The 71168-nt window shown below is 32.7% G+C and overlaps 9 protein-coding genes and 1 pseudogene across 11 annotated transcripts in view; 4 read left to right on the top strand and 6 right to left on the bottom strand.

Annotated features, from left to right (window-relative positions):
• Positions 1-2967, bottom strand: part of LOC120119924 (caffeoylshikimate esterase-like) — a 4478-nt gene extending 1511 nt beyond the window's left edge. The window contains exons 1-6 of one of the 3 annotated variants that reach the window (XM_039139715.1): positions 2879-2967; positions 2621-2802; positions 2146-2175; positions 1626-1752; positions 1388-1534; positions 1-39 (exon numbers count right to left, since the gene is read on the bottom strand). The exon at positions 1-39 is cut by the window's left edge and continues 92 nt beyond it. In XM_039139715.1, the coding sequence (XP_038995646.1) occupies positions 1-39; positions 1388-1534; positions 1626-1752; positions 2146-2175; positions 2621-2802; positions 2879-2951 (598 nt within the window). In that variant the 5' untranslated portion in view covers positions 2952-2967. The remainder of the gene's footprint in view (positions 40-1387; positions 1535-1625; positions 1753-2145; positions 2176-2620; positions 2803-2878) is intronic. The other 2 variants (XM_039139716.1, XM_039139718.1) reach the window with 2 other exon arrangements.
• A 4555-nt stretch (positions 2968-7522) lies between these two features.
• LOC120119975 (LOB domain-containing protein 41-like) lies at positions 7523-8731 on the bottom strand. Its single transcript, XM_039139752.1, has 2 exons — positions 8472-8731; positions 7523-8379 (listed from the first exon to the last, which is right to left on the bottom strand). The coding sequence occupies exons 1-2, from the start codon at positions 8659-8661 to the stop codon at positions 7709-7711; spliced, it is 861 nt and encodes a 286-aa protein (XP_038995683.1). The 5' UTR covers positions 8662-8731; the 3' UTR covers positions 7523-7708.
• Positions 8732-13994: 5263 nt separating this feature from the next.
• LOC120120098 lies at positions 13995-16641 on the bottom strand (annotated as a pseudogene).
• Positions 16642-26163: 9522 nt separating this feature from the next.
• On the bottom strand, positions 26164-26859 carry LOC120119959. The gene has a single exon (XM_039139740.1). The coding sequence runs from the start codon at positions 26823-26825 to the stop codon at positions 26250-26252; it is 576 nt and encodes a 191-aa protein (XP_038995671.1). The 5' UTR covers positions 26826-26859; the 3' UTR covers positions 26164-26249.
• Positions 26860-42919: 16060 nt separating this feature from the next.
• On the bottom strand, positions 42920-45614 carry LOC120119966 (probable galacturonosyltransferase 9). Its single transcript, XM_039139746.1, has 3 exons — positions 45402-45614; positions 43823-45058; positions 42920-43474 (listed from the first exon to the last, which is right to left on the bottom strand). Exons 1-3 carry the CDS (start codon positions 45570-45572, stop codon positions 43199-43201), a joined length of 1683 nt encoding a protein of 560 aa, XP_038995677.1. The 5' UTR covers positions 45573-45614; the 3' UTR covers positions 42920-43198.
• Positions 45615-49815: 4201 nt separating this feature from the next.
• LOC120119877 (amino acid transporter AVT6A-like) lies at positions 49816-51685 on the top strand. Its single transcript, XM_039139673.1, has 4 exons — positions 49816-50298; positions 50402-50554; positions 50668-50871; positions 50964-51685. The coding sequence occupies exons 1-4, from the start codon at positions 49869-49871 to the stop codon at positions 51548-51550; spliced, it is 1374 nt and encodes a 457-aa protein (XP_038995604.1). The 5' UTR covers positions 49816-49868; the 3' UTR covers positions 51551-51685.
• Positions 51686-53473: 1788 nt separating this feature from the next.
• On the top strand, positions 53474-54757 carry LOC120119273 (biogenesis of lysosome-related organelles complex 1 subunit 2-like). Its single transcript, XM_039139105.1, has 2 exons — positions 53474-53612; positions 53739-54757. Exons 1-2 carry the CDS (start codon positions 53517-53519, stop codon positions 54003-54005), a joined length of 363 nt encoding a protein of 120 aa, XP_038995036.1. The 5' UTR covers positions 53474-53516; the 3' UTR covers positions 54006-54757.
• A 2289-nt stretch (positions 54758-57046) lies between these two features.
• On the top strand, positions 57047-58687 carry LOC120119725 (cytochrome P450 81Q32-like). Its single transcript, XM_039139542.1, has 2 exons — positions 57047-57939; positions 58021-58687. Exons 1-2 carry the CDS (start codon positions 57055-57057, stop codon positions 58636-58638), a joined length of 1503 nt encoding a protein of 500 aa, XP_038995473.1. The 5' UTR covers positions 57047-57054; the 3' UTR covers positions 58639-58687.
• A 6585-nt stretch (positions 58688-65272) lies between these two features.
• Positions 65273-66267, top strand: LOC120119724 (protein C2-DOMAIN ABA-RELATED 1-like). Its single transcript, XM_039139541.1, has 3 exons — positions 65273-65462; positions 65592-65687; positions 65768-66267. Exons 1-3 carry the CDS (start codon positions 65352-65354, stop codon positions 66056-66058), a joined length of 498 nt encoding a protein of 165 aa, XP_038995472.1. The 5' UTR covers positions 65273-65351; the 3' UTR covers positions 66059-66267.
• Positions 66268-67509: 1242 nt separating this feature from the next.
• On the bottom strand, positions 67510-70427 carry LOC120119723 (probable serine/threonine-protein kinase PBL7). The gene is made up of 6 exons (XM_039139540.1): positions 69626-70427; positions 69268-69525; positions 69005-69180; positions 68829-68908; positions 68570-68717; positions 67510-68084 (listed from the first exon to the last, which is right to left on the bottom strand). Exons 1-6 carry the CDS (start codon positions 70164-70166, stop codon positions 67740-67742), a joined length of 1548 nt encoding a protein of 515 aa, XP_038995471.1. The 5' UTR covers positions 70167-70427; the 3' UTR covers positions 67510-67739.
• Positions 70428-71168: the final 741 nt, after the last annotated feature.

Below are 71168 nucleotides of genomic sequence, written 5' to 3'. Positions count from 1 at the left end.
CAAAGAGGAAGCATGGAAGAGTCCGAAAATCAGGATTCTCTGAAATTGAATTAACCAAAAGTAAACATAAAAAGTAGAGCAATAATCAAGTACAAAAAAGTAAGAAAGTCTTCCGTCAAATAAAATTATGAGCGGAACATTCATCTTTGATGAATAATTTATATCAGAAAAATGAACTTGTAAAAGAAATAGAAAAGCTAAACCTTCTTAAGTAAGAGTAACACAACAAGAGAACTGAAAGAAAATGAATCATCCTAGTTCGATGTTACCGATGTTATGGCAAATATTGATGATAATAATAATAATAACAACGTTTGCAAAGATAAAATAGCAATCTTTCAATTCAACTTTTGACGGAAGGGCGAAAGTCCAATGATCTTCTACTTGATAGAGTAAAAAGGACGGCATGGTGCTTGAAATTAATCTCTCTACCAGCTTGCTCACAAACTCCGAATGGCCTCTTCTTTTGAGAAAAAGATTCAACTAGATTCTTGCTTGCACAATTAAAGTCAAATGGGAAGACGGAAAGGAAAAGATTGAAAAATAAGAAGGTGGAAGTGCAATTTCTTCTACTCAATACGAAAGAGTAGAGAAGTGAGACTACAAATATGTGAGTGTGATTTTCATCTGAATATAAATTTTGATCACGCAGCTTATACCGACTACATATAGGAAAATGTGAGAGAACATGAAAGTTTAAGAACATTTTAGGAATAACTTCACTTACAAATCCAATAACAAAGCACGAACGAAAAATCAAATATCTATCATCCTTTTTTAAGTTTTTATTGTTTTCTTGTTTGAGTTGAGAAGTTTGTTTTCCGTACTCAGCAAAGCATTACGGTGCTCTGCCATAATCTATGACTGCCATTTCAGTTTCTTCTGCATCTTCATTTTATATCATAATCAAACTCTAACCCATGGAGTGCTGAACTCACGAGTTTCAGGGGGGAAATAATGTGATTGTTTCTTCCAGGTCATTTTATTACTAGGGTGCTGGGAAATGACTGACGTATCTAACCAACTTTACACAACTGAAGAGGATGGAAGAGCAACATTTGTCAAATACAGAAGGTCGGTACACATCTTTTGGACATAACTTTTAATTGAGAAACCATGCATACAACATGATTTCATCTTTTTCCAAGTCCTAGGAGTAATAATTATGATTAGGTGACCCAAATATTAACGGCAATATAGAACCAAAATCATAAAGGATCGCATATTGCCAAGAACTCAAACAACTAAACTAAATCTCTTTATCAATTATCAAGTTACTTTACTTCATTGAACAAGGTTATCTAAGAAAAAATTTGTAGCAAACCAAGAAGTTCTACAAAAAGAGGCAAAAATAATATCATTAGGGCTTAGGGTGGAAAAACCACACCTTTAATTTTGGTGTATTGCTCCATCACATCATCCACTAGCCTGTCAAAGTTATCAATATAGCAATGAAGACCTTCAGACAGGCCGAATCCAGGGTAATCCATTGCAAAAACTCCATATCCACATGATGCCAATTTCCTGGCAATTCCTGCTAACGATGTCAAACAAATAATAAGGTTCCGTTACAACATAAGCAAAACTACAAAAAGTTCATTAGTTATTAGTTCTGAACTACATGCCTTCAGCAAAAAAAGTGCAAGTATCCCCATAACCATGACAAAAGAATACCATTGCCTTGGGATGGGAGGCCTCTGGAAGCCAACTTTTCGAGAAAATTTCCAATCCCCTAGAATTCACCTCATATGACTATACCACAAAATTTCAAAATATTAAGGGATTATGAATTGGACTATAGCCACTGCAATGAATTAAACATGAGGAAATAAAACATTTAGTCGGCGTGATAGACAACAACTTAGGTATGAGCTCCATCAACTGAGTCCAAGAAGGAAAAGAAAAGCATATGAATAATTAACATCCTGGATGTTTACAGCGGAGAAATCTTTTAGAAAGAAAAAAGCTTTCCAGTTGCTGAAGGTAATTCTTTCTTAAGGATAATCTGGTGGCCTTTCACTTGATATTAACACCACTAAGCTAAAATTTTAGGAAGATTGCTACACAAAAAATCATTCGAATTTGGAAGCTATTACCCATTGAAAATGAGATACTAAATCGAAAAGTATAGTCCAAAGCTTTTACCTCCTTCATCTTCAGTCTATTTGAAGGTGTCTGTCAAAACAAAGTAGTCCAAGCAACATTTACTTAACAACCACTCAAATATAAAAAAATATCTACCGAGCATGGATATGAAAATTGTGTTCTAACATTCACAATTTTTTTACTCATTTTAATAATTACCCAATTTTCTTCAATTCATTTTTTTTTTCACTCGAACTAATCAACTTAATGCTTTTACCTATAACTAAAAACCATCAAACAATAAAATGAAATAGTGGCCACAAACAATCCTACAAATAGCTTATTCATTTTCTATACTCGAATGTTGAGCAATTTCCAGTTCATTCTATACCAACTCAACCAAATCCTCTAGACAGCATAAAGAAAAAACTCAAATGAAAGGAAAAAAAACTCCAATGAATGACCTTGAACAAAAAAGAAGAGAACTTTATATATATATATATATATTAGGAGAATGAAGTTGAAAAGCATTGACCTTGAACAAAATATGATCAATTCCAAGTTGAATATGCTTAAAGGCTTCCCTGGCTCTCCTTCTAGCAAGTGCTTCATCCATATTAGCATCCAAAAGCTTTTGCAGCTCATCATCAACCCCTTGAAGCTTCAAGGGCTTAGCCATTACTATGCCTTTTTGTCTTCTCCACTTCAACAAAAACCCTGCCACCCACCAAAATTTTATCTCTTTTTAGATACCCATTTTTTGTTCTAATAGGAAGTGAAAAAAAAGTCTTACTTTTTTGGCTTTGGTTTCTAGAATTACCGTCAAAAGGATGGCTCCCGAATAAGTTTGAAGATTTCAAAGCCATATGGATTGTTCTTTTGGAAAAGTAAATAGGAATACAAAATTATATAGATTAAACACCGAAAAATGAGCAAAAGAAATGACGACGAAATATCAGCAAGCAAAACAACAAAAGTGAAGTGGACCCAGATTCTTTGCGGTTTAGTTAAGTTTCTTAGTTTACATTTCAAAATTTTGTTTTAAATAGAAAGGAGATTCAAATATTAATGAGCGGTTGGTAAGGGATAACCACTTGTATCCAAATTATTAATTAATTAATTCAGATTTGACATGATAAGGTGAGTATAATAATCTCAGTTTAGTTTATTTTATTCGTAATCGTTAAGATTCAAACTCTTAACTTTAATTAAGAGATTTAATGCACCATCCTACTAAACTAAGCGGTTATTAGTAGGGTTGTTCTCTTATTAACTATTATTATTATAATCATTTTTTGTTATCTTTCCCATTTCATGTTTTTATCATGATTAATTCAAATCAACTCATATCATACATCTAATTTTAATGGATGAATTCTTTTATAAAATTTTTCTATACACGTGATTTTAAACTCAAGACTTTATATAAACAATATCAAATTATTTATCGTTTGAATTAACCAATTAATGTTTTATCAGCATTATTAGTTTAGTAAACATTACTTATATCCTTGCAGTTCATTTCAAATGACGGCATTTTCACTCCGAATAACTAAACAACTTATGAAAACTATAATTAAAAGACATTTTTATTAACATGCAAGTAAAATGAAGTTCTGTAATCCAAGTTCCGATGCATTTAATACACATTCCAAAGTTATTATATTATATATTTTTCATTCATATTTCATTAAAATACTTGCCGCAACACAGTCCAACACAATTCAACATAGAATATTATTAATTTAATCATTTAAACAAATAATTAAATGTTAGAATATTAAAAAAAATGAAAATTCAAAACAATTCAGAAAGAAAAAAAAGTCAGAGAAAAATATGTAAAAAATGATGTGCATTGCAATAGCTGATAGCCATTAAGAACCCAGATTTCTTGGGCTAAGATTAGGTCTAAGTTTCAAAACGAGTAACGGCCATTGGACAGGGCCCAATATTAAATAGAAAACTCCCAAAACATTTAAACCCAAAAAATATGGGTAATAATTTGGATAATCACTTGGTTGTTAGAGTTTTTTTTTGTTTTTTTTAACATGAAACGTCGGGTTTTTTTAGTATTAAGGAAAGGACTAATTAAAACGATTTCGATAACAAACGAATTATTATTATTTTTTAATATTTAAATTCGTTCATGAATAGTATTAAAAATGTGAATGTTTAACGTGAAATGATTAAGTGTTATCTTTAAACATATATAATTGTATCCTTACTAAAAAATTAATTAAAAAAAAGGAAAACAAGTTCGAGGTGTGGCAAAACAGTACAGCAATAAAGAGCTTAAAAATAAAACTAAAAGTTTGTAAATAGAACATAAATGAGCAAGATAAATGGGGAAAGACAGAACCCCCAAAACGAAACCCCATCGCCGACCTTTTGCTTTAACTGCTACAGAACTAAATCGATGAAAATGAACAGCAAGGAAAGCACAACAGAACTGAAATAGAACCTTTACTCCCCATAGTGACCCTGACGGAGTCCATCAGCTTAAGGAGGATCAAGCTAGCGTCTATCCTCTGAGGAGCCACTTGGACCCTGTCCAGCGTCGAGTCTGAGGCCAAAAAATCACAACCCTTGTTCCCCGCCCTTGGAATGAACCGAAACTCACAACCCTTCACAAATCAACACATTGATCTCGGACCGATCTACCTCAAGCGACGCTAGTTTAAGTATCACCCTCAATTACAACATGCATGAAACCCCCATGTCTACAGCTAGCTGAATGATATGAACGGCAGCAAACGCAGAGGTAATGTTTCGAGTTTTGACATCTCCGCCTATAAGCTCCTATTGTTTGACCCTCTGAATTCCTTTGAATAATCCCTGACCGTGAAACATTTTATGATTGCATGAAATGGCATATAAATTCGCTTTCATCATTGTTTCTTTTGGAGGTCTCCATCGACCAATCACAATCGGTGGCAGAAGATTGAGACACAGGTAAGCCGTCATGAGTTCCGTCGTGTTTTATTTTCAATTAATATAATAATAATTTTAACTTCTACTATTTATAGATTCTATCGATTTTTAATTTTAATTTTTAAATAATTTAGTAAATTTTATTCATTCAATCCTTATTCTCATTTCCATTTCGTTTTTAAAAAAAAATCAAAGTGTTCCTCTCAAATAGGAACCTAACTTTGGTAGTTATCGAGCAAGTCGATAGTAAATTGAATAGTGCTCGATTCATGCTCATTAAAAAAATTCGTTGCTTGACTTGACTCGTTAATCTCGTTAAAATTTCACTAGACTCGTCCTCATTAAAAAAACTTGTTACTCAACTTGATTCGTTGCTCGTTAATCTTGTTGTTTGACTCATTGCTCGTTAATCTCACTAAAAGTTTTACCTTATTTTTTTAACTAAAGGTAAAATCAATAAATATATATAGAGCGTAATATAAACATAAATTAATAAATTTAACAAAAAATATCAAAAAGTTTATGAAGTAATTTCAAAGTTTAAACTTCAAGGTAACAATTCATAATTACACTAAACTAACATATTAAAACTAAAGTGAAAATTCACAAATATATCAAACTAATATAATAAAATCATTCTTCAAAAAAAAAAAAGTTCAACGATAGATAATCAATCTTAAAAATAAAGAAACCAACATATATTCACTCCATTCATTTTTGCTTTCAATCATCAAACTACTAAAAATATAAGGGTAAATTACACCGTTCCTCACTGAACTTTACTCTCTTTCCTATTTTCCTTACTTAACTTTCAATTTGCTCATTGAACTTTACAAATTGAATTATTTTACTCAATTTGCCTTTAACTATTTAACAGTGTTATGACGTGACACATGAATCAAAACGACATTGTTTTGAAAAACACAAATATACTCCAAAACGACGTCACTTCAGTGAATAAAATAGGAGAGAGAGAGAGAGAGTAAAGCTCAGTGACTCATGGTGTAATTTACCCTTTTTATTCTCTTCTTCATTTTCTCTCTGTCAACCACCATGTCATTTTCATTATGACCATCGTTGCCCATTGTAAATGGTGTCCATTCGGTCCCAAATTTCATTGGCTAGTTTGTCTCCACCCCTGAGTCCAAACCTAGTGGTTATTTCATCGAAAAATATATCAAACCCCGTGAATTTTGATTGAAACATTTCAGTTTTCTCACTTTTAATCTCAAATTCCTGGACTTTGGAGCAAGTTTCGAAAAAAGGGAGTTCAGATTTTGATTCAAGGTGTTGAGGAGAAGCAACCCATCTCATTTTAGGACCAAACAACCACCATCTACGGTGGTCGACGGTGGAATCCGACCACTTTTTTTTTAATTATTTTATATTAAATAATAATTAAAAAATGTCACATCATCAGCTGTTAGAGAGGAAACGATCAAGTGTGTAAAATGATTTGATTGTAAAGTTCGGTGAACAAATTGATCAAATTAAAAGTTGGGTGAGGAAAATAGGAGAAAGAGTATACTTCAGTGAGGAACAATGTAATTTACCCAAAATATAAAAACAGTTAGCGAGTTGCTTACGAACTTATCAAGTTGAGTTGGATTTTATTTGATTCAACTCGTTAAAGTCTCGAATCAAAATTGAATTCAAATTAAATTAACCCATACAGAATTTTATCCAATTTAAATAGTGAATTCGAATAACTTACAAGTTGTTTAACTTATTAAACACCCTTATATCAAAAGCATATCATTGTTGTCACCTCTCGAAAATGCTTCTATGCCTATATTAATTTTAATGATTTGTAAAAATAAATAAATAAAAATACACATGCAAAGATAGAAAAATGGAATACTTCCCCGTTCTACTAAAAAAGTGTGCATTATTGTTTTTTTTAAGTAAAATTTTTAAACTTTGAATATTATTATTTTAATCAATTAAATTTTATAAAATATATATCTAAGATTTATTTGATTTAAGATTTTTAGAATGTTTTTTTATATTTGTATCAATAATAAATTTTGAGCAGTCAAAATTTAAAAAGAAAATTGATAGAAAAACCAACAATAAATAAATTTATTAACGAAACAGAGAGAGTATAATATTATATTGCAAATTTGACTAAAGTTCATCCCAAATTTTTGATAAATTATATGTTCTCTTGGAACTGAAGCCCAAGTCCACGACTCATTTTTTTCTTCCAATAAATTAGAAGCCACAACTTGGTGATTGGAGTGATCAGGTTTGAACATTCCTCCATTTTCACAATAGAACCCCTTAACACAGTACATAAATACTTTTTAGAAAATATTTAATATTATACATTAAAAATTATTAATTAATTGAGCTAATGAGATATTAAAATTCATAGGTAAAATTAAGAATATGAATCATAATATTTGTGATTTGAAAAAATCACCGAATAGTTATAGTACTCAAACTGTATTAATTAATTAATTGAATATCAAATATATGTTGAGAAGAATAAAATTTATTGTGATTCCACCTATAAAATTTACCATTTCTATTCATGTAAACCGCATTGGGACTATGTGCTCCCTCTGTTTACATAAAGGGGAAAGAGAAGAAATTACAAAAACAAAAGCCCACAACTCTTGTATGTAAAAGGTAAATAAGCAAAAGCTGAAACAAGCCGCCAAAACTGGGAATAAAACATAAAAGCCACTTAAGCCGCCGGATAGTCAAGCCCCAGCTCCACCTTACGCCTTTGACTATCCTCCAACGCCTCCACTCTCCTCTTCTTTACGGGCACCACCACCTCACAACCGCGTGATACAACCGGCTTAAACCCCAACGTCAATTCCAGCCCTATCTCACTGCTTCCCTCCGGCACCACCGGAAACAGCCGCGAAGCCCCCACTGTTTCCTCTGATGAGATCATACTCTCTGTTTCTTTACTTTCCCCATCCATAACAGCCAACTCAGACTGGTGACTCAGCGACGACTCGTGACTCGTCGATCGGTTTCCCTCCAACCCTTCCTCCGCGTAACACCGCGGTTCGGGTTGTTCGCAGTTCTCCTCCTCTAAGACCGGGTTATCCACCTTGGGCTTCATAGTTCTTTTAACCCGGCAACGAGTCTTGACTCGTTGAACATTGTTGGAGGCCGCAGAGTTCTCGTCTTTTGAGACATGACGAATGTCGTATGCTTTTAGCGGCGGCCCCTGAACATTGGCGGCGGCTTCAGAAGCAATCGGCGTGATGGGAGCACCTTTTAACACAGCTTCCACGGCGGCTTGACAAAGCTGCCAGCTTCCGGACCATAATAACCCAACAGAACCATAAATCGGGTTCACGATCCGCCCACAAGCCTCGTATAATAATGACCTAAAAACAGCTTAACATCCAAAAACAAAAAGTCAGATCAACAATCGAAAACCAAATGAGTAAATAAACCACCATGAAACGCATAATGAAAATAGAAGATACCAGGACGAAGGTGTTCGGGGCCGGCGTTGATGAGGTTCATGAGACCGGCACGGCCATAAAACTTGGCGAGAAAAACGGTAGCGTTAGCCTGGGATTCAGGGCTTTTGATCCATTGTAAACATGGCCTAATGCTACAATTTTCACTGCATCCCTTACGAAGAATCCGGCATCCATTACAACTCATACGCATTTTGAAAAGAATGAGAGAAAGCTGTTTGAATGGCAAGGTCAAGATTGGAGAAAGCAAAGTAGGGGATTGAAGAAAAGGGGTGTAGGTAGAGTATTTAAGGGGAGTAGAAACAATATTATTATTATTATTTATGAAAAAAGCCGCTGGGTTTTCAGGTATTAGGGCCAGGGTGAGGGGGATGCCTTTGTCAATTTCCATTCCAAAATGCTGGTTTCCACATTCAGGGATGTTGGCTTTAAAAATAATTATTATCTTAATCCAACTTTAAAATATCATGTTTTGATATTTTCCTACCCTCACATCTGGCTCGTGTAATTCACTTCCAATTAAGGAATCCAATTTCGCATCCCCATTGGAGGCGTACTTCAGGTACTGTCCCTTCTGCGTATGACAACCTACAAATTTACGAAACGTAAATCCTCTCGTGGAAATCGGTGCACAACATTTTTTCACTAAACTAGCCCTGATCGCTTCAATTAATTACCTCTTTCTAATGGAGGTGCGCCAAAAGATGAGGACATGATGGACAATTGCTTATACGGCCAGGTGGTGAAAAAGGTGAGAGATGCCATGCAAATGGGTCCAAATATTTAGAAAGGAAGAGCGCAGCGCGTGGCAGATACGTAGAGGTATCAGAGTGCGGTCGAATCGCCACATAGGAGTGTGAAGTGGGGGCCACCGGGAAGTTCCTTTGTGTGTGTGTTTTTAAATCAAAATAACACCAGAGCAGAAAAAGGCTCCTGGTTTTCGGGAAGTTCATGTTGGTTCAAAAACCACTTTTAAAGAGGGGAATGCAAAACCGGTAACCGGTTTCCGGATTTGAAATATGGGACCGTGGGCGCACTACAAGATTCATCAGCCAACGGTTTTGCAGGCCTTTTTTTTTATGTGTGTGTATTTTTATTTTCTAAAATTTGCATTAATCTCGTGCTTATCATCTTTTACACTGCATTAAATAAAGAAATACTTTTTAAAAAAGTAACCAATTTATATTTAAAATTATTATTTTTTCCACGAAACTAACGATTTCAACATTAAAAAATTATTGTTATTTTTTGAAGTTTTAAGTTCGAGCAATAAGAATATTAAAAGTGTGGGCAGGGTCGGGGCTAGGACGTTGGAGACCATGTACAAATTCTTAAAAATAGTGTTGTTGTTAGAAAATTGAGATTAACGGAACTAATTAATCAAAGGAAGGTAAGGAATTTATAACTATGGTGGGAATAAGAATTAACGAGGGAAATAATTAAAATTTGATAAAGTGAATTGAAGAAGATGAGCTCTTTTCTCGTAAAGTGGAGTTAGACCCAAAAAAATGAGATAAGCTTTAAAGCTGTAACACATTACTAATTATTGATATTTCTCATATGACTTCAACGAGATTCGATCGCAGGTTCTGTGGTTTTGAGCCCAAAAATTTTACCACCGATCCATAATACTTTGTTTATTTTTTTAGTGTAACAATAGTAATAAATCTAATTTTTTGGAGCCCTTGCTATTACGGGGCACTGTTCCGTATGTGCTCGCCCCGCCCCTGAGTGTAGGTGTTCAATTTTAAATGGTTGAGGGTTATCTTTGAATAAATATTACTTTATACTTACCCGTATTAATAAAAATATTGTTTTTATAATATTTTTATTTATTATAAAAGATGTTCATACATATTTTTTCTATATATTTGGATGCATCATTATTTTCATATATTTTTATTTGTTTTATCACATTATGAATGTTATAAGATCTAACAATGATTCACATGATCTTATTTCTCCTCTGTAAGGTTTTTTTTTATCAAGTGAATATAAACATTCAGGAATCAAATAACTTACTCTCCTTAAAAACAAACTTAAATGATTTCTTATGTTTTGAATTTGTTATAGTTTTAGTATTTAATAAATTAATTCTCTTAAATTTGCCTCATTCATTATACATAAAAAAATTTACTAAACCTAGTTTTATCCAATACTGTATGCTCTATTACATAGTTTTGTTTAGATGAAAATGAATGGTAATGTTTTTTTAAACAATACATAAATAATCATGCTTACAATGAAAACACGATTACACTTAATCTTTCTCCTTTTCATAATCATGCTCAAATTACATTTTAAATCAAAATTCATGTATAAATTTAATTTTTATCCCACTAATATGAGATTACCATCATTGCTCAGATTCATTAAGGGTACTTTAAATAATTTTTTTTTTGTACAAAAGGTACATTTTCATTGGATAATACATCATTCACCCAATAAATAAATATTAATATAAATGTTTTTTAATATATTAACTTAAGTTTTGTCAATTTTTCAGAAACAAAGTAGATTTCGTGATAAATAAATTATTGTTATTTTTTTATGATTCAAGTTCGAGTACCATAGTTATCAAGGATGTGAACGTTCAATGTCAAAAGATTGAGAGTTATTTTTAAACAGATACTACCTTATACTAACCTATATTAATAAAAAAAATGTGTCAATTTATATAAATTGAATTAATATCATCGAATTTATTGACACGAAATTTAATTAAAATTAGGTAAAATTTCGATAACTTATTTTAGAATTCCGAATTCTCTATCTACTTTTGAATTTTTAAGTCATTTCTTTACCATCAAAAGATAAAGACGTGTTAGGTCTTCTTGCTCGATCATTACGTGAAAAATAATGTCAAAATTTTGGTCTGGTTCATTGAGACATCAAGTCAAACATGGCGTAAGGAATGGTATGAGGATATTACTCAAATATTTTCTTCCTCTTAAATTAAAAATTATAAATATATTTAATTTCACATTCTTGTGTACTAACGATATCGATCAAATTAAATTTATCTGATAAAATAATATTAATTTAACATTAATTTTTTTTATAGAAATTTAACATTAATATTTATTAGTAATGTATGGTTTTAGCAAACATGGGTTGGGCGGCAAAAAGATTATAATGACATCTAAATCAAAATAAATTGAGCAACGAAAATGAATCATTTATTAATCAGTAATATTCCTTTATTGGTTTTGATAATGACTCTTAACCCCAATGTTCTCAATAATCAATTCCGAGCCATTTGCATATAATATATTTAATTAGTCATAAAATCCAACTTGTGGAACAGTTATTTAATTAATCATAATCTTGTACTAATGACCCAATTAATTAAAGCTTGGGTTTGCTTAAGTTCACCCCCCAAGGAATATTATTCTAATTGAGCTGATCAAGGTACTTAATTGGTTAGTCAGTTTTGAGAATCTGATGAGCTCTTCCAATTGGGTTCCCTTAGTTAAATATTTTCATATTTCTCCACCTTCTTTATTTCTTAATAAATACTACTATTACAAAAGAATCATTTCTTTATTTCTTAATCAATGGAGACTTGATATTCTCAATCGATATTACAAAGGTTTTAATTATTTTTGTTATATATTATGTAATTTCCATCCATTTGTTCATTTAAATGTTCGTAATATATTACATATTTACTCATATTTGTCAGGTAACATATTACATAAATACCACAGTAATATGCTCTGATTAGATTTGTTGTTTTAAGTAATGATATATACAAATTTTCAATCTAATTATACTTTATGTTAATTTAAATGTAATTACAATTATTTAAACATATATAGTGTATAATTGTTTGGTTTTTTTGTAGAGAAGTAGGATAATTCCAAGGAAAGCGAGTTTCGGAGAGAGTCCAAAAGCACACGCAGAAAGTGGTGGAAGCGCGTGGAAGACAATTTCTGGCGCAACAGTGGGTCTAATCGCCACGTGGACATCATGCAGCTCCATGTTTTTAGGAGAGTTCCCACTACTATTTACCAGTGGATTTGGTGAAAACCGATGGCGGTGGCTCAGCTGGTTTTGGCTTCTAAAAATGTTTTGGAGTTAGGACTTGGAACTGCTTATTCAATTATTTAATCACTTAATGTTTAACTATTCCACGTCAGATTATTTATTTTCACAAACTCCTACCTTTCTCTATTTAAATTATTCAATTTGACCTCATTTTGTATTAGTTATCAAAGAAATAATTATATTCTTTTACAATTTGTTTTACTAAATATATTTGTTCTTAAGACTCCCGTACTTTTATTAAGAAAAATTAATAAATTATTATATTTTATTTTACATTTAATATGATGCTGAAATTAAGAAAAAATAAATATCTTCTTTGTCAATAATAAATATTATGACATTGATATTGAATGAAACATTTTCTCTCTAGAATCTATCCTCTATTCTCTTCTTCGAACATTTTTTATCTTTACTTATTTATTTAAATAAACATTTTTATCTATACTTATTAGGATTATAAATAAAAAGAATTATCTATACTTATTTATTTAATTTACTAAATGAATAATGTACAATTTTTTCATGAATGTTTTGTCGAACACTATTCATTTTATAATCCTAATAAATATTTTTGTTTTACTGCTCACTTTATATAATGGCTGCAAACTATGTTCATTTTTATTTTTGAATTATTAAATTGAAATTTTATATTTTGATACAAGGGTATAAAACGCCGGTGGTCTCTTATTTTCAGTCTATTCGATTTTGGACACTGATTTTGAAAACGTTTGATATTGGTCACTTTTATTTTTGATCTGTCTTATTTTTATCATTGAGTCAATAACTTTTGTTACTTTACTTACATGACACGTTACTAAAAATGATTAAATTTTAACTTGACTTTTAAATTTTAGACATAATATTGTTTTAGATAAAAAATACTAATTTAACCCTTAAACTTTATATAAAATATCAAATTGACTTCTAAATCTAACCAAAGTTCACTGTTGTTGACTGTCACTCATCACCATCATCAACCACCGTCGATTGTTGTTACACACCCATTTTAACCTCCGAATGTAAATCCAATGTTCGTTTTCTTAGTGCTCATGGCGTGCCCATCGGTTATGTCGAAGATGCCGAAGATCCATACAGAGATCAAATGGAGGAGGGCATTAATATTCCTAATAATGCTGGAGCTGAAAGCTAGAGGAATTGGAAACGATCATACTCTTGCTTACCAGGTTGGTTTTAAACCCAAGTTTTTGCTTTCACTTGAAAATAATTTACCCTCAACTTTATATTGCTTTCGTTCCAGATCGAATTGGTCCATTGCAATGGCTGAAAGCTTACACTGATGAAGCTCTTGTTGAGTTGGCTGGCATATTAATTCCTGCACTTAATATGCATTCTTAACAAAAACTTTTTCAAAGAATATTTTTGTCCCGCAGGCAACAAAGATTCTTGCATTATAAGCACTTGTACTAGAGAAAATACTTGAATTTGCAGGTTAAATGTCAACTCTCTATTCTATTCTCATGGGTCTGCATGTGCAAATAATAACAAGCTTCAGCAATATAGTCTGTTCATATAGGAATTCATGGTATCGACTCGGGCTATTGCTCAGTGCATTTAAGCATTTCAATCATGTGATTAGGTGCCTTTGAGGAATCCAAGTACCGAATAAGCATGCTGGTATTTATTCCATGAAATTTCAAGGTGAGAAACGAAGCACAATTTATTGGTTTCATACTAAAGATTGAAGCACAACAATCATAACTCCCCTGACGTATTCACTATATGCTTGATGGACAAGTTTTTTATGATACAAACTCCTAAGCAGAGAAAATAAACACAGTACCAGGCAAGATCAAGGCCATTTAGTGAACTCAAAAACCTATTTCTATACCTGTGGGGATTTGCCAGATAAAGAGAATAACATTAACCGTATTCAAGGCAATGTGCAGGCTCCTTGCAGTCTCGTTCCCTTTCTGCATTGCGGGTACGAGCTCTGCAGGGCGGCCCGTAACACCGTAATAGCTGCAAAACAAACAGAAAAGCACAGAAAGGTGGAGTCACTTCCTACACACTTCAAATATTGAGGTCACCTACATCAATTTTGATTGAGTTATGATAAAATCAAATTTTAATGATGTCTACTAGCATTGTCGTTACTTTCAAAAACTTGCTGGACAACATAATGTTTTAAGAACTGGCCCGATAACATAATGTTTCAAGAACTGGCTTGACGACATAATATAAATAGAGAGTTGATCTATAAAATACAACTCAATTGATCATGAGATTAGATTTTATCATATCTCAACCAACATGTTAACGTCCAACTCAGACAACTACCAATTTTTTAACGGAAAATGATGAGTTTTGAATATATGAATAGTGGGATGATCATTTTGTAACTTTTGATAGTCGAAAGACTCAATAAAGTAACACTTATAGTTGAGAAGTCATTTTGTAACTTTTGATAGTGGTAGAACTAAAAAATAACTCCTTATAATCAATGGACCATTTGTGTACTTTACCCTAATTAATATTATACTATTAAACCCATTAAAATACTTCACTAGAAATAGGGAGTTTTATTCTCTAGAGTTCATGTTTGAACAATTATGTTAGCAAGATGTGTGTACATTATCAATGAATAATAAAATTTTTGAACAAATAATATCTTATAATCAATGACGGACCCAAAAATATTTTTCAGAGTAGACACATTTATATTAATAATATATTTTGTGTGTGTGTGGAGTAAACACAAATAAATTAAAAAGCTGATACTTTCAGTAAAATAGACAACTAACATAAATAAATTCGGATTTTATGAAAAGTACATATATCTGAGTATGCTTGTAATCACCCATACTATTAAACTAGTAAGTGATATTATGTTATAAGCTCGATTTCATAAAATTGTGGCCAGCAATATGACAGTCCACGTAAGCAAAAGAGCCGTCGTTTCATGACCGGCGAAGAAGAAAGTCTTGCATTCATCCATTATCAACTGCATGTTTAGTTTGAACTTGTCTCCTCTCTTCTTCTCCATCTCATTAAGCAAAACACCCAACAAATCATTCCCATGTGAACTGCTCCGACCAATTTCAACACAATCTTTCCGGTTTTGTATTAGTAATCTATCCACCTCCATCTTCAGGGATTTCATTTCTCTGTTGTATTTTGTTGGAAAAAACCTGGAATTACTTGGAAAGAATTGGAGGAAAAAAGGAAAAATTACACACCGGCTTCCTGGAAAGCACAAGTGCCTGCTTGCTTGAGCGCAAAGGTGTTGCATAGATGTTAAAAGATGGAATATTTGTTTCCCTTTCTCGTAACTGCTATCGAATTCAGTTCTTGCGATTATATAAGCTGAGAGACGAGACATGTATTCTCCAATTTCAAACTCGCTTTGGCCTGAATAAACTGCATTCTGCAGTGATTGGATCATCTGCTTAGTGCATTCCACCATGTGTCCGGAATAACTCTGTTGAAATCATCAAAGTACATTAGAGAAAAAAAAAACTGGAAAAACTTGGATTGGATAAGAATAGAGTACCTTAAGCTTATCCCCCATGAACGCCGGAGCAGCGATATGGTGCTGGTGGTACCAGTTCCGGTCATTAGCCATTAACAAAACTCTCCCAGTAAAATGCTCTGAGCCTTGCTGTTGTAGCCATGATTTGCCTGTTACCAGGTGGTGTTTGGTCATCGGTTCTTTGATCAATTCAGTCTCTGTCACACACATCCTCGGCTCGATCCCGTGTCAGTATATAAATCTTTTTCCTGTCCGAAAATTCCCAGAAGAATAACCATATGACTGAAACTGAGCATAGTGTGATTAGTTAAGGATATACATGTACATATGCATACCACATGATTTGGACCATTTGACATAATGAGGCAAAAGCCGGCCAACGATGTCGTGGTGGATGGTTTCCATGTCTTTCGAGGTCGATTCCGATGTTAGTTTGAACATTTTGAGTATATTATGGGTTACTCCGATGGGTTTCGGGCCATGCACTCCTTGTTTCTCCATAGTTTTCCTTATTCGTCTGGGAATCAGCAGGTAACATGAGATGGTGTCCAACACAAGTTTAAACAAGGAAATCATAAATAGAACCGAAAGGGTAGTGAAACACACTACCATAGCAGCCATGGTGGTAATCTCAATTATTCTTGGTTGGTTCACTAATGTTGCTAGGAAACAAGGTAATTTATAGTAGAACTAGGCCGTGGTATTTTCTTCTATTACGACCAATGAGCAAGGACATTGTTTATGCACTAAGTAGGGATAAAATGGTAAATCACACAAATATGGTTTTAAATATGCAATTCAAATTGCTTAAATTGATGAGAAAATAACCTCAGTGACCAAAAATCCCATATAATATACGATTTTAACCAACTTTTTCCGGATTTGCCAAAATGACCAACAAAATCGCAATGCGATCGCTAATTCGCAACGCGATCTCCATTATCGCAAATCAGTTTCCAGATTCGCAACGCGATTATGACTATCGCAATGCGATTTTCCAATTTCGCGTTGCGATTTTCCCAATTCGCAATGTGAATAAGTAAATCGCAATGCGAATTTGGAAAATCGCAATGCAAATTTGGAAAATCGCAACGCAATACTGACTATCGCAACGCGATAATATAAAATCATAACGCGATACTGACTTTCGTAACGCGATACTTACTTTCGCAACGCGATACTGACTTTCGTAACGAGATAATACATAATCGCAATGCGATTTTCAAAGCGCCATTAGTATTACAAAGCGTATTTTATTTTCAAATTCCAAACACGAATATTAATATATTGGAACACTGAACCGTCCACAGTATATCCCGTAATCACAACTCATAACCTAAAACCGAAAATCACAACTCAGTCCCATCTCCATCTCTCACTCTCTCACCCATCTCCGACGAAATCCGTCCCCATCTCTGGCGAAATCCGTCTATCTCAATCTCTCAGAGCCACCTTCACAATCAGAAATGGAAAATCAACCAAATCAACCACCGAGGGTTAGTTTTTTTAATTATTTTCTTTTTGAATTTTTTGCATTATTATTAGGTTTTTCATATTGAAATTGATGATAAGTTTACTGGTAATTTCAATAATAGATTAACCATTTCACTTAGATTGCTTATTAAATCAACCGAGAATCGCAACGCGAAATGAAAATCGCAACGACAAAATCGCAACGCTATTTTATTCTCTCGTTGCGATAGTCAAATTCGCGTTGCGATTGTCATTTTCGTGTTGCGATTTTCATTTTCAGAAACTATTCTTCTTCTGCAAATTGAAACTTGAATGAATTACATTACTTCAACCAAAAAACAAAGACAAATAAGAAATTCACAGTGTTGCAAATTTAAGTTTGAAGAATAAACTACTACTCTTTATGTTTATTATTGTTTTTGGTATATCTTCACAGTGTAGTTTTTGGTATATCTAACTTAGTATGTTTATTGTTTTTGTAGAACTTTTATTCGGCTCAATTGACCTTAAGAAACAAAGTCAGCCTGGCCAAAACAATTGCGTCGAAACTTTCACATGCACAAAGAAAAATATTTGAGGATACTTGCTTCGGGCCATGGCTGAAAGTACAACATCCCGGTGGAGATGCGATGTTGACACACCTGTTTCTTCAAACCATGACTAGCGATCTACCAGATATTATACAACGTCGTGATGAAGAGATATGATTTGATTTTCCACCGGCGTATACGTGTTTTGGGCGGGAGGAGTTTTGCTTAATCACCGGTCTACGCTTCGGACACGATGATGTAGGTCGATACACTAGACACATTACCCGCCCATCATGGTTATCCCGGGTTTTTCCTGAGCTAGAGAGGCTGAATCTACACGTAGAAGACCTGACGAGATTATTGAATAAGAAAGATGGTTTTACTCGGATGGATGACGTCGATGTTGTCCGAGTATGCCTTCTAATACTTTTGCATGCCAGCTTTTTAGGCAGAGAGGCCAGACAACCTATTCCGAATGATCTAATCAAATTGGTAGAAGACCTAAATGCGTGGAACCTGTTTCCGTGGGGCTCGTATTTATGGAAAGCTACATGGAATAAGTTATCGTCTGCCTTGGATGATCGAAAAAGTTTGCATGGAGATGGTTCCAAATACACTTTGACAGGCTTTATTTGGGCCTTTAAGGTAAGAATTTTTATATAATGTTTCCAAAATTATAAGTAATTATTTAACAATTACTAATGTTTGTTATTATATTGTTTGTAGATTTGGATATTTGAGGCCTTTCCCGCCATGAAGACATATGCAATAAAAACTTCAAATGATATTCCCAGGGCTATTTCCTGGAAGAGGAAACGGACCTTGCAATGGGAAGATTTAATACGGTATACGACAATAAATAATGTAAGTTAACATAAATACTACCATATGTTTATAAACAAGTTATTACTAGTACACGTTTAACTTTGTTTGAGCTTTTATATTGTTAGGAGGTCAACACTCCATTACAGAGGCTGACACCCACGGAAGCTGAGCTTGCCACTGATTGGTGGCAAGCTAGTAAGCGTTTTTTTGATGGCACGGATGATGAGCAGCCTCCACTTCGGGAGCCATCACCTCACCCAGAGCTATCACCTCACCCAGAGCCATCACCTGATCGACCCGACTATACACCTCCACAACGACAACCATCACCTATTCTGTCACATCATCGAGCCTCTTCTCCACCATCACCGCAAGATAGGCGACCGACAAAGTTGCCACGACGTTTATCTCCCTGTTCTCCACCTCCACGAGATGAGTTAGGGGAGTTACGTGTTGAGGTCAATGCCTTGCGTGAGGAGGTCGGTACTTTACGCAAAGACGATGGTGCATGGCTTGTTGAGGTGTCTACTTTACGCGGTGAGGTAGCCGCTCTACGTGAGATGATAGCATCGTTGCAGAATGAGGTTCATACTCTACGCAACGAGGTAAGTTTAAGATTTTTCATATTTAACTTGATGATAAATTTACTCGTAATTTCACTTAGATTAACCATTTCACTTAGATTGCTTAATAAATTCATTCGGTTGCTGTTAGTATTTGTTTTTGGTTTTGTTTTTGTCTTTTGGTTGAAGTAATGCGATCCATTCAAGTTTCAATTTGCAGAAGAAGAATAGTTTACTTTTGCAACACGAAAATGACTATCGCAACGCGGAAATGGCTATCGTAATGCGAAATAAAAATCGCAACGCGAAACACAAATCGCATTGCGATTTGTGTTTCGCGTTGCGATTTTGTCGTTGCGATTTTTATTTCGCATTGTGATTTTTTCGTTGCGATTTTCATTTCGCATTGCGATAGCCATTTTCGCGTTGCGAAAGTAAGTTTCGTGTTGCGAAAGTAAACTATTATTCTTCTGGAATGTTTATATATGTTGTCCTTTTAAATGTTTATATAAGTGCTTACTTCTGGAATGTTATCTGATGCATTTTGTGAACTATGATAGAATAATGACTTGGGTGAATACAATGCAAGTTTGAAACATATTTGTCTTTGTTTAATATCATGTAAGTTTATTTACTGATTTATGTATTAATTTTTTTAGCGGCCTGATAAGGTGGATGCTTTACGTCGGGTTTTCCTTGTACGACGAAGTTCACGCATCAGACGGCGTGCACGTGCTATTACGTCTCCATTCACCCCAATGCTACGAAGACTCCACAAGAAGAAGCCCGACTCACCTGTCATCCCTCAAGAGTCCCCTCCAATCGTTCAAGAGGCCCCTATCATCCCTCAAGAGTCCCCCCCACCGTTCAAGAGGCCACTGTCATCGTTGAAGAGGTCACTCCCACCATTACAGAGCCCGATTCACATGGGGTAATATATCGAATTATTGAGAAACCCACCGTTGCCGGACATGATGGATGAGTGTTGGCTCTCGTATGAGTTACCGGCTAGTACCCTTTCGGTATCTGAAGTGGAGATGAGGCAACTACCGGAAACAATTCTGGATAATACCCTTTGGGCTTAAACCGCAGTTGATTTTTATCTACATGAGCGGAGCCAAGGGTGTTACACTGACATAAGCAAACTCAACGATGAGATGTATTTGTTGCTTAATCGGTCTTGGTGGGGTGTGTTATTAGGGGTTGAAGACAGTGGCTATTTCGATGGGGAGGTAAGTCTTATATTTGTCTTATATATGATTTTTATTAATTTTTTTAAAAATTAATGTAATTCACTAATATATGTATTTTTTTGTAAAACAGAATATCGATGCGTGGGTGTCACGTCTTCTAATAATAAGGAAGCTTAGGAAAAATAAAAAAATCGCGATATACAATAATGCCGGCGACTTTTCACGCAGTTCACTTGAAGAATCAACGAGATGAATCATTTTCGTTGGGCAATGGACAAGCTAAACTTTATCCTGCATGGTGTGAGGTCGATAAGGTTAGTGTTTATTTTTTAAATTTTTTAAAGGTGTTCATAAATAAGTGCGCAAATAAATGAATTATTACTTATGATTGCAGGTGTTTATCCCTGTTTTGGAACGTCGTCATTGGCTTCTCGTCCAACTTCAGCTCCCATCCATGAAGATAATAGTATATGACAACATGATAAATTACATATCACTGTCTGATTTGAGAGATATTCTCAAGGGATAGAGCTCTCATTTGGCTAAATTCTTGGATGGGATTAATTATTGGACTCATTCTGGACACAAGAAGCCAAAGAAGTTCAATGTCACAGTTGTCAGAGACGAGACCGCGCCACAACAATCGCCGGGAGCCAGAGGGGATTGTGGTCCTCTCGTATGCTTGTGTTTGGCGCGTTTGACGACGGGAAGCACAGAGTTTCTACCTCTCACCGATAGAGATAGAGCTGCAGTAGGCTTGTGGTTTCGGCATTATATGGCTAGAGCGATATTTTCGAGACGCTGCCTACCTGCATCCGCGTTATGAAAGTATCCATTGTTAATTGGTAAGTCAAATGCAAGTTTTGTTAACATATATACTCCTTTTGGTTTGAAAATGTTTGGTTAACTACCTAGAATTCAATAATTTGATGTTTGTAGGTTTTAGATGTGTAGGAAGTCTTGTTTGAGCAAATGTTTGGTTTCTGCATGTTAATCCTTAAGTGAGCTGCGTGAAATGGATGTACGAGTGCAAAAGTTGATTCATTGATTCAATAATTGATGAGGAAATAAGAATTATTATTATTTTTTGATTGTTTAATTGATTTGTAAAAAATGATTTGTAAATGTTGATTTGTTTAATTGATGTGTACATAATTCTTATTTGTGATTGTTTAATTGATTGAAATGTAATAGTTGATTTGTTGATTTTCAATCTGCATTATGTTGAAGGCAAAACAAACTATCGCAACACGAAACTGACAATCGCAACGAGAGAATCGCAACGCGAAAATGGCTATCGCAACGAGAAAATCGCAATGCGATTTTCATTTCGCATTGCGATTTTCTCGTTGCGATAGCCATTTTCGCGTTGCGATAGCCATTTTCGCGTTGCGATAGCCATTTTCGCGTTGCGATAGCCATTTTCGCGTTGCGATTTCCCCGTTGCGATAGTCAAATGAATGTCTAATAAGTGATAACAACTGAACAGATCATAGCAATGTTCAAACTCAAGTTACTAATACATGTCTAACTGAAAATGTTAAAAGTGCACACATAAAATACACATAATACAACGTTTGCATTTAAAAAGCACCTAAGTTAACAGTCCCAAAAGGTGAAGTCGGTTGTGATTGGGATTTTGAAGATGATTGTGAATTTCAGAATCTCGTTGCGAAAGTCAGAATCGCGTTGCGAAAGTCAGAATCGCATTGCGAAAGTCAGTATCGCGTTGCGATTTTGTATTATCGCGTTGCGATAGTCAGTATCGCATTGCGATTTTCCAAATTCGCATTGCGATTTACTTATTCGCATTGCGAATTGGGAAAATCGCAACGCGGAATTGTAAAATCGCATTGCGATAGTCATAATCGCGTTGCGAATCTGGAAACTGATTTGCGATAATGGAGATCGCGTTGCGAATTAACGATCGCATTGCGATTTTGTTGGTCATTTTTGCAAATCCGGAAAAAGTTGGTTAAAATCGTATATTATATGGGATTTTTGGTCACTGAGGTTATTTTCTCTAAATTGATTAGTTAAATGGGACAGTAGAAGCAATAATAACATGGAAGGTTTGACTCCAATTGGTAGTTCTACGTATGGGAAAACGAAATTTTCAGCTGTTCATGAATGGCCTTATTGACATAGAAACTTAGTGGGATTCTTTTATTTTTTAGTTTTACTCTTCTTGATTTTCGATCAACTCAGTGAGAGTTTTATACAAAATTATTTGTATTTTCCATTTACATTTAACTTGTTGAATTGCACGTCCAGCTCAGTTGGTAGAGCACAAGACTTTTAACCTTGTGGTCGTGGGATCGAGTTTCACGGAGGGCAATTCATAATTCGGAGGTCTCCCACGGAAATTGCTCTCAACCTGGCGTTGGGGGCAGCCAACTATCATACCTCCCCCTTATCCCATTATTTATGGGAATAAGGGTTAGCTAATTTTGTTGAATGTCCATCAGAGTTGACTAGATACGAGTATATCACTTGAATTTTTTATTTCTTGAAAATATGTGTTACAAATTCATTTTATGAATTAGATGTCGGAAACTTAAAAAATCACTTCATGATTAAGGCGGGTCAAACTCTTATATTTATTTTAGGTTTAATATGTTTTTAAGTGTATAAATTATACCTAAATTTGATAATAGATGTCTACAGATTTTTTCGCTCAAAATAAGTATTTAACATTTTTTCTGTTATAATTTTAGGTGTATGGACTATAATGGTTGTTAAATTCAGTCGTTAATTAACACATGTCACCCTCATATTTTTAATTTTTTTTTATTAAAAAACATTTTTTTTAAATTCAAATGTTTCAAAAATATCAAAATGACCCCAAAGATTTTGAAACCCAAATCATTCAATTCCTTTGCATGCTATTGTTGCCATCGTCGGCCGCATACCCAATGATTGTCGGACTCCATTACTGCCAGGTCCTTTGTCGTCACCCTAAAATGGTTGTCGGTCAAAAATCGGTTGCAAATCGTGCTTAAATTAGTAACAATCACATGCAAATCGTGCACAAATCGGTCGAAGACGGTGGTTCATCGGACTTTGGATTAGGGACGGTCAATAGTGGGTTCCGTCGCCAATGGGTGGGGTTTGTCGGAATTTGGGTTACGGATTTGGGAGTATTTGTGGGTTTTATGATTTTGGGGTGTTTTGTGAAAATAATTAAAATACAAGGTTTTTTTTAAATAATGATTTTAATTTTTTTAAATAAAAGTTTACAAAAAAACATGAAGGTGACACGTGTCTGTTAACGAAAAAATTTTATGGTCATTATACCATAGACACCTAAAAGTGTAACGGATAAAATATTATATACCTATTTTGAGAAAAAAAAATTAGACACTATTGTCAAGTTTGAATATAGTTTAAACACTTGTTTTTTTATTATACCTTTATTTTTTTATGGTCTTCAAAGTTTATATTAATGTAACTTGTCTTGATTGAAGTAGTTTGTATTAATGTAACTTATCTTGATTGAAGTTCTATGTATAAATGTCAGGTATTTCTTAAGTGTCGCCTTAAGCGATGATTTAATATTGTTTGTCATTTTTTTAAATTTAGATCTAAATAAATATGCTTACAATTTTTATTTTTTTATATTCTTATAATATTTATTTTTATGTCTTTATAGCATGATTGTTCGCATGCTTTTATGATATAATTTTATCTATCGTTATGATAGTTTGACGTTTCGTGTTATATTCATCATGGAGTATATCGTGATCAGGAAAGATAGATAGTCTCATATAGTTAATTAGACCCCATTTATGAGAATTTATCGATATATTCAGAATCATTTATGAAGTACTTTGTTAGATTTTCTCTCTCTCAATTCTCACACCTTCATCAATATTGTGTCTAGATTCAAATAGAGACATAGATTATTGAAAAATATTAGTTTTGTTTTAAAATATAAAACATATATTAAAAAGAAGGTTTTGATTTTATTTTTTTCACACCCTTTAAGTTTCTATGTTGGGACTGTATTATTTTAATTTTACCTTATCTTTTTACTTAATGAAAACCTGATTTTTGTGGTTAAAAAATCATCTCTTATATTATGTTTTATATATTTTTTATTCTTATCATAATTTTTATAATTTTATAGCACCTCTTTAGTACAACTTGACTCAATAGTTATAATTCTTGTTGGTGATTCTCAATAAAGTTTTTAATTTAATATTGGTAACTAAAATCCTCTACCTATCAACTTAATTTGAAAAACCTGTTATGTTTTTTTTGTTTATATACAATGATAATAAAATAAGATTGGTTGTTTTGTATTTGACAACTATTTTCCATTTCTTTCTTAATTATATGTTGTAAATATATAGGGTCAGAATCCACTTATACAATGTAATTTTTTTAGTTTTAAACAGATTTAGAATTATTGGATGAAGAAAAATAAATGACTGAGATTAACAATAGAAAATGAGAAGATATTAACTGGAAAAAAAAGAGTCAATCTTAATCATATATTTTCACTCATGCAACGGTCCTAAATTTGTTTAAAACTAAAAAAAAATTACATTGTATAAGTGGATCTTGACCCTATATATATTACATTGGTTTATGATCAATTTATTTCTTGGTTTAGGAATTACTTTTTGTAGTATACCCAATTTATCATCTTCGTTCTTATGGTGTTTTCGTATCAATTTAACACTCGAAGTTGTTTAATTACATCAATATTTAAAATATTTACTATTGTTTAGGGTTTTAAATTATATTTTATGGTCTAGGGTTTATGAATCAGGATTTAATTTTTTTAAGATATGGTTTATGGTTTAGATTTAGGGTTTAAGATGATACAATTAAATAATTTTGAGGGTTAAATTGATATGAAAATACCATATGAACGAAAATGATAAATTAAATATACTACAAAGACAAAAATAACACCTTAAACCTTATTTCTCTAATGAAATCAAATATTAATATTTATTCTATATACATATAATATTGTTAATATAACAGGACTTACTTTCTTGAATATTTACTGTGTGCATATTATATTAGATAATAATATTTTATCCAGTTTTAAATTGTAAGTTATTGCTCTTTTGTGAACAAAACTATCATTGTTGTTTTATATTAGTTTTGAATAATGTTTGTAAAATTTGAATTTGCAAGTCTTGACATAATAACACTTGTCATGAGTATCATATGCAAAAAAAAAAAAACCCCATCACGATGTTAAACAATGATCAACCATCTCCCATTCAAACAAGCCATGTTATGGTGTAATCGAGTTAGGCCATTCAATGTTTGAGATTCCTTCATAGAATATGATCATACAAAGAAATATAATAAAATATTTCAAAATATATATATAACAAATATTATTTATTAACGATAAAAAATAAATAACGTCAATTTTAATAAAGATTTTAATCTCAATAATGATAATAGATTATAATATATTGACAAGTGACTATTTCTAACCAACAAGTAAAACATTATTACATTCACAGCTTTACAAACTGGGGAAGATGTGAATTCAGAAACACAGCCTCAAAATATATGCAAAAAACAAGTTCGTGACCCATTTCTAAAACAAATCCGATCAAGAAACCAAATGAAGACGAAAGCAACTTTGAAATTCAACGTCTTGCTTGTTTTCAATGCTCTCTAGTCTACCTGTTACCAGTATTCTTACCTCCCCTGTTTTCACCATTAATAGCATTAGCAGCAGATGATGAATCCCGTTTCAATTCTTCAATACTCTTCCTTGTTATCATCATCAACCTTCCCTTCTTCTCCCCTGACTTGGTCCCCTTCCAATTCCACAACGAAACATCATTCCCCTTTGACCATTTCTTTCCCGGCTGCTTCCGGTTCTCTTTCCTCGAAGTTGCTGAAAATTCAGGCACTGGTGGACCCAAAACAGAGGAACATGTCCTAGGAATCCCCAAACTGGAACTGGATTTCACTAGTTCCTTTTTCTGGGTTTGTTGAAATTCGATTTCTTCACTTTCTCGTTGCTTCCCATGTTTCATTCTCAGCCTTGTTTCTCTCAACTCTGCATATGCCCTGTACCCGGGACCTCTTTCCAATATATAGGTGTCTGTTGTAAGCCGTAAAGGAATTGGGTTAGTGGGGGTTGAATTCAGAGAGAGAATGAGAGAAATTGGGTCAAGTACATGACCGGCAGACTCTAAATACGGATTTGGCTGATGGGTTGGCCGTGGAGAGTTCTTTGTCCCTGCCATTTTTGGTGAATTTTTAGCTCTCCTATGTTTTTTTTGGTAGAGGAAGAGAGTCGATTATCAAAGAAAACAAATGGCTGAGTTTTAAAAAAATATTCTTTAAGTCCGTTTTCCTAAGTAATGAAATTTTAAAAGTAAATTTTTAAATATTTAAGATAGGTATAGGTTGCATAAAAAATATTTAATATCAAAACAATATTAAAAGTATAATTTTAGATATATATATATATATATATATATATATATATATATATATATATATATTGTGTACAATGATTTTCAATATATCATATAATTAAAATTAATTATTATTTAATATAATTTCTATATTATTTTACCTATAAATTAGAGGATATTAAGCACTAGCATATTTAATCTCATGTATTATTATATATTATTTCAGCGGCAATGTTAACTGAATTAAACTCAATCGATTAATTCAAATATTATAATCTAAAATTAAACTAAAAATTAAAATATACTTAAATAATTATAAAATGATAAAATAATTAAAATAATTTAAAATTATAAAAATAAATTATTATAATTAAAAAAAAATTATAAAGTATTAAAAATTAAATACTTTCCTCAGAAAAGTTTTTACCTGTCTCTTTTTAATATAAACCTTCTACTGTTTATTGCTTATATTTTTAATAAAATCAATCTTGCATTAGAGTAACAGTAATAATACCGGAACTATTTCAGGAATTTCACACTGATTCGATTTAAAAGGGGCAATTTTTTTATTTATTTATAAAATGTATAATGGTGGAGAGAGACAATTATGATAAATAATTACTCACTCTAACCAGTTTGACTTTAAAATTACGATTTTATCCCTCATAATATTTTATGTATCATATTTATATTTTTACAGTATATATATATATATATATATATATATATATATATATATACACCAATACCATAGATATGTGATACTTATTCTATAGATACTTATATTTTAATCTTTAAATTGAAGCCATTTATACATAAATGTATTTTTGATAATATATTTAAATTTAAGATCTTTCACGATATTATAATAGTAATGACAATCAAATTATCCTAAGGTATAATAATTTTTTTCTTTATTTTTGCAAATATTATTTATGGAATATATTTTTATATTTTTATTTATCATTTTTGTTGTTGTTCCGTCTGTTCTTGACAATATCGGCAATTTGAAGGCGTTACATTACTGAATCCCCTTGCTCTAATTCCACTTCATTATACTTTCGGTCATCATTTTTTCTTCCTCTCGTCATCTATTACTTCTCTCTTTAAAATGCATGCCTAATATATAGAGTTTTTTTTATGTATTTGCAGTAAAAAAAAATTTATAAATATATTTTATTTAAATATTATTTGAATAATTTTAAATTCTAATTCGTAATTTTAAAATTTTAAATTTAAATCCTAACTACTACACCTTAAATCTTCAAACATTTAATACTAAAGATGACATATTATTGCATTAAAATATCGTTTCTAGAATACATTGAGTTATCTCAGTAATAATAGATAGTATTATTCTCCTTAAAAGTTTTGAGTTTAAACAATTGCGTCTTCATGTGCATTGTCAATAGACTAAGAAATTCTATAAATAAATATTACATCGTAATTACCCAAACTATTAAAAAAAATTCGCTTGTGAGATATTTTTCCACCATCAATACATGAAATAATTTTTCACACACATATATATACTATCTATGTTGAGAGTTTATGATTATTCCTTTGAATAATATCGTCTGTAATGTTCGAACCTAAAATTCTTTATGGGAGTATACTCAACACTTATTGGTAGTACAGAATATATATGAGTTAAAATTAAGACATTGAGATATTAGTTAATGACAATTTATTTTAATTTTTTAATTATCTAATAATAATGATTAAAAGATTTATATATAATATATTGTAATCATCTCATTTATTTAAAATATAATAATAATGGGTCCTTTTCTTCTGCTTGATTAGATGTGGAATAAGGAAAGAAATGCTGGGCCTAAGGTTAATGGTATATTGGGATTCATAGATAATGTTGATATATATTTGTTTCAAAAATATTTATATTTGAGTTTGATATGGGTTAATCTATCAGCTTATTTTATTGGTTAAAAATTAAAAGTATAAACAATTTTTTATATTAATGTTTATATGTATTGATAATTAATTTAGATAAACACAATTTCTTATTTATTGTTTTATTCAATCCAGATTGAAGTTAAATTAATCATTGGTGCATAGTGGGATCCTCGATGGCTTTAGCCTTTAGGCCCTCAATCAGCTGTCAGCTTTACCAAAGCCATGAATAAAGGAGATGTTTTGATACATGTTTTATAGCAATTGTAGGTGTACGATCCCAGTCTGGATCTTGATTTTTAACCATTATTATTACTTATTTTTATTTACGCATTTGATCAATAATTATCGCATGGTTTTTCCTTTTCAACTAATCCAGTTAGAGTCCTTTGGTGATATCCTCTACTGCAGCCCCACATTTGGACTGCAAAACCTATGCCCAAATATCGATGATATTGTTGAAAGAAAAATATGAAGGGCACAATTTTCATAAGGAAAGTCTCATTCTGTCAAGCCAATACACTTCATTCCAAGTCCACCAGCTAAAGAATATTTTGAACCTTCGATTGATCCTCACTTTTTGCAAGGCATGCAAATACCTTGCAATGGCATGTTGTTTCAAATTGTATTGATCAGTACACCAATCACCATTTAAGGCCAAAATCGACTTACTCCGGCTTCCACTCATTATGCATGCATGAAAAATGCCTTGTGCTCTTATCACCTTACAAAGTTCATTTGCTTCTCACCTTCCGTAGCATGTAAGATATTGTTATGATCCCCCGTGGACTTTGGTGCAACAACTGTATTTCGATTCCCTACAAAAGGTAGGATAACCAGCCTACTCGTCCCATTCTACGTAGGTAACTACTTCATAACTCGTCCCATTCTTCTTTATTTCTACGTTGACATGCATGGGCACCTATATTATGTTCTTTATAAATAACCTTATTCTTTCCTTCACTATTTGAACCACTTGCCAGCTCCATCCTGGTCCTGGATTAACCATTATTACCATAAACCTGGGATGAAATGATCTTTACCACAACTGAAGACATCTCTTGTATGGAAGATTCCAAAATCCTTGCATTGGCATTCTTCATATCTTGAAGAATTGCAAAATGAGAATCACTCTTAATTCCACAAAGTCTACCATTTCCCTTAATTACAATCGTTTCCTTTCTTGATCACCTTCAACGACTATCCTTATATGCTCTTTATCAACATTACATTTAATTTAATCTCATGTAGCATCATGTCATTTTATCCTTCCTTAGTAATTCTGTATGATCACGCATTGGGGATAATGCATTCTTCAAGTTTGGGATGTATTAAACTGTTACATTGCATTTTAGTTACACTAGAAACACTGCTATGACAATTATAATGAATTTGAATTCTACTCTTCTTTTGGAAATTGGTTGCTTAAGCAAAATACTGATGATAATTGATGAAGAAATAAAACTTTTAGGTGTTAATTAATAGATAGAATTGAGTAATCATTATAAGATGTCTAGTTTTATTTCTAAGGAGTTCAACTACACACTACACTGACATGCAGACAGTTAATTTTTCCAAGGTAATGTGTTCAGTCCTGCTATAGCATAACTTTGTTTAAGAAAAAAAAATTACATTTCGTTGTTTAGTTAGCTAGAGTGCGCTAGGGGAATACACGCCATCATCAACACATCATTGACTGAGATCATATGTCAACTTGGGGAATTTGGTGTTCTCAAGTCTCCTCCCCCTATGAGGTGTGACCCCCCGAGTGGACACCACCCACTACTGTAAACATCATAAGCAGAGGGAACATGTTATCCGGCGTTGTATACACCTCAAGGACGTGGTGGAAGAGGCAATTAGAAATGGGATGCTAGACCAATTTGTGGAAGGTGACAGTTACTAGAATGAAGTCCGCTCGGAGGCATAGGCAGACCTATTCGACGAGTTATCAAAAGCCTGGTATTGAAAAGGCGATGCAAAATTCACTTCTTTAGAAGTGGATATTTCTACCATATGTGTTTATACGATGTGACTATAACACTAGAGATATATAGAATTACAAAGGCTCCTGAGAGATACAATGAGGGAACTTTTCTAAGACATGTAAGGAATCGCACCTTCGTATCAACGTCTAGCCTACAATGACATGAAAAGCTCTCGTAATAGATCGCTATACTACTCATACAGGTAACCTTGGTAATGGACGTTTGGTCTTTAATGACAAGAACAACTCCCTCAATGACTCTCCAGGAGACTTCTCACTTATGTACGGAGCAAACCTCCTCTTAACATATTTTCTAACATCTCTAATACACGTAAGCATTGGAGTTCTAATTCCTCCATGTAAGAATTGAAATTCTTACAGGATATTTTTTTCACTATTTCTCTAAAAAGTTTAATTTCCTCTACTATGTAGCCATAACGTCGAGATGGCTTCGCTCATTCTATATTATTTCTTCAAGAGCATTGAGATGCCTCCTCTTTGATCAAGAGTATCAAATTGCTTCCGTTATAAATACTCTAATTAAAGAAAATTTCCATTATCTATCTTTTGACTAAGAAAGTTGAGATACCTTTATTACGGATAAGTGAAGTCAAGATGTCTCCGTTCACTTCATGTAGCATTTCTTCCAAAAGCGTCGAGATACCTCTGCAAATTCTACAATCTCTCTACAAGGACATTGATTTGCCTCTATCTCAGCTTACGACTTCCTAAATCCTTTGGTGGGTCGAGTTGCCTCCGCTTCAAGTGGTGCTTAATGAGTTGAGCAACTCATGAACAACTTGAGTTCGACTTGATTAAAACTCAGTAAAAACTCGACTCGAGACTTTAACGAGTTGAGTTGAGCAAAGTCCAACTCAACTCAATAAGTTCATGAGTAGCTCATTAATTTTTTTTATAAAATTTTTATTAGTTATCTTAAATAATTATTTTATCAAAAAATTATTAATTTACTAATAAATAATAAAAAAATAAAACTGTTAATCTATTAATTTTCTAATAAAAGTAAAAAATACTAAATTATTAATTATTATTTTATCACACCAAAAACTCAAACCTTATTTATTATTTTAATGTATTTATGGATTGTTACTTTGGAGTTTAGACTTTGAAATTGTTTCATATACTTTTTGATAATTTTTTGGTTAAATTTATCAATTTATATTTATATTAAGCTCTATATAGTATTAGTAAATTTTACCTATAGTTAAGAAAATAAGGTAAAAATTTTGATGAGCTTAACGAGCATTGAGTTTTGAGCTTAAGGAGCAACGGGTCAAGCAACAAATTTTTTAACAAGCACGAGTCGAGCAAAATTTTAACGGGGCTCTCTTATTGGGATTTCATTTCATCTATTCTCAAAGCCCTTTATCTTCCTCCAAGATTTATAGCTTGGATTAAGACATGTTATACTCAAGCTAGGTATTCCATCTCTTTCAATGGCTCTCTTATTGGTTATTTCAAGGGAGCTAGAGGCTTAAGGCAGAGTGATCCACTCTCTCCTACTCTTTTTGTTCTTGCTATGCATGTTTTATCTAAGATGCTTAATTTGGCTGCTGCTAAAGGAGTGTTTGGTTATCACCTAAAGTGCAAAAGGATTGACCTTACCCATCTATCTTTCGCTGATGATTAAATGATATTCTGTAAGGGTAATGCTGACTCTATTATGGGCGTCTTAAGTGTTCTAGACCACTATTATGAAATCTCTCGACTTCATCTTAATTCCTCCAAATGTGAGATCTTTTCTGCTGGTTGTTCTTCAAGATATGTGGACTTTTTTCAACAAATTACTGGTTTCAAAAAAGATAGTTTGCCTGTGAGATACTTAGGTATCCCTCTTGTTACTCGTAAACTTACTGAGAAGGACTGTGCAGTTCTTATTGATAAAATTAAACAGAGGCTTCACCTTTGGTCTGCTAGGAATCTGAGCTACGTTGGCAGACTTGAACTCATCCGTTATGTCCTTTTCAGTGTCTCGAATTATTGGTGTAGACAGCTTATCTTGCCCCATTCGATTCTTGCTAAAATGGACCAGCTTTGTTCCAGATTTTTCTGGAAAGGTGAAGGCAAGGTTGCTGCAGGTGCTCGAGTAAGCTGGGATTTTATCTGTTTCCCAAAAGTCGAAGGTGGTCTTGGTCTTAAGAACACTAAAACCTAGAACAAAGCGTATACTATTGAACTCATTAGGAAAATCTTAGCGGGTGATGGTTTGCTTTGGGTTGCATGGTTAAAATTTTATGTTTTCAAAGAACATGAGTTTTGGAATTATGTTGCAGGTTCTAACGTGAGCTGGACTGTTAATAGAATGTTAAAAATGCGTTCTATTGCACTCTCCATCTTCTCTGCTTCTGGTTCTCTTAAACTAAGAGACATTTGGGATTCAATTCGAATCAAAAGGGAGAAAGTACCCTGAAACAATCTTATCTAGTTTCTATTGCACATTTCAAAATTCAGTTTGATTGCTTGGATGACTTTGTTGAACAAATTACCAGCAAGAGATCTGTTACTCAAAATGGGAATTAACACCGAAGGGACCTGTGTAAACTGCAACAATGATCAGGAGACAAGAAACCATCTTTTCTGTTAATGTACTCTTGTTGTTCGCTTATGGAACTCCATTTTGTTGCTAAATGGCTTGAAGAATACAACCTAAACATGGGAAGAAATGGTTACTCGGGCTTCATCAACATGGAAAGGAAAATCCTTGCTCACCACAATCTTGAAGATCTCTTAGACTGTCTATATCTACTTATTGTGGGAGGAAAGGAATTATAGAATTTTCAAAGGTCGACATAGATCAACCGAGGACTTGCTTAAGGTTACTATTGAAGTTGTGCGAATTCAACTAAAGGGTAAAAATATTAATAGAGCTGATAGAACTAATTATAACCTTTGTATTGCATGGGGTATATCATAACCAATTTTTGTCTTTTGTAAGTAGGTTGTTTATATTTCTTTTGTTCAGATTGGTTGATTGTATTTTGTAGCAGAACTCTGCTATTTTGGATAATAAAATTCGATTTATCCAAAAAAAATTAACGAGCTTAATAAATAATAAGTCAAGTCGAGCAACAATTTTTTTTAACGAGCACGAGTTGTGCACTGCCCAACTCACGATCGTCTCGGTTGATAAGCACCCCTATCCGCTTTAGCAATAGGAGTTACTCCAATGTGACCAAACAATGCCAACCCAGCCGATGAAATATATCGCATCAGACTTCTATGACTACGGTAACGACTAAGTAACCGGTTTATTATAAAACGATAACATGAGTGACTGTTTCATTACTTTTTAAACTTCAACGCTAAAAGAAAAGAAAAAACTTACTCATATTTAAGTGACCATTTCCAACCATTTGTTGGCGTGATCCACAAATTTAATATTCACTATATAATATATCCATATATCAAGTATTTAAGTTAATGGGATAACCAACAAGATTAGCAGGCAGCCACGGCCTTCTCCACGTCCAAGTCCAATCCCCCCAAGTTTTTAGGCTTTTCCATGTCAGCTTTGACATCATTTATCATATCAGTATTTGTTTATTTGGATTAAAAAACATACGTCTTTGATATCATTTCATTTTGGATTTTTAATTATTATCCACCAGCAAACTCCAAAACATGTATGATTATCCGAATATATTTTTAATTATTATCCACCAGCAACCTCAATTTTAAGTATGCTTTTAATTGATCACCGCCAAACGAATGAGCCCCCAAATTCGTGTAATGTCTACCAAACTTTTGGTTCTTTCTTTTTCTTTTTCCAACCGATAAGGTCCGAAACAAACTATGTACAACAATTTAGGGTAAACTACACATTTAGTAACTATACTATTAATTTTTGTCTGTTTTAGTACCTACATTTTCAATTGTTTCAAAATATGTCTAATGTTGAATTTTTGTTTCATTTTAGTTTCTCATCGTTAAAAACTTCACACTTTTACTACCTAAACTATTAGTTTTTGTTTGTTTTAGTACTTAAACTTTCAATATTTTTTTAAAATTTAACGTTAAGTTTTTAATGGGTACTAAAATGAAACAAAAACTAAGTTTAGGTATGATTTTGAAAAAATTGAAAGTTTAGATACTAAAATGAACCAAAATTGATAATTTAGGCGCTAAATTTTATAATAGCAGTGACTAAATTTTTATTTTTATTTTTCATAAATATAATTTCTTTTAATTGAGGGGTATGATAAGTTTTTTTTTGTTTTTTTTAAGAATATATATATTTTTATATTAATTAATAATTAAAAATAGATACAATTTATTAGTGAAAGTGATATATATTTCTAAGATCAGAGTAAATCATAGTGGAAGAGGTATGCTTCCCAAATTGAGTCATGTTGGTTGAAAACTTCTCTATTTACTTGATATACCCTTCAGTCTGAAAGTTAAATAATTTAAGTCTTAATAAAATAATGATAACCACGACAATAAATAATTTAAAACAACCGTCTGAAAGGGTAAATTTATTATCAACTTCAGTTAGTTTAGTTTAGAGTAATTTGATTGGTTGAAGTTAAGTTAGAAAGTGAATTACATATAGATGGGAGTGTAGTAATATTTTTATCTTTAAAATTTTGATTAGCTGTCATTATTTTATTGGTGTCTAAAGTTCTAATATAAGTTATTTCTTATGAGAATAACATTAAGATAACACAAATAGACGAATATAAATTTTGGTTACCGTTGGATTCACACGAATTAAATTATTTTAAAGAGATAATTATTATTTAAAGAGATTTTAAATTTGTGCACATTATCTTAAGGGTATTTGAGCATTCATCATTAAATAATTATTTTTTTAATAAATACTATCGTATAATTATCTCATATTAATAAAAAAAAAAAATCCACGGATTACACGAGGTGGGCAGCTATAAAAGCAGCAATTGGAGATTTCAATGTACAATAAGAGAAACAAGGAACGTGACTTAGAGGTTGTTTAAGTTTTGACACAAACCTTTAAGCCATCGGTGTGGGAATGGCTAAGCATGCATGAAACATGCATGTTTCCCTTCAATCGTACGTCAACGAGAGGAAAAGGTGGCTGCTTAAATAATTAACGGACAAAACGGTCGGTAACTTCGTGATCGGTTAATGGCTGTGTTTATTACAAGATTTGTGACGTGGATGTAAAGGAATGTGTCAAAGGGTTTGGAGACACGTACCTAGCTAATCCATATTCAATAAATATTTTAATTATTTTTAATTACTTGACTATTAAGTATTAATAATTTAATATTATTGTAATCCAAAATCGACAATGAAATTACTAGTTTGATTATCAAGTATTTAAAAATATTTTTAAAATTTTATATATACTTTACCATAAGAAGAACCCTAAGTTCATTTCTTAAATCTTTTATATATCTTACTTAATGAACCGATAATTATATTAAAAGCATAAAATCTCTAAAGCATACTTTTATTTCTCGCAATCATAATTAAAATCACGTACATTACGATAGCTCTCATTAGTCATTAAAAGTTTGTTAATGCATATGCAACATTTTCTATTAATCTTCAAAAATTTCGAATTAATTTTCGAGATGTCGTGGAGACTTTTTTTTGTTGATCTTATTTCTTATGCGTAGGGATTAATTGAGGGGACGGACGAATAAAGACCTTAAAAATTTTAAGCAATATATATTTAGATAATTTTTATGTATTTTCAATTGATAATACGTTTTCATATCCTATAAAATTTATTATCTTTTAGTTTATTTTTAAAATTTCAAAAAATCACTTCTAATATCGGTTTATTTATGCGTGCAAAACCATCTTTGATGTTGAATGACAGTAAGGAAGGTTTGTTGATCACCATAATGTTGATGTAATTTTATCATGGACTCTCGATCAATCCTAAAACCATTTAGGCAATTATCTATTACACAATGGGCTCCAATTAAGGCAATAAGCCTTTAAAAAATTTGTAACCATTTATTTGAGGCCTTGGAGTTAGACCCATTATTCGAGAAAAGAGTGTTTCGGCATGGCCTAGAAGAATCCTTTGCGCAGCAGGTCGATCTCCTATTTTTCATAACTATGTTAGATATTTAAATTTTAAATATAATTAAAATATTTTAATAATTAATAATACAATTATTTAAATTTAAGATTTTTTTAAATAAATATTTCTTTCTACTATTAGAACCGTTTAATGGGTTGGAAGATTAACAAGTGAAGAGAAAAAGAACCCGACATTTGATTTGTATTTTTTCTAGTTTAATCCAACCCTTCTTCGAAACCGTGTCAACATTTTTGTCTGATTTAGTCCCGTCCACAGCTTAAAAATTCCAAACCCCCCCCCCCCATTGACTTCCAAATTTACCAAAAAGGCCCAAACATATAGAGATAATCACCATCCCACTATACATTTCCAAACAAATCAAAAAGCACCTCCTTTTCCACTTATACTCTTTCATTTAATAAAATATAAATTCAGAAATAAATTATGGATACATAGCTGTTTCCTTTCACTCTGTTTTTAGATCTCTCTTTTTATTTTTCTATTTTTCAGTCTCTGATTCCACCGAGCTTGAAAATGGCGAGTATTCACAGATTCAAGCTTTTGGCAACTCAGTGCGCCGTCGCCTCCAGCCCAGGTCGTAGTCCTACAACCAGCCCCGTTGTCCGTCTCCGCCGTCGCAAAACCCTTCGCATGCTCCTCAACCGCTCTTCCGCAACGGGTCGCCGTCGTAGTCACGGAGATCAAGAAGAAAGCAACTTCGATCTTCCTCCTCCACCTTCGACGCCTCCAACTACCTCCAAGTCCGACAGCAATGCAAAATCCAACGGGAAAAAAGGCAGGCGAAAATTAAAGGAACTCTTCGTGGCGTCGCCGCCGTTTGAAGAAAGAGAGAGTAGCGGTAAAAGATGTGAAGAAGAAGCCGAAGATCTGTTACCGGTTACCGTTGGTTCCGGTGATGTGCTTTCAAGTCGGGGCTCCGGTTCCTTGAGAATTGTAACGGCATCGTTCCGATACAGGTTATTACGGAGAGCTTGGCGACCGATGCTGGTCACTATTTCAGAGTAAAATTAAACTACATATATTTTGATAATTTTGGATTAAATTAAATATGTGCAAAAAAGATGTAGCTTTTTTATAATTGAATTTCTGGTGCTTTCTTCCTCAATTTTGTTTTATTTTTTCTTTGAACTAAATTGGATTGAATACTGTAAAATGGAATTGAAATATGTTAGTTTTGATATGGAGAATACACTATGCTAACATGCGCTTGTATCGTCGATGATGCTAAATTGAGCGTGCCACCGGTTTTGGAATAACTGTAAATCACATCAAGATGGAATAAAGCGCCTTTCTTTTAGATTTAGTACACCAAAATAAATAAATAAATAAAAAGGAAATAAAATGTTTTCTTTCTTTTCAATTATTATAAAAACTGTAATACAACAGTAAAAACATTTTCTCTAAAGAAAATGCATGATTCATAAAATATTCTTTTTCTAACAGAATTCAACATTTACCTTATGATATTTTTCTAGCGATCATAAATATAATTTTGAAACTATATTTTATTTATTAAATATTCAGAATAATCAATTCTAATTTAATAGTTTAATATATAATTGTTTGAACTCAAAAGTAAATGTCAAAACTTTAAGAAATTTAAAATTTTAAGAAAGAACAACATTTTTTAAAAAATGTACAATACCTTTTTTAACCCTGAAAACAACTGAACGAGTTCACTAGTTTTATTAGGTTTGAGAGGTAAAATTATTATTTTGCACTCTAATGGGATGTAGGGAGAGCATGAGTTTATGGGAATGGGAGGTGGAGTAAATGATCATTAAGAAGTGCTAGAAATCATGAAGACAAGCATAAGACAAAGATATTAGGAAATTAATAACTTTAACCCCCATCATACATTAAGATAATGAGAATTTGTAATTTTAATGATTATATTTTCTGAATTTTAAATTCTTTTAATTGATATATAAATTTAAAATTTTTGAATTCAACACTAATATTAAAATATTTAATTTATGTATAATACATAGATTAGTAAAAAATTATATAATCATCGTCGGAAACTATCAAAATTCTAAAAATATATAAAATAAAAAATAAATTTAAAATATAAAAACTAAATTTATAATTTATTATAAGTAGAAGAGTTTTATAAATAATAATCATATCCAAATATTTTATTTTATTGCTTTTTCATTTATATAATTCGTTGGGAGTATAACTTTTTTACAAGGGTAAGCAAACTTGATCAAAATTCGATTACTCAAACCAATTCACCTGATTCAATATTTGATATTAACTCGAGCATAATGATTGATTTGAAACTTGAATCATAGTTGACCTCAACTATATTTGATCCAAAATTTAGTTGACCAAATATGAATCCATATCCAATTTGATCTGAATCGAAAACAGTTTGAACCAAAATTAACTTAAACCGAAAAAATATTAACTAAATTTAACCAAAATTGAATTTAACTAAAACAAAAATTAATCCAAACCGAAAATCTATATATACTTTATTAGACTTATAATCGGATTAAACCCAAATGATCAAATTAACTAAAAAAACATATTTTTACAAGAACATATCACTAATTATATATATATATATATATATATATATATATACATATATTTGATTAGACACAACCAATTCAATTCGAATTGACATAATCTAAAGGTTGACCCAAATCAGAAATAAAAAATGGATATGATATTGAATCAATCCAAAAACCAACCGTTCTGATATTGACTCAACTCGAATTCTAATTGATCCGGTATTAATCCGACCCAAAAATAACCGATCTAATATTGATTCGAACCGAAAAATAACCGATTTGATAGTCAACGACCCGAAAATTGACTTGACCCACTACCCGACTCTACCCAATTTACCATACACTCGAACTAAATTCTAACCATACCCGATCTAACCCGAATAAAATTAAACTGAATATAATTTACACCCGAAATGAGCCGATCCGAAATGATCCGACCCAAACGTGATCCAACCGTTTGTCACCTCTACAAAACTAATATCATAATTATTGTGACTCAAATTTTAAAATTCTCAAATACTAAACTTTAAATTCTAATAATTATATAGCATGGAAAAAAAATTAAAATTTGAATTTATTACAAGAAAACTTTTGTCAGAATGTTATCTTTATTGCATATAATTAATAGTGTGGACGGGGGACCAAACTTTTATTTATATTTGCAAACATGAATTCATTATATTTATATCTTATTTGGAGCTTTTAATCATGATGCTGAGCAGTTGTGCTACTTATAATCATGAATTTTTCAGGTTTAAGAGATCATGCTTGTTTAAATCTTTTTCTTCTTCTTTTGGAACGAGTAAAGAATTGACAATTTGTTTTAGGCCAATTTTCTATTCCAAAATGTTACAACCTATGATTGTTGCACTACTCATGACAAATTAAATGTTGAAAGGAAAGAAAAAACATCGAAACCAGTTCTCTACAAGTTTCAATTGTTAGAAAACATACGTTATCACCTTGCCTTTATGTATTTCAAACATTGGTGGGAAATATCACTAAATACTGTAAAATCCTTCTTGGATTAAAACTCCATTGATTTTTCCTCACTCTAAGCAAATGACATACCTTTCTTTGCAACAACTTAGTCATAGACGCAATGATTATCAAAAAAGTTTTTGACAAAATTTCCATAATATCTATCTAAACCAAAGAAATGTCTAACTTATACAATTTTTCGGGTAATTTCCATTCAGTTATGGTTTAAATCTTTTTTAAATAGATCAAAATTATCTCAATAGAGACAATACAATCTAAAAAGTTATATCAGATAATCAAAACTTATATCTATTAAGTTTGTTTGTCTTTGAGGGTTTACATAATAGTTCGTAGACATTTATCATGATCATCCTTATTTTTGGAGTATATAAAAATGTCATCGATGAAGACAATTACGAATTAATTCAAGTATGGATAAAAGTTTAAATTTATCAAATCCATGAAAGCTCTGAGAGCATTAGTTAAATCGAATGTTATCACCAGAAATTCATAATATTCATATCATGTTTGAAAAGTAGCCTTTGAAACATCAAAATCTTTAACTTTCAAATGATAATATTCATATCTTAAGTCGATCTTTGAATATTGGGAAAATGTTATAAATGATAAACTTTGAGCCAAATTTTCTATGGGTAAAGGTGGAGATTCAAATGATGGGTTTATTGATTCATATTTTATTCCATAAGATATTTAAAGCGGTATCTCATATGCTCAAGGTGATGCTCTAAGTAAATTACTTGTAAATTATGTAAGAAAAATAAAAAAAAGATCATCTCACATTAATAGGATAATACACATGGGAAATATTTATATACATTAACCCATTCATCAATCATTGAACGACTTGAATTAAGATTGTGCATTATGCTTAATCCATTAGGGGTAAGGGTGCACTTGTATAACGAGTGGCATGAATGTTTAAATTGGAAGTCTTTTGAAATTTTATTACGAGAGATGTCATTGATAAATGCTCGGTCGAATGTATCATCGATCAAGTGATTTTTGTAACTAAATCTTCAAATCCTCTAATTTAGTAGGTTCCGTGGGATATGGAGCACCACATGAGAGAACTTCTATTGGGGAATTACAAGTAATTCTATCAAGTGGCACACTCTGTTCCAATGGACTTGTACCAACTACCTCTTGCTTGCTTGGTTTCACTCGTCTCTATAACCTTATCACCAGCCCCGTAGCTGAGTTTGGGCAGGAAGGGCATCTGCCCATGCCCCAAATTTTAGAAATTCACGTATAATTAAAAAGTAATAAATTATCTATTAAATCAATCCCCTATTTGCTGTCGGTAGATTGCATATACAATAATTAAGCAACATTTAACACTTGGGAAAATGGGACGTTGCAAGTGGAAGCAACCCTTTTAGCTTTGGGGCTGCTGACAAACGCTACTCTAAGAGATGGGTCCTTGATGTACGTACAAAATCATGGCTGCTGCTCCTTCAGCTTGCTGCAACAAGCGCTCCATGGCCTGCTCCTTTAGGTAAAAAATGTTTTATTTTGGTTCATCAAATATTTGTTCATCATTTGAGTTTTTAATTGTATACAAAATAGTTCTTAAAAGCACTTAGATGTAAGACGTGATTATTTAAACTTTTTATTTATTCAAGAACATAATAACGCTATAAGACATGGTATTTATACTTTTTATATGAAGTAAATAATTGTGACAAATTAACCTCCCAATATCAGCATGCCCTATTCTCTCTCTATATTAAAACTTCACATGAACGATTAAATATTGCAATAATACACTTTCGATCGAAAAGAGTTCTACAATTTCAACAATTCCTTTTTTATTTGAAAATAAGCCCTTAAGAGAAATATGAATTATAGCCCACCCAATTGTGCCCATGATAGTAGCAAAAAAATACAATTAAGTCAATTTTAATAAAACGAATCAAATGGTTTCAGTGGTAAAAGAATTATTGTTATTCCTTAGGATTTGGGTTCGAGCACCACAGATGTCAGAGATGTGAGCGTTCAATGTCGAAAGGTTGAGAGTTTTCTTTGAACATATAACGTTTTGTACTTGCCCGTAAGAAGAAGATCATTTTAATGACTTTTTAATTGATCCATTTTGACTAAGGGTGTTTAAAATTACTCAATATCTAATATATCTGATTCGTTGGCCCACCTATCCATATAAAAATAACATGATAAAGAGGAATGTTAATCTACCTAGAGTTTCCAAGTTCGAGCAGCTACATTAACAATGTGTGCGAATTGTCAATGACTAAGAAAAATTTTAAACATATATTATATTATAATCACATCATACTATTAAAAAAATTATTAACTCAACCTGCTGCACCATTATGTTTAAGCTTCTAGGAAACCTTTACTCTCAAATTAACATGAGAACTAAAACAGTACATGAAAGGAAAATTGGATTGGCATAAAACTAGTAAGCCATAAAAAATCTATTGATGGAAAAGATTTCACTATCAAAAGAATCATTTAAGTGTGTGCATATATAATCTGGTTCAGTACAATTCGTACTCGACATCTTCAAGAACAAAACATCAATTCTACTAGAAGGGGGAAAGAAAATAACCAAGGATAAAACCATCAAGCTTAGCTCTGGCAGTTAAACTAAAGAATGGTGTAAATTGCGGCGGAATATATCAAGCCAATATGAACAATCGCTAAAACTTGTATTCATATTACTTGATTATTGAAGAGATGCAACACAGTTGCTTACCTAGACTCCGAAATTGCACGTCTGCACAAACTCCATATCATTATCCACATATTTAGTCCAGAGGTTCTTGTATTGATTCATTGCAATATCTAGCCAAGGTTTCATGTTTCCATTATAATGAATGACTGCAGCATTGTTGATCACATCCATACTAATGCTTGGATTGAATCCAAGCCCGAGCACATGCCAGGATTTGTCCAGTGATTTTGTCAATGAGTAGAAGGTCATCAAGCCGGGCGGAAGAGTGCCCGATTTCCACAGAGTGTGATCAACGTTCTGAGCAGAAAACCAATTCAAAATTAGTTACATACCCACTTTCAAAACTTCAATCCATAACTCACACACCATTAGAAAAACTGATGTGTTGTATTTGAAATTTGGACAATCAATTGATTTCACTCCTAAAAGCTATATTTATTTGATCATCGTTTCTAAATTTCAATCAGAAATCCACGCTAATACTAATAAGACTAAGGGCTCGTAAAATTATTATTATTCCATCTTCTCCATTAAAATCATGAAATGATCGCTAACACCAAGCATCATGACAAGTAGCCAACAAATTATTACCTCTATTCGAATCAAAAACCAATAAGTTCACTCAAGAGAAAATAATGTACTAACCAAGTTCTGCCAGCTGTGATACATTTCCGTGCATTGCTCATGCCTCCAAGCATCGAGATCAAAAATATTCATCCCATAAGCCCAAGAACAAGCCTTAGGATTAAACCTATCCCTAATGAGAGGATTTGAAAAGTTCAAATACTGCGAGAAACGGTGAAACGACCCAAAGCAGGTCTCAACAGCCCCATTCACCTTTCCAGACAAATCTATCTTCCACAACCCTGTCAAGTCCTTCTGAACCACAACATCAGCGTCCAAGAACAAAATCTTATGCAATTTAGGGTACATTTCAGGCAAATAAAACCTAAGGTGATTCAACATTGACATATGCTCAAGATCCCTAAACCTCATGTTAGTCCCATCTTTGGTTGCATTCCCCATCTTCTGCTCCAGGTAAAATCTCTTCTTAGCAGACTCAATCTGCCTCAGCACCGGCACATAGGCAGAGTTCATAAATTTAAAATCTTCTAATGCTTTCACTTCCACATGAGCACCCCCTTCCACAGGTCTCATTCTGAACCAAACTTTCATCGCAGCCAAATTCATTCTATCAGTTACCACATGGAAAACATGCTTCCAAGGCTCCTCCGCATTCTTCACCACAGACCTCACCACCACAGAAACCGCAATCACATTATCAGAAAATATAGCATAATGATACAAATCAGGGTCCTCAAACTCGGGTTTAGGCAAAAAATCCTTGTACTTTTCTGGATGTGAAATTCTCTCCTCAACAAGCCTCATTGCCAAGCAATGCAAACTCTTAGGAACTGATTTAGCAGCAATTGAGCTCGCAAAAGCTCCATTCTTTTTTGCCTTACCTAATAACTCACTAACGGCAAAAATAGTATCTTTCAACTTCTGAATTTTCAACTGATTATCATAATTCTCTTTAGATTCAACCATCAACAACCTAGCCAATTTCACTCTATCCTTAACTTCTTTCTCAAGCTGTCTTAACACATCCTCATCTAAGTTATCATTGGTTTCAAACAAAGAGGATTTATACATTGGTTTTGACGTAATATCTGAGAAATTCTTAGCCAAATCATCAAACATTCTCAATTGCCTTGAAATGTCAAGCTTTAGCTTCCTTGCATAAGCTGCATATGCTTTCACCAATGTGATGTGATCATTGGCTTGCCTGTATATCAAATCTAACCTTGTTTTGAGAGGGTCCGAGTTCAATGCCACAAATGTTCTATGCATGTAAGCGTTTCCACCACTTTGAAGCCTCTGTTAACACAATGAAAATAGTTAGAACACCTAAAAGGGTATTTAAGAACCCAAAAAGATCGATATTTGAAGTAGTGCAAGCTCTTCCCTAAAGACTAGAAAACAAAATAACCATAATAAAGATTAGATTCTCAAGTATTAAACGCGCAGCTCCAAAAAAGAAACACCCATTTACAAAAAGCCAAAGTTTATCTAAAATGCCAAATAGATTTCGATATTGAAGCACTGAATTAGAGAAATGGATTCTAAAAAAGCGAAAAGCAAAACAAAAGACAATGAATTTAGAAGAAAAGAAAGGAGAACAAATTGAAAAAAAAAGAAGAATGACGAAGGTAAAATTTACAGAGTGGTGATGAGTTGTAGAAGGACGAGTAGCGAAGAGAACCGTGGCGGTTGCAATGAAGAGAAGCAAAAACATGGCCGAGACAAAGACTCTGTAAGAAACTAAACTGCGGAAACCAGCTCCAACACCGCCGGATCCGCCACCCCGACCTCCCCTGACAGCTACAGCCATCGAAATTCAGCTATGTACACTGCTTTGTTTCTGTCTATCGCTTAAACTAAATAGTGAAAAATAATGTTATTAATAACAATGAAACAACAAATTGGTTAAAGTTTAGGGTGTAGGGATTGTTCGTTGAGATAGTTAGATTTTGTCGGGCTGACTGAGATCGTCATAATCACGGGCCCTGGCCCGAACCGGATTATGATCACCATTTTTAAATGTTATTCGCCTAATTTTGAATGGATGTTTAAAAATAAATTAATTCAAATTAATTTTTATATATTTAATTTGATATTATTAAGATTGTGATACTTATACAAATATTGTGAATTCTATAACATGTCAATTGTATATGGAACTCATCAAGCTAATTATGTGCAATATGTAGTCGCAACGTAATCACTTATAACGTTGCCATTACTTGTGGCATTATAATAATTTATTGTATAATAATGTTTGAGTTTTTGGTTCAGTGTTTATAATCAGTGGCATAATTACATATCATTGAGGGTGGACATGTATTTACCTTGAAATTTTGATTTTTTTTAAATTGATTATTTGTTTTATTGATGATGTTCATTCTTAAATTTTATATATGTCTACCTTTAAAAATATTTTTTGATATATTATTATTTACAATAGTACAATATAAGTTTGATAGAGTCTGAAATACATCTCATACAACATGTCAATGAGTTTAATATAATTATAATACACACAATACATACCATAAATGATAAATAGCAAAAGTTTATTATAGTAAAATGTTTGAGTATTGGCTCACTTTTCACAAAATAATTAAACATAAACTCGAATTAGTTTAGATCATGTCTCCGGCATCGTTATATCAATGAATACAATATATTTATGAACCAAAATAATAAATACCATAATCGACAAATCGTAAAAGCCTACCACCTGATGATGTCTTGAGCACCATCAGGCACTAGCTTGACTAGGGGTACTGCCTCAACCACAACCGGACGCAAACCAGCATTTTTTTAATCTAAAAATCACCCCAAAAAATAAAATAATATAAAGTTAGCATTCTTTTACTAATATTTACAGGAGTAGCACCCTTTCTCCAATATATCAACGAAACGTGCCTTACGAGCTTTACTGATGTAAAGAGAATGCGTGTTGCAAGGGCGTATTTTTGTTATGCTGGCACCATGGTAGAAGCAGGGGACGTACCTTTAAAAGCGTGTTTTAGGACACATTTTACTACCATTTAGGGTTTGGGTCGAATGATTTATGATTTTTTGATTAAAGTGATTTAGGGTTAGAGTTTTATGTTAAATTGGTTTAGGTTTTTTTAAAAAAGTGGTTTAGTGTTTTTTGTATAAATGATTTATAGTTAGATTAAAATTAAAATATTGATTGTAAGAAATAAACCTTAAACTAAAAATAAATGTACACTGTGTCATTTTAATATTTTGTTATTTCATTAATAATTATTAATTATGAATAATCGATTTATTATAAATTAATAATAAATTAAGGGTAAACTATGTTAGTAATTTTTTTTATTTTCAGTCTAATTGATTTTAGTCATCAATTTATAGTTAAATGTGTTTGATCCTTTACATTATTAGTTCATCCTTCGTTATTATCCGTTAACCCATCAACATATATATTAGGTGATAATTTAAAAATAATAAATGAATCCACGTGAGTCACCTGTGATATTAAAATAAAAGTTTATTAAAAAAATTTTAAAATACTCACGTGTCTGTCTGTCTTCTTCTTCCAAACTCAAACACCAACAAGAAGAAAACCCAAATACATAGTTACATACGCAGAAGAAGAAAGCTCAAAATCTCAGAAAACAAAAAAATTATATGTTGCGGAAGACGGCTATCGGATAGAGCAAAATCGCAACTGATAATTTAAAAAAAATAAAAATGAAGATAAAAGAGACACAAAATTTACGTGGAAAACCCCTAAATAATATAGGGTAAAAACCACGGGCAACAATAGAAGAATTTCACTATGAGAAAATAGGAATTACAACTTATCTCGATCTACCAAGGAGAAAACAATGATAATTCTTTATTAATAAAAAGGAGAAAACAACTCTCAAGAAACTCTTTAAATTCTCTAGTGTTAGAAGAAAACTAGAATGCTTTGGGATAATTTTGAAGCTAAATGAACTATGATATTTATAGTTGAAGCTTAAGGACTAATCTTATAAATACCCTAAAGTTTAGAGATTAAACTTTATTAATTATCCATTGCATAATTCAACAAAAAAAATAACCAAATTAGACCAAAATAAATTAGCCGCCGGCTGCCATTGAATTATGCTGTCAACTTTGAATTTTGAATATTCAACACTATAGTGATCGAGTTAGTCAGCCATGGATGAGGAGTACGATGTGATAGTTCTAGGGACCGACCTCAAGGAATGCATTCTCAGTGGCATTCTCTCCGTTGATGGACTCAAAGTACATTCCTATCTTCGCTTTCTATCTTCTGTTAGATTCGAAAGAAAATCTGAGTTTTCCTTTTACGATTTAGTTCTTTTTTTTTGGCCAATGGCAGGTACTACATATGGATAAGAATGACTATTATGGAGGAGAGTCGACTTCTCTTAATCTTGTGCAAGTCACCATTGTTCTTTGATGAATGAAACGTTTTGTTTTTTACATTTTCCTTTGTTGTTTTCTGAATGTTGTCTTTCTTAATTTCTTTTTCTATAGCGTAGCTTTGGAAACATTTCAAGGGAGATGATAAACCTCCAGAAAAACTGGGATCAAGCAGAGATTATAACGTTGATATGATACCCAAGGTATGTATGTATGCATGTATTTATGTATGTCTATATGTAATGAAAATGCTTTCATTGACTGGTTTCACAGTTCATGATGGTCGTTGATGTCGAAGCACTGAAATCACCGTTGATGGGGCTGTTCGAGAAGCGCCGAGCCAGAAAGTTCTTCATTTATGTGCTGGACTATGATGGAAATTATCCAAAATCTCATGAAAAAATGATGGATTTAGGGGCGTTTGAAGGCCACTTGAGGTTGACGGAGAGGGGGAACTATTTCCGAGTTGAAACAAGTGAGGGTTAAGGCGTTGAGTTGATAAAAAATAAACGCTCAACATGAGAGAGCTTGAACCAGAAAACATAGGAGAAAGTGAGTGGAAGAGATAATTCGGCTGATGCTTTCGAAGAAGAAGATAAGGCAGGACTGAAAACGAAAGGATTAATTAAAAAATCGGTGACTAAAATTAGTCAGACTAAAAACAAAAAGGGATTATTGGCTAAAAATTAGCCGGGAAAAAATTGCGACATGCGGGTGTGAAGAACATGTCTTCCACTATTCAACAAAGAATGGAAATGAAGATTCTTTATAAATCCAACTAAGACCTTTTCCCGTCGATATGGGATAAATCCAATCTATATATTTCCAACATAAAATGATGTATGTCAAGTTTTGTTAGCATACTATTTTCTTATGATTTAAGGTGATTCCAGTATTTAATTTAATGTTTGAGAGTGATTTAGGTGATTGAGAAGAAAAAAAGAATTTAGATATCAAATTGAGAAAAAAATATAGGTACTTGAAGAGATAAATTATATATAAAATCATTTACTTTATAGAAATTTTTATTTTACTTTGATAAAAACTTAGAACATATACTTATCTATCACTTATATTCATTTTAAATTTTTTTTAAAGCAAATAAAAACAAATAGTTATATAAAATTTTAAATTATTAATTTAAAAATAAGATTATTCAAAAACAATTTCAAAAAGATAAACATAATCCAACCTATTTAAACATATGACTAAATCTACTATTTTAAGGAGAACTATGAGGGGAGGAATAAAGAGCTCAACCATTGGACAGGAAAGTGCTAACATGTCGTGCTTCATTGAAAAAAAAAAGATCCCAAAGCATTTTATTATTAGTACATTCTGATTTTAAACTCTCCTCGTTTAATTATACGTTACCATAGCTATTCATGCAACTTTTTGCCGTCGAATTGAGAGGATCAGATCAGATAAACACAATTCTTTTTTAATTTTGTGGTCGTATGGGACTCTCTAAATTCTTCTATCTCAAGGCTCATATATTTGATTGTTTATGTTTCTCTGCATGGTCAAATTTTGGCCCTTCTTTTCTGGGTTAGTCTACAAATATTCCTTTGATGGTTTTATTTGATTGAATTCAAGGATTTTGTCACAGGTTATGACCATTGTTAACGCACTTTATTAAAAGCTTTTTTGACGTTTTCAAGGTGGTTTAGATTTTTGCATAAAAAAGTCGAATCTTTGAGAGCACTTGGTGATTTAGATGATGGCAGTTTGGGATATAGCATCAATGAAAGAAAGGAACCCAAGGGGGACCGAATATGTTGCTGACGAGGAACATCCCTTGTTGCTTAAACAACAAGATGAAGATGGCGTTCATGGTGAATTTAATGGAGCTTCTTTGTCTGGAGCTGTGTTTAACTTGTCGACCACAATTGTGGGTGCAGGGATCATGGCATTGCCCGCCATGATGAAGGTCCTCGGCCTAATTCTCGGGGTAGGTCTTATCGTCTTTATGGCGTTCTTAACCGATGCCTCAATTGAGTTATTCTTGAGGTTTAGCAAGGCTGCGAAAACATCTTCTTATGGAGGTCTTATGGGGGATGCATTTGGAAAGTTTGGAAAGATCTTGTTGCAGGTCTCTGTTTTAGTCAACAACATTGGGGTTCTCATTGTGTTTATGATTATTATTGGTATGATTTCATTTCATTCAACTTCAAATTGCACAACATCTCATTGTTCTTTGATAAAATTCAGTCGTCTAATGAACTTGTTATGGTTTGTTGTTTTTTGGAGGTGATGTGCTCTCTGGAACATCGTCTAGTGGTGTTCATCATGCCGGTGTCCTCGAAGGTTGGTTCGGCCAACATTGGTGGAACGGCCGTACTTTTGTTCTTTTTTTCACAACGATTGGCATATTCTCTCCATTGGCATGCTTTAAGCGCATCGGTTAGTGGCATATAGCATCTGAATTCTAACATCATAACCTTTGACCAATAGAACCTCAATTGGATAGCTTTTGTTGCGTGTGACTAACTTTATGTTGTGTTTTTATATTGCAGATTCCTTAAGATTTTCGTCTGCACTATCAGTTGCTCTGGCTATTGTGTTTCTTGTCATCACCCTGGGAATAGCAATGTTCAAGTTGTTCAGTGGAACTATAATGATGCCGAAATTGCTACCCCATGTCATCGATTTGGCGTCTTTCTGGGAGTTCTTTACCGTTTTCCCTGTTTTAGTCACCGCATATCTCTGCCACTATAATGGTATACAAAGTCCATTCTGCTATTGAACACTTGATTTTAGTTTGCAGGATAATAATAATGGCTTACATTCTTGTGTGTTAAACAATCTGTAGTTCACAGTATAGCTAATGAACTCAAAGGATCAACTCAGATGGGACTAGTTGTTCGGGTATCTCTGTCTTCGTGCGCGGTCGTCTACACATTGATAAGCATTTTTGGGTTTCTTCTATTCGGAGAAGCAACATTGGACGATGTGCTCTCCAACTTCGATACCGACCTCGGCATTCCCTATAGTTCCCTGCTCAACGATGCTGTCCGTGTTAGTTATGCAGCTCACCTCATGCTCGTATTTCCGGTCATCTTCTATCCACTTCGACTCAACATCGACGGCCTCATGTTCCCTTCAGCTAGACCTTTAGCTCAGTCCAGCACAAGGTTTGCATCAGTTACTTCCGGACTCATCATACTGGTCTTCTTGGGTGCAAATTTCATACCCAGCATCTGGGTTGCCTTCCAATTCACTGGTGCAACCGCTGCAGTTTGCCTCGGATTCATATTTCCGGCCGCTGTAACGCTTAGGGATCGACATGTTATATCGACGAAGAAGGACAGGATCTTAGCTATTGTCATGATTGTGCTGGCTGTGTTCTCCAACCTGGTGGCCATATATAGTAATTGCATTGCCCTTTTTGAAGAATGATGAAGCAGAATGAGTGTTCTCTGGATTGCAAGAAACTGAGACTTACGTTTCATGTTTACTTGAAGATCACCGAGTGATGGAATCGTTCATTCGAGTTCAAAAAATATGGGTTTCGGTTTTGAAGGAGGTTTAATTAGATGAACTTGTCTTTTAAAAATTCAGATTTATTGGGATGTGAATGTAGTTTTGTACATCATCCCAATGTATGTCGTTATACTAGTGCTTCATACATGAATTTGAATAATGCTATTGAAAACGCTCTTCCAAATATTTTTTAGAGAGTAGATTATATTTTCTAAAAGTTTGTTTCTTTTTTTTTGAATTAATATCCGATCTATTGATCGACTAATCTAGATCGAGTACTGCAAAAACGAGAACGACCATCCCAACCCAGTTTGCTACATTCGCAAATTACCTAGTGTCTCATCCCACTAGATCAACTAGTTGGTAAAAATGTATTTTTGAAAACTATTGTAAATTATCTTTTTTTATTGTTTCTTAAATTTTATTGAAAATATTTTTCTAAATTATTGGGTGTAAATTTTTTTTTAAAAATTAATAATTATTTACAACAAAACATTTAGATGTTAGAAAATATTTTATCAATACTTATCCATATCACAAAATAAAGATTTAAGTTTAAGGTATGTTTCTTTTTTAATAGATTTCAAAAAATAATTTTCAGAAAATAATTTATGTAACTTGCTTAAAAAATAATTTTATGTTTATTTTTATATTATTTTTATTATTTTATTTTTAATCTCTTATTTTTCGATAAAACATACATAGATTCGTGTTCGAAATGTCAAAAGAGGTGAATTAAAAAATTTGAGATCCAATAATCGTCGACAATGATAGTCGATGGTGAACGATGTTTCCACGGTGACAAACGACGATAATGAGTAACAACCAACGACGTGAACTTTGATTAGATGTAGGGGTCAATGTGATATTTTATATCAAGTTTAGGCGTTAAATTAGCACTTTATGTAAAATTTAATGTCAAATTGATATTCTATCTAAAATTTAATCATTTTTACTAACGTAACACATCAATAAAATAACATAAGCTAATGATCCAGTCACCAAAATAAGAATGATCGAAAATAAAAGTGATTAAAATCAAACATTTTCAAAATTAGTGATCAAAATCAAACATACCAAAAATATAAGACAACACCCATTTTGTTCACCCAAAAATAATTATTTTAATAAAATTTAGGGTAAACTACATCAAATACCATTAAACTTGATCATTTATATCATGAAACTAATTTTATTAATTATAACACTGAAATTTAATTCTTGTTTTATTTATATCACCGAGTCATTAAATCGCTAATAGTCAAATCAAAACGATGTCGTTTTAGTGAGGCGTCTACGTTGAAAGCAGTCAACCACATCGATAGTCATCAACCACATCATTATGTCGTTAACGATTTAACGATTCAATGACAGAATTGAAATAAAAATCAAAGTTCATTGTTATAATTGACAAAACTGAAAGTTCAATGGTATAAATGATACACCGTCTAAAGTTTGGTGATATTTCGTGTAATTTACCCTAAAATTTATTTTCAAAGATATTAAGGTAAACTACACTAGATATCACTAAACTTTAGGCAATGTATAATATTATTAAACTTTCAATTTGCCAATTATAGCATTATTCTTTGATTTTCGTTTCAATTATACCACTAAGTCGTTAAATCGTTGATAGCCATATCAAAATGATATTGTTTTGTTGTGGTGTCTACATTCATCAGCCATGCCATCATGTCGTTAACGATTTAATAGTTCAATGGTATAATTGAAACGAAAATCAAAATTTAGTACTATAATTAGTAAAATTAAAAGTTTAGTGGTGTAAATGATATACAAAATTCGTTAACAAACTAAACCCGTTTAGCTGAATCAAATCTCATCACTGAAGAAACCAAACACAAAAATTAGTTGGGTGGCAGCCATGGCTGACAAAGAACCAGAGGCCCCAGACGAGCTTGCCGACTCACTCAACGATCTCTTCACCAGTCTCACCTCGATGGTCGAATCTGAACTCCAGGTTCCCGCAAACCACAAAAACTTTCATTTTCGCTCTGAAACTCCAATCGGTTGATTAAAACCCAGAAATTTTGCTGGATTTTTCAATCCTTTGAAGGTGACCCATACATATTTTTGTTTAGTGCAGGGTACAAACAACATTTTGGAGCTATTGGAGAAGATGAACGTGAGAGTGGCGGAAGAATACAAAGGATTTGGGGATGTGGCATCTGGGTTAAGGGTATTTGTTGAACGGCTCAAAAACAAGAGTGGCAACTTTGATGAATATGTTCAACAGATTGATGCAATTGAACAGCAAGTCACTGAGTTTGAAGCTGTAGTTTCTGTTCTTGATCGATATGTGTCTTTGTTGGAATCTAAAGTACAATCTCTTTCCCAACATCCACCTCCATAACTAGATTTTTTTTTTTTGCTTTGGTTTTGAAGGATAAAATAAAATGAATTGTTGGTTGAATGTAAAATGTCTGCTTTTCTCGTCTTCTGGTCTTTTATTTATCTGTTTTATGATATTGTGTGGAGAATTTTCGAGTTCTAATACTTCAAATTTAGGCCAAAAGTTGAACTCCTTTTCCATGTTATAAATACTCTAGTATTAATTCTGCTTTGATATTTAGTGAGATTTGAAAGCATCATGAATTCTTATATTGTTTTCTCTGTTTCATACTTTGATTGAAAACTTAATTTTCAACTATCTTCATGGGGATGCATACGTTATAAGTTGGCTTCTTCTCTCCTGTTCTCAGTACTCTACAATACATTGTTTAGAAGATGGTTTAAACGATTCTAAGTTCAAGAAGAAAGATGAAGATGGCCGTCCTTCGGTGCTTGGTAGCTGCCACGGAAGAAGAGAGGTTGATGAAGATTGACAATGGCGGTAAGCCAGTAACAACTCCTTGTTTAGGGTCTGTAGCTCGGAGGTTGATTTGAGTGATTGAAGAATTCAAATCTCCTGAAAAGCTGGAACAAGGACCAGTTTTGGAGTATTGACTTGAGTGTTGCCATGTTTGTTGGAGCATAAATTCACTGACCTTGAAGATCTGGGTTTGGTCCTGTGGTGATAGGATTAAACGACTCTGAAAATGTCTATCAAAACGATCTGGTTTTTAATGACAAGGTGATTTTTTTATGTTGATCGTTCTTTTTCTTTATAATGGTGCTCTCTTGATGAGAATTGGAAATGGAGATCATGGATGGCTCTTCAATTTATATTGATATAATGTTGAAACCAGAAATGATGAGGCATGTCATGTTCTTCACAAATCCTATTGCTTTGCTGATGCTCTGGCGATAGTAGGGGGTCAATTGGCTTGGTGGTCTGATGCTATATATTTGGATGAGCGGATAAATTAATCGTACGAAAGACTGTATAATACTAATTAGAAGGAGCATCATGAATCGAGTCGAACTCGAGTTTCTTGTAGAGGAAGACAAAAACATGTTGAGACGAGACCGTGGAGAGAGTATAAATGCATTGGTGATTGATCCATATTCGGAACCCAGGGATATGGGATATGGGATATGGGATATGGGATATGAGACGAGACCCTGCTGACTTTGTGTATGTGTTGCAAGTGAGTGGAAATCAGAGGTAGCTGATGTGATTCACTTGTGCTCATTGTACTCTCCTAAATGTTCATCAACATCTCGTTGCGGAAGGATCCTTTAAACGGTCATTGTGTATTCCAGATGCCTGTCGAACAAGCCGAACGCAGCCCTTCTGGCCATGCTATCGCTTCAGCTTGGAATGAATTGAGAGAAGCTGGCCAATGCTTAGCCGCTGCAAAATTAACCTCACCAGTCTGGTTTGGAAGAACAAATTCCGGCTGCTAGTATTTGACTGAATACCCTTTGCACTGTCAAAAATTAGCTGAAAATAATTTACTCATAGCTAGATGATCCTCACTAGAAAGAATGAATCGCTAACTGTCTATGCAACTCAAATTGTTTTCATTAGGGTTGTAAACGAGCCGAGTTAAATTTGATTGTTGTTAAACTTGACTCGACTGAAAAACTTTGAAAGTAAGTTCAACTTGACTCAAAAGTTCGTAAGCTTAAGATTATCAAATTCGAAATAAAAAAACTGAAGCTCAACTTGATTTAAAAGCTCCCGAGCTTAAAATTTTCAAGCTCCACTTGAAATTAAAATTTGAACTCGAATCTTAAATACATGAAATTGTTATATTGTATTTTTAAAAAAAATAATATTTAATGTTAATATTAATAATAATTTAATTTTAAATTTTTAATATATATATTTTAGTAGCTCAGTTTTTTGAGTCGAGTATCAAGTAGTTTGTTTCGGCTTGTTAAAATTTCATGTCAAATTCAATCTCAAGTTAAATCTATTTGATTCGAGTTTTAACCAAAATCAAATTTTGACCGAATCAATATCAAATAACTAGCTATTTATATTATCTCATTATAGCTTTAATTCTGTTAAGGTGTGTAAAATTGTCTCCGTAAAAAAAGATGTACGAAACATATGATTACTGTTTCACATCACGAAAAATATAGCATTGTGTACAATTATGATGATAAGTTGAAATAATAAAATATTATCTAAACACACACTTTTACAAAATTATCCATGTTACAGAAAAAATAGATATAATGATATTTCAGAAAATGAAAATTCAAACAAAAAAATTGACCATCTGTGAAAAAGGTTAAGCTGACAAAAATGTGATCATCCTAGCAGTTTAAAAGTCAAAAACTTTATTTTAGTCCAGAAATAAAGTATTTTTTAGTTTTTTTTAATTTAATAATTTTTTAACTTGATTTTTTATCTTTTCTTTATAATTTCAAGTTTCACATAATTAAAGGGATTGAAATAAAAAATTAATTAGTATATGTCAGAATAAAATTCAAAACTAAGGGAAAGAAAATTACTAAATTTCTAGAACTAAAAATTATTTAGGGTAAATTACACATTAATATCTAAATTATTACTTTTGTTCTATTTTGGTAACTAAATTTTATTTTTTCAAAATCATGTATAATATTTAATTTAAGTTTCATTTTGGAACCCTTCCGTTAAAAACTTAATAGTTATGTAATGTCATATCAGTATTAAAATGAATAAAAATGCCACATCATATGTTTTGTTAATTTTTTAACGACGGATACCAAATAAAACTCAAAATAATTATTAAATATGGATCTGAGAAAAAAAATCTAGGTACCAAAAAAGAACAAAATTAAGTTCAAATACTAAACGTATAGTTTACTCTAGTTATTTAACCCCTTTATTTTAAAAGTCCGCATTTAGACCCATTGAAAAGTAGGTCAAAAGTTTCCTGTCAACCATTTGAAAAGTAAAAAAAGGAACACTCATAGTTGCAAACTTGATGTTAATATCTTGCGCAACACTCATATCGAAGCCGTATATATATTTTACAATTTCAAGTCATTACAACATAAACAAAAAATCAAACCCAAAAACAATGGAAGAATCGACAATTCTTTACTTATTTCTTTCATTTATATCTGTCATCATTAGTTTGAACTACTTGTTTCAATGGAGAAAACATCCAATAAAGCTTCCCCCATGCCCACCTTCACTCCCCATAATCGGCCACCTTCACCTCCTAAAACCTCCCATCCACCGTTTGCACCATAGTTTTTCACAAAAATACGGTCCCATCTTCTCCCTCAAGCTCGGTTCCCGCCTCATGGTCGTGCTGTCGTCTTCGGCTGCAGCCGAAGAATGCTTGGTGAAGAACGATGTCGTTTTCGCAAACCGACCCAAGTTCATCATCGCCAAGCACTTGGGATACAATTACACCACGGTTGTCTCATCGTCTTACGGTGATCATTGGCGCAACTTACGTCGTATCGGTGCCACCGAGATATTCTCGCCGGCTCGCCTAAACACCACTGTAAATGCACGTAAAGACGAAATGAGGCGCTTGTTGGCAAGACTATCGAATGCATCGCGTGGGGAGTTTGCCAAAGTGGAGCTGAAATCCATGCTTTCCGACTTGACGTTTAACAACGTGATGAGGACGGTGGCGGGAAAACGGTATTACGGAGATGAAGTGGCGGACGAAGAGGAAGCGAGGGAGTTTAGGGAGCTTATGGTGGAGGTAGCGAAGAGGAGTGGAACGGGGAATCCAGCAGATTACTTACCGGTTCTGAATTGGTTCGGTTTAGGGTTCGAGAGGGAGCTGAAAAAGCTTGCACAAAGAATGGATGGGTTCTTGCAGAAGTTGATTGACGACCATCGAAGCAAGAAGCTGCAAAATAACAGTATGATTCATCATCTTCTTTCCATGCAACAGTCTGATCCTCTTTACTACACTGATGAAATTATCAAAGGCTTCATAATGGTTAGTTTCAGTCCTTTCTCATATAAGAAAGTTGGTCCCTTTCGTAAAACTGGGTTAACAAATTAACATTGTTGTGTGCAGGTGATCATAATGGCAGGAACTGATACATCATCAGTGACAATAGAGTGGGCAATGGCCAATCTGCTAAACCACCCACAAGTATTGAAGAAAGCCAGAGATGAAATAGACAGTTTAATTGGTGAAGAAAACTTGATTGAGGAATCAGATGTTCCCAAACTTCATTACCTTCAAAGTATCATGTATGAGACACTCAGGTTATACCCTGCAGCTCCTCTTCTCATCCCACACATGCCATCTGCTGATTGCACCATAGGCGGATACGACGTGCCGAGTGGCGCAGTCGTGTTGGTGAACGCGTGGGCCATTCATCGGGACCCGAAAGTATGGGATGATCCGGAAAGCTTCAAGCCGGAGAGATTTGATGGTAATGGTGAGAAAATAGAGCATTCTCACAAGCTGTTGCCGTTTGGGTTGGGCAGGAGGGCATGCCCAGGGGCAAATCTAGCTCAAAGAATGGTGGGATTGGCTTTAGGATCATTGATTCAATGCTTTGAATGGGAAAGGATTGATGGGAAGGAAATTGATATGATTGAAGGTAAAGGAAGCATCATGCCTAAAGCTCACCCATTGCAAGCTTTGTGTAAACCTCGTCCCATAGTGAATAAGGTTTCTTATTAGGATGTTTTGATTCAATTTGTTTAAATGTTTGTCATATTTGGTTGAATATAGTGCAAAAATAGGTTTTAGTTATCTAGTATAGCTACTATTCTATTATTCTAGGTTAACATAAGGGTATTTCCTCTGGTCTGTACCCGATATCAATAAACTAAGAAATATTCTAAATAAATACTACTTTGTAATTAAATGTAATTGAATATCAGATCCACTGCCATTAGCTTTAGATAGTTTCACAGTTCATGCCAATGAAACAAAAGATGAGCATCACTTTTCTTTTCCTTCTTTTGCCTCCAAAAGTCACATTTGGCACGATCAGATTGTCAAATTTTCTGTTCACTTTGAGGCTACAACTATGCATGATGATTTCGAAACAAATTCAGTTGGAAGATAATACTACGAACACCCGGAGCATTTGAAAGAGTTCTTTTTTTTTTGGGGGGGGGGGGAATGGATTAGTACCAAGTATGGTGGTCATAAATTTACACACTTCATGCCATAAACATGTTTAAGAATTTAGAGTTCAGTGTATGTAATATCACTAAGACATCCTCAACAGAAATGTGGAAATGGTTTTGGAAACAGACATTAAATTTCACAAGTAGAAGAACAGGAAAGTAACAAATAACAACCTGGAGATATCCTTAATAAAATTGTGGACTATGATTTTTGGTAACTCAAAAGATGAGAGGCATATACTGATCAGTTTCTGCAAGAAGCAAGATGAATTTTTTAAACAGTTTGAAATTCATTTCTTGAAGCTGAGAAAACTGATGTTGCAGGATGAAGTAAACACAACTGAATTGATTTTGTTCCTAAACACAAGAATGTGTTGCTGTCTTGCTGAAAATGTCATTCAACACCATTTTAATACTTCAAACTGAAGCTCGAGTTTTTTCTTAACCAAGGAAGAATAAAACAGGAAAAAACAAACCTAAAATAATTAAGATATCACCTAATTGCTGGCATTGAGGTTTCTAAGTTATTAAATTATCAATTAGTCTTTCTTATATACAAGTACTAAGACTGACAAAGTACTCTGCAAGCACCATTAAATATTAGTTTCTAGGAACCTTGGGTTATTAAGATAATATGAATTACCAGCCAAGAGACAAGTATTGTGATTTTCTCCTCAGTTCCGTCAATTCCTCTCCCTTTTTGGTTCCCTAAATTTCTATAGTTCTGGTCTCCCCCTTAAATTTTCCATCAATTCTCTACTTCCCCTGATCCCCTCCAATTTTATGCAGCACTTGTTCATACTAATCACTCTTATCTGTGCTGCTTCAAAATTCTAACAACTAAAACGTTCTGGAATGAACATCACACATTCTTATTTCTAACATGACATTTTAGTAGGGAGATTTTTTTTTCCTAGTCGAGGTGCAAGGTTATAGAGGTTGCAAAGTGTGATATCCAAGACTAGGAGTGCAAATTCTGTACAGCCAACAATATTCAGCAAGCCTATTATACTCTAAATTCCATGTCATTGAGATTTTAAACCCGTTCAACAAGTACAGAAGTTCTAAGGAGCTTCAGTTTGTTTTCAAATTTGATAACATAGAACCACAAGCTTAATGTCTATTTTGCTTTGGGTATCAGTATCGAATCAAATGCTCCGTAACCAGCGACACCAAGTTTATGTAGGTAAGAATCTACATCTACTCAGAGCATTCTAGTGTATCTCCACCATAAAACATTTCCAATAATCCAAGTTAAACTTTTAGATATCACTATCAAACAATCAATTCATCCCATCTAATATTAGTAAGTCATTCCCAGATTGCTCGTGATAATAACTATTGAACTCAAGGAAATTTCATTAACATTTGAAGTTCACAAGTATACCATTTAAAAATATCAGATATTTATCAAGAAAAATGTCCAATATGAAAGAACATAGAAAACATAAACTGTAGACCAACCTGAGAACTTATCAACAAAAGGGCCGGAATATACAAACTTGATCATCTCAACTGATGAACAATATTCCACCAGTTTTAGAATAAATACTCGTCGCCTATTCAGAAAATCCTCTATAACCAACCTCAGGCGACTCCCCAACGTATCAAACTCCGAGACCCTTTGCTCCTTCCACTTCTTCTCCATCGTATCGAAGCAAATCACACCCTGCTTCACAAAGATCATCCGAACCTCATTGAAACACTAATTAAACGCATTCATCACGCTTTTTCCCAAGACCCCATCAATTGCCTCGCCATCAAACTCATTAGTAGACCATTGCTTCTCGACAATATTATGAATAAAATGCAAAATTGTTGGGCTACCCGATTGAATCATTGACCCATTCGTCATATTAATCGTATTCAAACTATCCAATTCAACCACAACGCGTCTAAAACTCAAATTTCAAGCAAAAGAATATAAATGCCCTAACGTTCGACTTCAAAGGCCGAGCAAACTCCAATGAACTTTAAGAATCCAACATGTCATTGTTCAGTATGATCACGAAAAATATATCCGCAAGTAGTTCTACCATCCATCATGTTCTGGGCAACGTCTGTATTTGATTTAATCTAATCCACGTCGGGAGGATTCCACCGATCCGATCCATGGCTAGGATTATTACCGCTGCTTCCATTTGCAACATCTCTGTTTAAAGCTTGCTGCATAATTCGAAGGAGATGAATACTGCGTTCTGAAAGAGAGTCATTCTGCGCTACTTCATCGTCAAAGATGATGTTATTCCAAGCTCGCTATAAATTCCATATAATAGCTCCTAATAAAAGATCCCAATCCTATTGATTCTATCCAAATTCCGAACCAAGCTTGATATTCACTCCAATCCAGTCCCGAAAGTCCATATTTAAGAATTTCGAGAGCTTGCCATCCTTAACAAGAACAGTCCAAATAGCAAGAGATGGTGTGCAAAACTGTAAAAAAGTGGTCTTCGATAAAACGTTATTGACAAAGTACATTTTTATCCACAAGGCTAAAATAGATGTTATTTATCAAAATATTTTTATTCTCTTAGTTAATTATAAAAAAACTTTAGGGCAAATTATGCATTTAGTGTCTAAACTATTGGTTTTAATTCATTTTAGTACCTAAACTTTTAATGCTTTCAAAATTATACCTAAAGTTTAGTTTTTGTTTCATTTTAGTACTCCGTTCAAAATTGAACGTTAAGTTTTGAAAAAAAAATAACGTTTAGGTACTAAAACTGATCAAAACTGATAGTTTAGTTACTAAATGTGTTACTTTATTTTACAATGGATGCTAAAATAAAATAAAAACTAAATATTAGGTATGGTTTTGAAAAAAAATAAAAGTATATGTACTAAAATGGAACAAAACTGATAGTTTAAATACTAAATGGGTAGTTTACCCAATAATTTATTTATCTAAATTGACCTTTTTGACATGTCTAACTGGTCAATATTGCATCACGTTTGTTTTCAATTTGCATTCTTTTAGCGTGTGAAAAGATTCAGCCGTCGCGAAGTGGAGTATCACAGTCCATCTCAATTCACCAAGCCGCCAGGTCAATGTTGATGTCCACCAATCAACTCCTCCTAATCACGATTTTTTACTTTGTTATCCCTAAATACATACGCTGGCTTTTATCAACGAATTTCTAAACTTTTACGTGGATCGGATTTATAAAATTTAAGAAATATAAAATTATTTAAAATATAAAATAATTTAATTAAGATGATGATTATTCTTAATCACCCCATTTCGCTTTATCTCTAATTATCTCTCTCAATAAACATTAAAGTAGTTAACAACTTTTATCTACAATCAGTTAATCTAGTGTGACGAGACACTAGATTTTTTAAGTAAGATAAAATATTTGAATCTTAATATTTACTTTCCTAAATTCATACGCGAACTATCGTTAGGGAATATAAATTTTTAAATTTTCACATGAACCGGATTTATAAAATTTAAGAAATAAAAATAAATTCTTAATAAAAATATAAAATAATTTAAAAATTTTAGGTTTAGGGTTATTCTTAATCACCTCATTTCGTTAGATCCCTAATTACCCCTCTCAATAAGTTTAAAGTAGTTAATAATTTTTACCAACAATCAATCAGTTTAGTATGATGAGATATTAGATTCTTTAAGGAATGTTAAAGTTTTGAATCATTATGTTTTTGTATGAAGCAAACTGAGTTGGGAGAGTCACCCCATAATGAGGTCTCTACATGATTCAATCTAAATTAATCGGCCAATAGATCGGATAATATTGATTAATTAAGGGGGAAAAGTATGTTTACAGTTTTTTTATCCAAATGTGGTGGAAATTGAATAAACTAATAAAGAAATTTAAAAAGTAAATTTAAATTCAAATCATATAAATAATAATAACTAAAAGGAGAGTACATAAAAATATTTTGAAATATAAAATAAAGACCTAATTATCACTGTTGTAATATTTATTTATATTTATTTATGTTTATATTATTATAATAAAATTTGTATTTCAAAATTTCTTATTTTTTATCTTTATTGCAAAAAATCCAAATTTATTTTGAAGCAGTTTGATCAAAATAATTTCACAAAAAATATAAAATTAAATAAATATATCAATAAAAATATTTATGCCTTTGATATTTTCTAAAATTTAAAATTAGTATTTATTTAGTAATAAGTTAAAAATAATAGTATTATAAAATGTGTTTCTATATAGATAAATTAGTTTAAATGTTGTTACATTTTTTTAATTTTTAATTAATTCAAAATTCAAAATTACTATTTATTAATATTATAAATAAAATAAAAACAAAATATAACATTATTAATCATATTGCAATAGAAAATAAATCAATTTTAAATAACTTATCAAAACAAGCATAAAAAATGTATAAATAAGTTGATTCATAAATCCTTCCATTCACATTATGTAGTTGACTTGATTGAAACCCCTCCACTCTCTCCCTATAAAAAAGCAAACATATTATATTTCAATTTGATTAATTTAATAACTCAATCTTTGTGAGTTCCACATAATCGTTTACCGTCTAATCCAGGGTTATTATTATATCTAGAGTAAACTATATATTTAGTTATTTAAGTATCACTCTAGTTTCGTTTTGCTTAACTGATTTTTTTAGAATCGTCGTTTATATTACGTTTTGGTTTTATTTTGGTTATTTGTTGTTAAAAAGTTAATAGTGATACTGACATGTTATCATAATAAACACTACATCATTGAAAAAATAAAAAAAATTATTACGTCAGTAATTTTTTTTACGACAGATGATTAAAACGTAATGTTAGTGGTAATTTTGAAAAAAATAGTTGAGTGACCGGAACCAAAGTAATAGTGTTGTGACTAAATATACAGTTTACCCTTGCATTCATTCATTGAAGAAAATTTCAACGTTGTGTTTCGCATGGGTCCGAAAAAGGTCCATTTCTTTTTTTGCAAGTTGTTTTTGATCAAATCAGTATATGAATACGATGTAAATAATAGTCATGTATAATCGACGCGTGATTATTATACGCCATTTTTTTCCCAAATAGTAATTCCTCAGTTAGAGTCCAAAATATATTTAGTATGGGTTTGTTTTCACTGTTTTATCTCTTCAAATTTCTTATGTTTACGCCGCGTAGACATTAGGCTTTGCAGACCGTTTGTTTTTTAGAAGGGAGAAGCTCTTCTAAATTTGCGCGAGCTCTTCTTAGTACATACATGGTTTTATGTCTTCAAATGTCTTCAAACCTCTTTAAGAATAATTATAAAATATGGTTATTTATTAAAATAATTTTAAATAATTTAATAAGGTTATTTATTTTAAAATAAAATATTTTAAAATAAATTATTATAAAATATGGATTGATTTATTTTAAAATAATTTATTTTAAATAATTTATTAGTATGGATTGATTTATTTTAAAATATTGATTGATTTATTTTAAATAATTTATTAGTACAGATTAATTTATTTTAAAATATGGACTGATTTATTATTGTAGTTGTATGGATTAATTTATTTTAAATAATTTATTAGTATGAATTGATTTATTTTAAAATATGGATTGATTTATTATTGTAGTTGTATAGATTGATTTATTTTAAAATAATTTATTTTAAATAATTTATTAGTATGGATTGATTTGTTTTAAAATATAGATTGATTTATTTTAAATAATTTATTAGTATGGATTGATTTATTTTAAAATATGTATTGATTTATTTTAAATAATTTATTAGTATGGATTGATTTATTTTAAAATATTGATTGATTTATTTTAAATAATTTATTAGTATAGATTGATTTATTTTAAAATATGAATTGATTTATTATTGTAGTTGTATGGATTGATTTATTTTAAATAATTTATTATTGTAGTTGTATGGATTATTTAAATTTCAGTATTGTAAAATTAAAATTATTTAAATCTCAGTATTGTAAAACTCTTTTAAATTTAAAAAATCAATTTATTTATATTTCAATTCATTTTAACAGTCTGCAGACGTTAAAAAATAAACAATCTTATTCTTGCAGACTGTAAACTTTTGATCTACCTCTTCTACTGCAGATGTCTACAAATGTAATCCGCAAACTGTCGACCCTTTATTTCTGCAAAAACAAACAACACCTTCTAACATACTAACACGCCTTTTGATTAAGCTTTTCTGGGTTTTTTATTCAAAGATAAATACCAAGCTTCTTAGTCATCAGCAGCAGCCAAAGGTTTCTTCTTTTTTCCCTGAAAACAAAGGATTGGAATCAGAGCTAGACATGGAGAATTTGATGGGATTGTTGAGAATTCATGTGCGAAGAGGGGTGAATCTTGCCATCAGAGATGTTGTAAGCAGTGATCCCTATGTAGTTGTCAGGATGGGGCATCAGGTAATTTTGTAGCATTTTAGATTCTGGGTTTTGTCTCTAAGAATAGTTCCTGGTTGAACCACAAAATAAGGGTTTTGATTTTCTGCTCAAAAGACAACTTTTCTCATTAAACGAACATTATGTGTGCAGAAATTGAAAACTCGGGTGATTAAGAAGGATGTCAATCCAGAGTGGAACGACGACTTGACTCTCTCCGTTGCAGATCCTACTCTTCCAGTTAAGCTTGTAAGTATTTTCCAGCCTCCGCTGATTCACAATTTCCTTTTCCCCTTTTCTGATGATATTCATATTATTATTTGTGGCAGACTGTATACGATAGAGACACGTTCAGTTTAGACGATAAAATGGGGGATGCAGAGTTCGAAATCGGGCCATTTGTAAACGCAGTAAAGATGCGTCTGCAAGGCCTTCCCAACGGAACCATAATCACCAAAGTTCAGCCGAGCAGGCAAAACTGTCTGTCGGAAGAGAGCTGCATCATTTGGAGCAATGGGAAAGTTGTTCAAGACATGTTCTTGAGGCTCAGAAACGTGGAGACTGGTGAAGTTGAGCTTCAGCTGGAATGGATTGATGTTCCTGGTTCTAGAGGACTTTAACTACTTCCATTATTTCTAAAATATGGGAGTTCCAAATGCATTCACACGAGTATATTCCAGTAATATAGCTTAGATTAAGTGATTTATGTCGTTATAGTTGTTGGGTAGTCTAATTAAGACAGAATGCATATATAGTAGATTTTGAGTGTCATAAGCTGGGACCAATCAGCAGTTACTTCTTTGTTCATACATGCCAAGGAAATAGATTATGTATTAATATTTTAAATTCTAAACATCTTTCAATAAGTGACTTAAGTGATAAAATAGATTTTTTTTTCTATGATGTCCGAATGTATTATGAAAAATTTAAATAAACGTTATCCTATCATCATCGCAAACTATATAAAGCAACAATGAATCTGGTATTCGTTCCTAATTATATCCTTCCAACCACAAATGTAAAACTGATGTTGGCGAGAGGTCTTCTTAACAATCAATACTGTTATATCAAATTTCGATCCTGATATTTCTACTATCTAACGAGAAACAAATTACTTATAAAAGACTTCTTTGAAAAGATTCTTAAAAAAAAATACACAAAGTTACTCCTGACAGAATTATATACAGGAGATGACATATCACTCATCAACATATTTTTAATGTATTCACGTTCACAATGAAACAACTAACATATAAATAGCTATAAAAAGACATTCCAATTACACCAACAAAATGTTAGATCAGCTTTAGCTACCGGTTTTTTCTTCTTCGTTTGGGACCGGTTTTAGCTATGGTTTATGATGAAATGTCTAAGAAAAGGAATGAATACGATGAAGAGAAAAATAATCCAAATCCAGAAAACAACTCAAATTACCATGCAATTGCTTTTTGATTTCCCTTAATTATTGATAGATTCAATCCTGCAAAGGATCCACCATTATCTTTTTCTTTTTTAATGACAAGAATATGTTGGTAGTTAAACCGTTACTCTTTTTGTTCATTTAAATACATATATTTGATTTATTGATCGATTCGTTCAACTTAATATTGTAAAGATTTATTACGAGAAGGACACTTTCAATCCAGATTGTTCTGTACACAATATCTAGATTTCAATATTTGATCTTATTTAAGGAATCTAATATTTCGCCATATTTATTAATTTATTGTTGATGTTAATTTACTTGAATTTTTTGGTTGTGAATTGAAAGCTCTTTGTAATATATTGGCCACAAGTTGATTTCATGTGAGCTTAATAGGGCTGGCTTATCTAATGACTAATCCAACCAAACTAACGATTGTTTATCATTCACATCAACAACTGATACGAGCTAACTACCAAAGTGATTCAAATCCGAATATTTAGAAAACCCAAAACTTAGTTGATAGAATCCACGCACTAACTCACAAGATATCTTTACAAAATGCCAAGTGTTTGTACAACTCCTCGGTTCATAATTCATATAATTATACTTAAAAGGTGACATTCAGTAGACCTGAAATTCGAATTCTAACACCAATAAATAGAGTTGGACAAACACATTCAAAATGGAAATCAGTAGTTTTTGATGAGTAGAGAGGGCATGAATTATGGTATGCACATGCACCCAGCTTTCATCAGACCCCTCCTTTTCCTATTTACACTTCTTTTTCATGTTCCAGTGCCTAAAACTTTATGGTCAAGCAAGCAAAGGGTGGGGGTGAAAAATCCGGTAGATAAAAAAAAACGATGGACAAACTTTCATCGACAATAGAGTTGATCATCGTCTTCAAACTCGGAAACACCTATCATTGCCAAGGCTAAGTGACTCTTCATCTCACTTTTCGAATGTTGCAATTGAGAATAACAATCAACAATCCCAGAGAAATTGGACTTCTTCCTAAACGAATAAAACGGTTCTTCTTCACCTCTCAATATCGAGATAATTTCGTCGATGCTTGGTCTTCGTGATTCTTCAGTGCTTATGCAGGCTGCTGCAGCTTGAATTGTTCGCGCTATTTGAGTCAAATTTTTCAACGTACATTTGAGTCTAGGGTCAAGTAATTCTTCAACAGCTGCCATTCCTCTGTGCAAGAGAGGTTTTGCCTGAAAATGGAAAAAAGCTTCAAGATTATGATTTCAATTTCACAGCTAAAAAACAAACATTATCATGAAAATGTATGTGCTAAGTTGTGTTGCAATGACCGAACCACGTCAGCTAACTACGAAGGAGCTCACAAGAGTATCATGATTAGTTCCAAAGCATTGAATCATTAAAGCACAAAATTTCCACAAATTCCAAGGAGGAGGATAAGAAAAAGTAAGTTCCTTGATGGAGCTGTCTCACCTAGAGTACTTGTTTAAACTTAAGATGTAATGGCTATAGAGCAAGTAGTCATTTAGGGTCTATGGACCACTATCGGAAGAAATTTCACTATCAAATGGTCATCATCCATAACAAGTAAAGTATTTTCATCGCTCTCAGTTCGAATGTAAAGATCGAACCCCTCTTTTGCCTCCGGGGAAGCTGTTAAGGTGAACCATTCTTTCAACTTTCACAAACTTGGTGCAAAAATTAAACAATAACCTACCCACAGGACCAAGTTCTCTTCTCCTGGAGGCCGTCTTGCCTCGATTGGTTTCCGTCCGGTTATCAACTCCAACAAGACTACCCCAAAAGCATAAACATCGGTTTTATCAGACACTTTCCCATGTTGGAAATACTCGGGTGCCAAGTACCTACATACCCAAAATATGTGGAAAAAAAATCTTTACCGAATATTTTGTGAAGCAAAATAAAACGAAAAAGTATCCTTCAGCTTCTATAGGAAACTGTTGTTAACAGCATACCCAAATGTTCCTTTAACAGTTTTGCAAAGGAATGGAATTGAAGGTGCGGATGTCCAAGTTGCTAATCCAAAATCACACAACTGCAACCATTACAATTGCAGATATCATATAATCAAATTGTAAAACGATGACTTCGATCCATTTTCAACTCAAGAATTAAGGTCCAAGATCCTTACCTTTGGGATTTTCTTGGAAGAAAGAAGAATGTTGGAGGGCTTGATGTCTCTATGAACAACACATCTTTCGGTTCCGTTGTGTAGATATGCAACGGCCTCTGCAATTCCTACGGCAACCTTATACCTAACAGACCATGGAAGAGTTGAAGGTCGCCCTTTTACTCCCTTCTTCTTATCTGCAAAATGTTATCCCCTAAATCAATTCAAAATTCATAACAAATTGAAATGAAATTCCCATAAGAAAACAAAAGTGAAAACTTCACCATGGAGATGGCGTTCCAAGCTTCCACCAGAGACAAATTTATACACCAAAAACAAGCCTTCTTCAGGATCAATGCAAAACCCTAAAAGAGGGACAATATTAGGGTGATGCAAAGAGCTAGCAATCATCAGTTCTCTGCAAAAGGCCTTAGCAGATTCCTTATCTTCTTTATCCAACCTCTTAATAGCCACAGTTGTCTTCAACAGTCCAACTCTGCCTCTGAAAACAAAGCTCAATGCTCCTCTTCCCAAAACTCTGTCTGCACCATTTTCCAATAACAAAACAATCAAAACCCCAAACCAGAAATAGGAATTAAAAAACAATTGAACAAAAAGAAACCAAATCAATGAAGTTCATACCTTTGGAAAAATTTCTAGTAGCTGAAACAATTTCACCATAGTTGAATCTAACCAGAGACTTTGTCACAGGTGAAATGCTTCTTTCCAATGACTCAATCCTTCTCCATTTCAATTCTTTAGCTCTATCATCACTAACCCCATTATCCAAATTCACCATCAAAACAGTAGCTGAGCTCAAAGAATTGGCAGCCATGGCTTCTAGTTCAACTTGAGAACAAAAACTAAACCTGAAAGATGAGTGAACTGATTGTGGATCGGTACTAGTCAACTCAGCTCCTCCACCCGACTCAGCCAGCAACCAAGCCTTGTTATGCTCCAAATTGCTTCCTTTCTTTTCACCATTGTTTTTCTGCCTCTGACAACCAGGAAGAAAACACCCAAGACCAAAATCCCAAATCATTCTTGTTAAAAAAGTTTTGATTTTTACCTCATTGCAATCGATATGGTGATCTGCAGATGAAGTAGAGGCAGCAGCATAGAGAGTAATCAAGCCATTTTTTGCAGTCCTGGAGTTCGTGCAAGTTTCTTCATAAAAACCCATTGCTTTGAAACAGATCTCAATGTCCCCAGAGACTCCAAAAACAAGAAAGGTTGAGTCTTTCAGAATAAAAAAAAAAAAAGAGGTGAAAGCTTCTTTGCTTGAAGAGTGGGGGAGAATTTTCTCGGAAAAAAAAAAGAAGGGAGAGAGAAAAAGAGAGGTGGGTAACTAATATAAAGGGTATGGGGCAACCGGGCAATGCAATGCAAAGCAAATATAATATTATGCTCAGGGAATCAAAGATCAAAACTTGTCCGGGCAAAAATACTATAAACTCTGAGACTAAATTCGTGGGAGAAGGTGAACAATAAAAACCTCACACAAATAATAAATTTTTATTCTTCTTTCTCTTATTCAAAATAAAATTCAATCCAACATCTCTTTTATTATTTTCTTTGTTACTAAAATCTATATATTCATAATCAACGGTTAAATTCGTAAGAGTTTCAATTATTAATTACAGATTTTGAATCCCTTTCAAAATATATATTCCCGTTGCATCTTATATTTTATTCAAATAGAATCAAATTGTATACTTGTGGTTAATGAATTATTAGAATATTGCTCTTACAAAATATATTTTTAAGATAGTGTTAGTGAGTTTATGGTTCTCATCATATGCATAAATAAAGTAGAGATTCTTGTTGTAAAAACTAGTGAACAAAATGGGGGCACAAGCTAATATGCTTTTGGAAACTGACAATATAGAACAAAGTAAGAAGAGGCGACGCCAACTAAGAAAAAAAAGTCGAAAGCTTGTGAGATAATGATGATGTTTATGGTCTACCCTTTTTATGATTTAATTGGAATATGGATTAAGAAATGATTAGTGGAGTAATGAGATAAAAAAAAGTTAATTCTTACTGATTTTGGAAAAGGGGTGGATTAATTTTTGGGTTATTGTGTAATTTTAAGACAAATGAGGAATTGATTATGAACTCAAACCATGTTTTACCAAAATTTAATGTAGTTTGGTGGCCATCCAAGACCATCTAATTTTCTCCC

The sequence above is a fragment of the Hibiscus syriacus genome, unplaced genomic scaffold, assembly GCF_006381635.1.
Source record: "Hibiscus syriacus cultivar Baekdansim isolate YM2019G1 unplaced genomic scaffold, ASM638163v2 tig00110332_pilon, whole genome shotgun sequence".
Lineage (NCBI taxonomy): Eukaryota > Viridiplantae > Streptophyta > Magnoliopsida > Malvales > Malvaceae > Hibiscus > Hibiscus syriacus.
The sequence above is the reverse complement of the archived record's forward strand: the minus strand, read 5'-3'. Positions and strand labels throughout refer to the sequence as shown.

Coding starts and splice junctions, on each gene's coding strand:
- LOC120119975 (XM_039139752.1), bottom strand. CDS start 8,661: ATGCGTATGAGTTGTAATGGATGCCGGATTCTTCGTAAGGGATGCAGT. Junction 8,380..8,471: donor CCCCGAACACCTTCGTCCTG/GTATCTTCTATT, acceptor TTGGATGTTAAG/CTGTTTTTAGGTCATTATTA.
- LOC120119959 (XM_039139740.1), bottom strand. CDS start 26,825: ATGGCAGGGACAAAGAACTCTCCACGGCCAACCCATCAGCCAAATCCG.
- LOC120119966 (XM_039139746.1), bottom strand. CDS start 45,572: ATGGCTGTAGCTGTCAGGGGAGGTCGGGGTGGCGGATCCGGCGGTGTT. Junction 45,059..45,401: donor CTACAACTCATCACCACTCT/GTAAATTTTACC, acceptor TTGTGTTAACAG/AGGCTTCAAAGTGGTGGAAA. Junction 43,475..43,822: donor ATCACAGCTGGCAGAACTTG/GTTAGTACATTA, acceptor TTTTCTGCTCAG/AACGTTGATCACACTCTGTG.
- LOC120119877 (XM_039139673.1), top strand. CDS start 49,869: ATGATGGCAGTTTGGGATATAGCATCAATGAAAGAAAGGAACCCAAGG. Junction 50,299..50,401: donor TGTGTTTATGATTATTATTG/GTATGATTTCAT, acceptor TGTTTTTTGGAG/GTGATGTGCTCTCTGGAACA. Junction 50,872..50,963: donor ATATCTCTGCCACTATAATG/GTATACAAAGTC, acceptor AACAATCTGTAG/TTCACAGTATAGCTAATGAA.
- LOC120119273 (XM_039139105.1), top strand. CDS start 53,517: ATGGCTGACAAAGAACCAGAGGCCCCAGACGAGCTTGCCGACTCACTC. Junction 53,613..53,738: donor TGGTCGAATCTGAACTCCAG/GTTCCCGCAAAC, acceptor TGTTTAGTGCAG/GGTACAAACAACATTTTGGA.
- LOC120119725 (XM_039139542.1), top strand. CDS start 57,055: ATGGAAGAATCGACAATTCTTTACTTATTTCTTTCATTTATATCTGTC. Junction 57,940..58,020: donor TTATCAAAGGCTTCATAATG/GTTAGTTTCAGT, acceptor TGTTGTGTGCAG/GTGATCATAATGGCAGGAAC.
- LOC120119724 (XM_039139541.1), top strand. CDS start 65,352: ATGGAGAATTTGATGGGATTGTTGAGAATTCATGTGCGAAGAGGGGTG. Junction 65,463..65,591: donor TTGTCAGGATGGGGCATCAG/GTAATTTTGTAG, acceptor TTATGTGTGCAG/AAATTGAAAACTCGGGTGAT. Junction 65,688..65,767: donor CTACTCTTCCAGTTAAGCTT/GTAAGTATTTTC, acceptor TATTTGTGGCAG/ACTGTATACGATAGAGACAC.
- LOC120119723 (XM_039139540.1), bottom strand. CDS start 70,166: ATGGGTTTTTATGAAGAAACTTGCACGAACTCCAGGACTGCAAAAAAT. Junction 69,526..69,625: donor TACTAGAAATTTTTCCAAAG/GTATGAACTTCA, acceptor AAAATGGTGCAG/ACAGAGTTTTGGGAAGAGGA. Junction 69,181..69,267: donor CTTGGAACGCCATCTCCATG/GTGAAGTTTTCA, acceptor AACATTTTGCAG/ATAAGAAGAAGGGAGTAAAA.